This window comes from Panicum virgatum, chromosome 5K (assembly GCF_016808335.1).
Source record: "Panicum virgatum strain AP13 chromosome 5K, P.virgatum_v5, whole genome shotgun sequence".
Lineage (NCBI taxonomy): Eukaryota > Viridiplantae > Streptophyta > Magnoliopsida > Poales > Poaceae > Panicum > Panicum virgatum.
In genome coordinates this window covers 36,771,206-36,839,944 of record NC_053140.1, presented here as the reverse complement: position 1 = coordinate 36,839,944, position 68,739 = coordinate 36,771,206, and the positions used below count along the sequence as shown (strand labels likewise).

Below are 68,739 nucleotides of genomic sequence, written 5' to 3'. Positions count from 1 at the left end.
TCTTGCTAGCTTGGCACTCCATTTGCTTTGTGTAGGATCTTTTTGGAGGTGCCTTAGAATTATAGTTAGAGGGGTGAAGTCTTGGCTAAGCGAATAGTTTCAATTCCGCATAAGTTTCGGTTAGCCGGCGCAATTAGTTTTAGAAAGGACTATTCACCCCCCCCCTCTAGTCCGCCATCTCGACCCTACAAAGTGTACTGTAGGTGTTTCTTCCAACAATATACTCTTGTCCTCCCGGCCAGTCTCACCACCGGGATATAGGATAGGGTACGCTAACGGATCATAACAACCATGGTATGCCCGTATAAATTGTGGTCCCCAGAATCTAGAAAAACCATAATACTCATTTTAAATTTGTTTTTTTCATCAAAGCCATCCTGCCAGATAGCCGCAAGCTGGTCCATAGCAGGTGCATTATATCTTCTCTGATCAACAGAAATACTGGTGTTCAATTCAATCTTCAACTCGTCCAAATTTTGCATCTGACCCACACTCCTGAAGACACGAACGTACAGATTGTTCTCAAGTATTAGAAGAATGACCCTAATCAATTTTGAATCAAGATGGGGTGATCTTTTGATTCTTTGTGATAGGGTCTCATCAGTGTCATAGAAGTACAACTGCATATGACGTGAGCCTTTCTTCCCCGATTTCAGTTGGTCCAATCTGTGATAAATCTGTCCATGCACTTTGAAAGTATATATATCAGTACCTACACAAATTAATAAATCAGCAAGGATTTATATAAAAACAAATAGGAATGTACATAAACATCAAGGGGAAATCGTGGTGGAATGTTCACCAGCTGCAGTAGCGACTTTATGGTCCACATTAGCTCCAAAGCTTGTGAAAGAGAAATGAGAATTGAAGTATCGTATATTCTTTCTGAAATACAAGGCATCTCTATCTGACTGGGTTGTAAATAGGCGACGCAGATCAGGAGGAATTGGTGTGCTAACTATATTAACTTTTCCTTGCCTGCAACAAAAATTGAGACCCTCATTTGATAACCTTATAGCACCGCAATACTCGCATATAGGCATTTTCCTCAACACAAGATGTCCAGCAGGCAGATCGTTGTATACTCTTTCATAAGGATCATTATCCAAGATAACCGCTTCCGGTTCCCTGTATGAAATGATCTCGATGTCTGTGTCAATTACCAAGTATATATTTAGATTCCACAAATGCACATTTGAATACTAAATCATCAAATTCATACACAATCATACCATTAGCATGATATACTCTTGCTTCGTCATCTCTGAAATCATGAAGATCAGGGCCACAATTTGGCTCTCTGCAATCCAGATCCTCCTCTGCATCACCAAAATAATTAATTTTCATGCTCAACTTTGAATGATAACAAAATACAGTACTGTATGAATATGTATTCAGAATTACGAATTATAAAATGACACACTAAGCTCAATGCACGATATATATTATAGATTTTGAAAAGAAAACATATACGCTCGGTTCAGTTTCCACATGTCCTCCATCAAAGCTAATTAAAAAAATATGGTACCTTCATTGTTTTGTTCCGGTTCGTCTGGCCCATATACCAGAGTCCAAATGGACACGGTTACATTGTTCGTTGTTCATAGCTACGTACAATCAGTAAACAGGGGTCAACTCATCATAATGGATCACACATGTCAGCATCCTATTTAGATATTTTTTACGACAATACCTCTAGTAACCGGACCAGTTCCTGGCTGTGTCACGCATGTTTGCACGGTTTCATGTAAACCAGCAATGTCTGAAAAAATTCAATGCTCACAAATTAAATAATATTACCTTCTAAGGTCTATATAGAAATTCTATCCGTACAAACCAAGGTATCATAATTAGCCTACCATGACTTGAACCCATGTAGTGCGAACGTGATATAACCTGTGTAACTGTACTTTGCAAGGAAGGTTGGACTACCGGGGCGACAGGCGGATCTCCTGAAATATTACATACTAGTGCGAACGTTATATGCAATTAAAAAAGGATGATTGTTGCATGCTGTTTTTTGATGAATACTAAGGAGTGATTTGCATGCAATTTAAATTACCAATACCTTGCTTATTCATGCTCCTCATTAGACGATTCTGTATAGATTTTGTAATTTTCGCATGTCTTTTTTTCTGCTGAAAGTCGGCTGTACCGTTCCCTATCCATGTTCCTGACACGATCCTCTGGCGTAATCTCTTGTGGTGCTTAAATTGGTTGAGTGTCGTCCCGGTTAGTTAGAACTCGAATGAAGAAAATTTATCAAACAAACAACGCTCAACTAAACAACATATATTACAGGTTGCGGGCCCGGCAATTGTTGATGGTGTTGAATTCCCGACGGAGGCATTCGGTGGCAAAATAGGATCCGGCTCTACCAGATATTTCTTGCGATAATAATACTCTCTTGCCTTTGCACGCCTTTTCTCCTTCTCTTGCTCCGGCAAATCAGCATATTTACTGGCAGCAGATTTTTTTTGTACCAACAGATGTAGGACATGTAACACACGGAGACCCTGCATCGCCAAATTTGTTTTTTTACATCACAGCAACCAAAAATGATATTAAATTATAGCACGGCATACCAGATATGCCCGAGACTGCACCATTACTGTTGATGGTATGTAACACCAGGAACCCTGGACGTCATTGGTGGATCGCCAGTGCATGGTACTGATGATGCGTTACCATCAAATAATTGGTTGTTGTGCGAAGCACCTTGTACCAAAAAGACAGCACCGTTAACTATATGCACTAGTTATTGAATCAAGGATAACACTGAGGGTTTTACCTGAATCAAGTAGGGGTATAATCATATTTTTTGACTTATTCCGATGATAATTTTCACGAGCTTTTGCACGTCTTTTTTCCTTGTCTTCTTCTGTCATGGCGGCGTTCCTTTCCCTCCTTTGTCGAGCCCGTTCATTAGGATCAATGTTCTCCAGTCCATCTTCACCTGCAAATAACATGCAGTTTCACCACAAACACCAAAGATTCCGTTCAGGAACATTGAAGACACGTTACCTGTTAGAAACATCCGTCAATGGCCGCCGGCAATCCATTGGTGCACGAACAGACGGCGGCGACCTTTCTCGGAAAACAGACGACGGCGGCGGCGGCGGCGTCTATGGGAGAGGGACGCGCGCGTAAAGGATCTTGGGGGATCGGCGGCGCGGCAACGCGCAAAGGATCGTGGGGTTAGCGGCTTCGGCGGCGCGGAAACTTAGGAGACGCATTCAGCGGCGGCGCGGCAACGTTGCTTCGGCTTCGGAGATGCTTTCACCGGCGCTGAGCAGCAGCGCAAGCCCGTGGGGTCGGTGCTGGCCGCGGAGGCGCGCGGCCTCACGCATGCTCGAGAGGCTGCGGTTTGGGTTGCTGAAGCGGGGGCCGGATTGGCTGGCTTGATTGTTTCTTTGATTGTCTTGCTGAAACAGGGGCCGGATTGGCTGGCCTGATTGGCTAGCGAACATCCCGGGTGGGATTGCCGGCTGGGTACGCGTGGGCGGGTATAGCCCTCCACGGTGTAAAAAAACTGGCCAAAGTCTGGGAAACATCCTAGAAACACTGTTTTTTCTTTGATCACCAATATTTCAATGTCCAGATTGCTTACATGTGGGGACAGCGTGAGGGAAGGTGAGGAGTGGGTAGAAAATTTTTTGGTGGATGGTGACTTTAAAAATTAAGAATCTTTATAGTATCTCTATAAGACGAATCCTAGCCGGAAAATCGAGCAGAGATTGGGCCACGTCGCTGTTTTTTCCCCGGCCGTTAGATCATGCGTGGATGACTGAGATCGTGAAGGGGCTCGAGCAACGCACCGGCTTCGGGAGACATCGACCCGCGACCGCTTCTGACCTCTCTCCGGCTGCTCCTCCGGTCCTTCTTTCCATCGCCACCGTCTGGGCACGGGACCGGCAGTCACGGCCGCAAGGCACGGGGTAACCCAGCGGCGGGGCGACCAGGGCCATCGCCGGCGCTCCCATGGTCTCCCTGCTGCCACTGCTTGACCCTCGCAGCCGATCCTTTCTCCTCCTGTCCCCATCCAGGGGCGGAGGGCCTGTTATGGCGCACTATGGCGTGCGCTATACCTAAAGCCCGTCCCAAAAAAATTTTCTCCCCTCGTCGCTGCATTCAGCCCGTCCGCGCAGACTCCGCCGCCCCGCAGCCGCTCCCCCTCCGCCCTGCCGCCGCCCCGCCTCCGACCCGCTGCCCCGCCTGCTCCGCCTCCGCCCCGCTGCCCCGCCTGCTCCGCAACCCGTTCCTCCTCGGCTTCCCCATCGACGCTGCCCTCCTCGGCACGCTTTTCCCCGCCTGCGCCGCGGCTCGCGGCCAAATCCTTCGCGGGCCCGCCGCCCTGCCGCCTCCCCCCCTCCGCCCCGCCTGCTCCGCAACCCGTTCCTCTTCGGCTTCCTCGTCGACGCCGCCCTCCTCGGCACGCTCCTCCCCGCCTGCGCCGCAGCCAAATCCTTCGCGGGCCCGCCACCCTGCCGCCGCCCCGCCTCCGACCCCTACGCCCGTGTCCTGACCTCACCGACTTCTTTGGCAAGTGCTCCCTGTTTCTCCGCTGCACATGTTTCGGATCACCAGCTTCCCCGAGTTATACTTTTGTCTTGCGAATTCAAAGGATCTCTTGTAGTAATTTCAGCGAAAATTCGTTGATTTTTTTTTGTTGGGGGGGGGGGCTACGATACACTGTGAAATGGACGGTTCTCGGCTGAGCATTAGGGTTTCGATCTGGTTAATGTTACATGGTGATTCAATAGGATCAGGTTCTTTCCTGTGGTAGACGATTAGTAAAGGAATATATCATTTGTTCGTTCATCTGACATCCATAAAAGAATGCTTAGGTTTCTTCTTTTAGATCTGTAGGGAATGCTTCTACATCATCTTTGAGGACGAAATTCATCAAACTATTGTCGAAAATTCTTTGTTTAAAGCTGGTGAGCGTGTGGCAATAGGTGCTTCTGGTGGAAAAGGTATGTCCAGACTTGTATGCACCATCAGTAGGTAAAGAAGTTGTAACTGCATTTTATGTTTTTCATGGCAATATGTGCATCTTTATAGTTTTCTGCATAAATGCTTGAATATGTACAAACATGCTTCATAATACCTGTCTACGTATTAGTGATGTTATTGTTTTCTCTTCTGAAAATAACTGCATGACCAACATGGAAGGCGATTATGTCTTCTTGTTGGGAGCCTTATGTCTGCATTTCATTGATCTGTACAATTTAGGTTTCGTAGCTGTAGGTTAAGTGCCATTCTACCATGAGTACGAACACCTTGTAGTGATCATAGCATATAACGTGCTGCAGCCTGATTACTTTCTAATATGAGATTATTTTAGTTTGCCATGGCACTCGGTGAGACTTGAGCTATCTTTCTAATTACAATTCACTTATTGTCTTCTGACATCTTTGCATTAGTATAGGAATGAATAAAAACGAAACCATCCTAGACATGCTTAAGATCTCTTAACTCTTTAATGCAGGGTAATCGGAGTATGAGGCGTCAAGCAAATCAGAAAGCTATCGCAGGCTCTTTTATTTGGCATTGCCTCCATCTGTCTACCCTTCAGTGTGCAAAATGATCAGAATATGCTGCATGAATCCATGTAAGTTTATTCCGTATTCTATATGTTTTTTTAGAATTTTGATAAGCTGTTGCATTTTATTTGTTTAATGAACAAACAAGCATGACAAAGTTAGTGAGAGTTAGTGAAAGCTTCAGCTTCATCATCTGTTTCCTTTTGCTTTCCTTAGAACACCATAAACTTTTACATTGTTCTTCGAAACTTTTGGAGCCCGCGCGCACCGTCATACCTAAATTTTCGGCCGTCCTCCGCCACTGTCCCCATCCCTTTCCTCCCAGCTGCTTAGTGCTTCTAATCTTCACTTTACACGGCACCCACTGGAGCGGCGGGAGTAGGAGATTTCGGATGTGTAGTTGCCCTGTCATCGTCCATGAGTCCGGCCGTCGCCAACGCTCCCGCGCAGCTCCACAAGCGGTCCGCGTGTGTCCGTTGCCTACTGGCAAAGAACCTCCCCGCGACTGCAACAAGTCACGGTGGCCAATTTGAGGTCAGCTGCTACACTGCCGCGGCCGCCGGCCAGTCCGCAGGGGATACACCTCTGTTTCTCTGAAGCGGTCTCGTCCGGCCAAGCGAGGACTGTGCAAGCGGAAGAGCTGGAACAGCCTGGGTGGCTGCAGGTCGCCGCCGGCGCCAGTATTGCCGCATGAGGAAAACCAGCAGTGGCACCGCTGCATAGCTCCCCGAGCCCCTATGCGATCTCCCATGCCGCAGAGGACACCGGCCAGAGGCCCTGCAGCTGGAGCAGCTGTTGACATGGTTGACGCCCATCAGCTGCTCGAGGAAATGCCTCCAAGGCAAGGTGTTACTTGGATAAATATACACGGGCATCCAGATCAGTCTGATGATTTTTTTCTTGCTATACAGCGCTTACTGCAGTTCCAGAAATTAATTTGTGAATCCATATGTTCAAATATTTTGAGTTTTGATGTTCATGTATCATGAGTTCATGACTACACACCGGTGGTAAAATGCGCAGACTGTAGCATCTGTATCTTATATTCTAATCATGAATCAAATTTGATTCTTCGATTCATTTGTAACTGAGATATTTCTTGGATTTGCACACACCAATGGTTTTTTCTTTGCAATGAAAACTTCCTTTGTTATATATTTCTTTATACACCAGTAATTTCAAGAGCTTCACACATGTATTATTTTTGCCGAATTTGTGTGTTTGATCAGGCTATGAATAATGCACAAAACTACTTGTGATGTTGAAGCTACCAGAAGTTTGTTCCCAAAATAATAATAATTTTGACAAGCTGTGTTTGCCACGGTCTTTTACCAGTTGTGATGTCCTGATTTATTTTCCAAAGAACGGACTTGGAGCATAGCTTACAGAATACATTGCCTATAGTTTTTTTCTAAGAAAAAAAAAGAAAATGCGTTGCCTATAGTAAGTGAAAAATCCGGGAGGATGGGCTTTAGTACCAAATTTTGATGGTATTTAATCGTGCATAAATGATCGACGGTCAATTGAATTTCTCTCTGTGGTGATCACCATTTCAGTAGTAACCAGTATGTTGTAGTTTATGGTGGCTACTACAACCTGAATATTAAGTACCTCTTTCGAACAATAGCTGAGGACGAGAAGGTTCCTTTTGTAGGGTACCCTGGGAAGAGATTCAGTGGAGACGCGGTGGGTCTGTAGCTCAGAGGATTAAAGCACGTGGCTACGAACTGCGGTGTCAGGGGTTCGAATCCCTCCTCGCCAACAGCCTTCCAAAGGGGAAAGGACCTTTACTTTCTCCCTAAGGGTAGAAAAAATATGATCGAAATAGCGGACGTAAAGCTATTGAACTTGGGTGTGCTTTTTTCCTTTTGTCGAAGTAAAATCGTAGAACAGAATGTGATATGATAAGATAGAATATGCATCATCATTTCTTCTGAGTACGTATATCTGGTATAACTACAAGCTGGCCTGCTCCAAGGGTGCGGCAAAGCCGCGCCAGTGTTGTTTCTAGTAGATAGATTAGTTACTTGCCTACTTTAGTGTTTGAGAAAACAGGAATCAATAAGTACTTTAAATGACACAACACTCCAGCAAAATCCTGATACTCTGAACTCGTATAGCTCATAAATTGTACTCCCTCCGTTCCAAATTATAAGACATTCCAACAATTTTAAAGAGTCAAAATTTTTTATGTTTGACTAAATTTATATAATAGAATAATAATATTTATTATATAAACTAAGTACTATTAGATTTTTTATTAGTTATATTTTCATAGTACATCAATTTGATATCATAAATCTTTATATTTCTCTCTATAATCTTGATTAAATTTGAGATTGCTTTGACTCTCCAAGATTCTTAGGATGTCTTATAATTTGGAACGACTTTAGTGTTTGAGAAAACAGGAATCAATAAGTACTTTAAATGACACAACACTCTAGCAAAATCCTGATACTCTGAACTCGTATGGCTCATAAATTGTACTCCCTCCGTTCCAAATTATAAGACATTCCAACCATTTTGAAAAGTCAAAGTTTTTTATGTTTGACTAAATTTATATAATAGAATAATAATATTTATTATATAAACTAAGTACTATTAGATTTTTTATTAGTTATATTTTCATGGTACATCAATTTGATATCATAAATCTTTATATTTCTCTCTATAATCTTGATTAAATTTGAGATTGCTTTGACTCTCCAAGATTTTTAGGATGTCTTATAATTTGGAACGGAGGAAGTATATCATATGGATTTTGCCTTCACGAGACGAAGTTTATGCCCTTTTTTTCTCTTAAAAAAAGAGAGTGCATACCAGTGTGGCTCTTGTATTCAACACATTCTACTTTTACCTCTCGGGCCCGGGTTGGGAGGGCTTCTTCCGCGGCTCGGCGAGCGGCTTCAGGCGAAGTCCTCCGAAACGGATGTTTTTGAAGCAGCTCCAGGGATGGAGCCGCATCTGGAGCCAGCGACAGCTTCCACAGAGAAGGTGGAGCCACGGAAACGTGGCTCCGAGCAGCTCCTCCCGCACACCTGCAGTCCAAGACCATTTTGCCCCTTCCCGTGCAGGGGGCGGCGGGGCCGTGGGTGCCTGCCGGAGCTCGCGGTGGCGGCCAGCCGGGCGAGAGGCCGAGCACGGCAGGCGGCGTGAGGAGGAATAGTGGCCGACCGCGGGAAGCCGAGCAGTAGCGGCAGCTGGGGCAGCGCACACACAACCGGTCGAGCATGGCGAGCGCGGCAGGCGGCGCGAGGCCAAATAGTGGCCGGCCACGGGAAGCCAAGCAGTAGCAGCTGGGGCGGCGCGCACCTGCGCAGGAGATGGAGCAGCTGCGGGAGCCCAAGGCGTGGCGTGTGGCCAGCGGTGGCCGGCGGCGCTGAAGGCCGAGCGACGCTCGCGATGGGGATGGACGCCTGATCCAGCCGAATGGATAATGGAAAGAGGATAGGTTGAAAAAAAAATAAAGAAATAGAAAGAAAAAACTTCTTTTTATGGATTGGCATCTTTTTTATATGAGGATTGACTCCTTTAAAATTACTAATAATATGAGAAGACAATAATTATTACCTAATCAATATTTCTATTTATTTATTTTATTTTCACATAATTTAAAATTTAAACTCAGTGTAAACATAAAATTCAGTTGCACAAACAAGTCTAATAGCTAAGGATATATTGGACATTTGACCTCTCCAATCTATTTATGAAAGACAGGGTGGCGGCTTCTGCTCCACCAGAGATGCCGCTCCACCGAAGAAGCCGGAGCCGAAGCTGTTTTTAAAATAGCCAGAGCTCTTCCAAACACCCTCAATCTACCCATGCAAATATGCAATGATCAAATCTTTCGTCTCCCCCACAGTTACATGCAGCTTCATTGGCCACGAGCGTGGACACTCGGGTCACAGAATTAGGTGGCAGCTAACCACCCGTGCCTAACTCAAACCTAGACCCTATCCACACCGCCGCGACACAAGCAGCAGCAAGGTCTCTTCTTTGACTGCTGCTCCAAGGTGCTCTCCTTTTCAGACAAGGACCAGTAGCCTCACAGTATCTCCTTTTCCAGTTCCCTGCCCATCCCACTTTTTTTACGGCTACGTACCCAGCCGTTGGAGGCCCCACGCGGGAGGGCACGCGGGCTCCGTGAATGCCTCGCGGGGCCCAGGTTTCTGGCCCCACTTGTCGGTGGGGACGACGCGATTGCGGCGCTGTCGTTTGGGAGTTGGGACCTTGTGAGAAATACTAGTACATTTTTTTTAGCAGCGCGGGGCACAAGCCGCACAGGAACAGCGGCGCGGGCGTGAACGGGCAGCGCGGGGTACTTGTCCGGCGGCCGCGTCCGTCGGATGCGAGTCGGACGGCGGTCTGAGGCCGTGTCAGCAAAGGCTGAGGCGCTCGGTGTCAAGTTGCACAAGGAACCTTGTGGCCTCGACATATTTCGCTTTCCCGCGCTGGAAAAACATTACCGCCTACTGTATCATGTGAAAACCGTCGCTAATGAATGTAATATTCAAGGTCACCCGCAAAAAAAATGTAATATCCAAGTTACAAAGATTGAAAGTGGCCACCATTTTTTCATGAAATTTATCACCAACCGAGTGCTGGCCATTCTCTTCCTTGGGTAACTTGTGATCCTTGGATAATTGTTGGCCACCTCTCTATTTGATATCAAGCTCACTATGTGGACACTGCTTTTCATAGGAATGAGCAATCTTACTTATCAATATGTATAAATTTTTTTCTTGCCTTACAACAAGTTCTAAGTTTTATATTTTAGAAATATTTTGTATTTGGGATAAAATATTTTGTCAATATGATAAATGGTATATTTGTTCGATACATATGTGTTTATTTTTCTACGAAAGCATATAGAATTGTGTTTTTTTAAAGTATATTGTGCAGTACCCTGCAGCACCAACAAGCATATCTGAAAAGGATGATGGGACATTGGTTGCATATTGTGTTTGTTGGATTCTTGCAGCTTTAAAATGCAAATATTGACAGCTTCGTATTTGGAACATGCCAACATACTACTTCCAACCTTGTCTTCTTAATAAATGCCTCCATTTTAGCACATGTTGCCAAAAAAAAATCACATCGTGACAAAGAAAAAGAAAAGAAAGAGTGCTTATTCAAAGAGTGAGGTGCCTCTCCATGCAATATAAACTCTAAGGCTTATGAAATTTGCAATTCCATCCTTGTTAATTCTCGGATCCTTAATTACGCGCCAAATCTTCGACACTAAATGCCTTCTCCATTCATGCATAGACTATCGTGGAAGAGGTTCAAACTGGTAGAAAAAGATAAGCACAACATCAAATATGGACCCCTCTTCGTTCCTTGGAAAAAAATGGAGCCATGACGCACCGCCTGTTGATGCAACAAGTGCAAACACTATTTTACGAGGAGAAATTTGGAGCCTTGTCGCCGGCTGGGTCCATTACCACCGACTGCTCCCAACCCTATGGGAGGTCATACACACTCGGTCAAGGAATGGTGGCAAATGATGGGCAACCTCCGAGGCGTGCCACCAAGAGCGCTTAAATCCTTCCTACTGCTCATAAACTAGGAGATTTGGAAGGAAAGAAATGCAAGAATTTTCAACCAACGGGAGATTTCAGCAACAATGCTTTTTAGCAAAATCAAGGAGAAGGCGCGAGCTTGGGGTCTTGCGGGAGCTCGTCGCCTAGCTGACCTCGTCGGAGGCCAATCGTGAGCAGCTAGCTGCTGCTGTGTACAGTTTTTTGGCCGCTTTTTCGTTCCTTGTTGTTTTTTTGAGTGCCTTACATGGCCTCTTAAAAACGAAGTGCAAACACCACCAGTAGCAGATAGCACTGTAGCAGTCATTTTGCAGGCAGAATATGGAGACTCTAGAGGGGGCCTTTCCGCAAAAGCACGCCCGATAGAAGAACCTCTTGCGTCCTTCTCTACTCCCGTCCCGCGCCGTCCCGTTCCGTCCTCGCCGAATTCTCACGCCCCCTGCCCGGCCTGCCCGAATCCTCCTCCCCACTTTACCCTGCCCGGCCTGCCCCCTCCTTTCACACACGCATCCATTCCATTTCCATCCCCCGCTGCGCGCTGCGCCCCGCTCGCCGCGCCGCGCAATGCCCGCCCACGCGCTCGCCGGGGGCCGCGCGCGGCGGCTTCCCATCCCGCGGCGCTGACGAGGGGGCCTCTCGGGTGGGGCGGACGCCGCTGCGGGTGCTTATTTGGGGCTCGGGGAACGGGGAGTGGCTGCTGAGGCGATGGGGGAGCGGCAGCAGGAGGGGAAGCGGCGCGGGGTGGAGGACGGGAAGCGGAAGGGGACGGGGAAGGCTAAGGCGGCGGCGGTGGTGGCGGAGGACGCGGCGCCGGTGACCGGGTGCTGGATCCGCTTCCCGCGCCTCCGCGGCTGCATGTCGTCGCGCGCCAAGGTCGACTCCTCCACCACCAGCGGCGGCGGCGGCGGTAAGCAAATGCTCTTGTTTCCCGACCAGCTTCCTCTTGCTCGCTCGGTTGCTTAGCTCTCCTGCTTAGCGCTGCTCCCGCTTGCGCGAGCCACCGCGGTAGGCCGGCATGCTTGCTGGCAGCCTGCCTGCCTGTGTGCACGGTGGACGCCACGGAATTCTGCACGAGCGCTTCGGAGTCTCCAGAGAGATGGGGGAAGCGTGGCTTGTGTTTGCCAATTTCCTTCTGGGTTGGGTTGATGTTGACGGGGCTATGGGCGGATTGCATGATTGGAATTGGATGTTTGTTGGTGTGCAGTAATGTCTCTGGTGGGTGGTACAACTTAACCGTGTGTGACGCCGGGAGCTGGACAGAGTAGTTGGTGTCGGGTGGGGTTGCCCGGATGATGTATCATTCCGTTTTGCTTTTGCTCCTTGGTAGATAAGCTGACATGATATTTGCTGCCTGCTGTGTGCTCTTGTCTATGGGCAGGAGTAGTGTTGCCGTCGGTGGGCATGGGTCTATAGGCTTGAGCTGGTTCCTGTAGGAGACTAGGCCTTGGGTATGATTGATTGCTGCAAGCTGGGTGGATGCTGGTGGGAGGGCGCGGAATGCTCAAATTGGGTTGAATTTGACATTTGTCCTTTTTTGGTTTATTTGTTGGTAGATTTGTGCAGTTGGTTGGTTGTGCTTGCAGGCACGTGTTCGGCGGTAAATGAAATCAAATGGACAGGACCCTTTTTCTGACAGGACTGAAATATTTCCGTTACAGCTGAGCACATTTGGAATGGTGACAAACTAATACCTTTGACTGGAGTGACAAGTGAAACTCTCAAGTGCTCTGGTTGGTTCGTTAGGCCATCACGTCAGTAGTTAGTACTGAGATACATCAAATAGTTTTTGTAACAACATTAAATTATTCTTCAGCAAGCGATATTGATAGATGATAGCTATGCATATGGAGTCAATCAATTCCAAGCTGAGGATAGAAAACATAAAACGTGCCATGGTGTCCAGTGCAAAACTGAAATGCAGAATCTTACTCTTGAACCATGCATGAGGTTAACTCATTCCAGTTTTGCTTGTTTGTTGGTAAAAAATGTGATGTTCATTTTGTTACTATTTATTATTTGAGATCCATTTGGACTTTGTTCCTGATGATTTGCATTCAAATCCTCGGGATTGTGAGATTTAGTTTGAAAATTCTAAAAATTTCCAGACCAACCGTTCTCTTACTCATAATTCATTTTTGAATTATGTCAAGGGCTTATTACCTAATGGGCACTTTATCTACATGTGCAGAAAACAAACTAGCAACTGACGGCTGCCAAGACCAATCAGTCCCACCAGGTTCTGGTTCCACGACAACCAGTAACACTGGAAGTCTCTCACCTTCTTCCATAGTTGGAGAGGAGCTTAAACTAGCATTCCAACTGCGTAGATTTACTTTTAATGAACTGAAGTGTGCCACGAGAAACTTCCGACCTGAGAGTCTTCTTGGTGAGGGAGGTTTTGGCTGTGTCTTTAAAGGGTGGATTGAGGAGAATGGAACTGCTCCTGTTAAGCCAGGCACTGGATTAACTGTTGCTGTCAAAACACTCAACCATGATGGGCTGCAGGGGCATAAAGAGTGGGTGGTATGTTTTGTCTTTCCTTGGTATACAGTGTTAGTGAAAATATTGTTCCATTGTCTGCTAATGCATCATTAAGCAAAGTTTCCTTGTGTGTTCGCAGGCAGAAGTTGATTTTCTTGGAAACCTTCAGCATCCACACCTAGTGAAATTGGTCGGTTACTGCATTGAAGATGACCAGAGGTTGCTTGTATATGAATTTATGCCCCGTGGAAGTTTGGAGAATCATCTTTTTAGAAGTAAGTATCTGTTAATCTGGCCTTTATCAGTTTTATGTGACATATTTGCTACAGTTTGTTACTGATCACTTAAAGGGCCCATGCCACCACTCATCATAAATGCTAGGTTGATATATAAGAATTTATGATGTAGTGACTGAGGTGTTATGTTGCTTATCACCTTATGCTTTGTTTTTACACTTAGGCCATCAATAACGGCTGTACATGGTCTTACATGTTTCCCATTTCCCATTAGCCGTCCTAGAAGTATTATTATTTTTCTTAATTGCATGACTTAAGTGCAATAGGTTGGGTTTGGCTTTCTAATAGTTCCCTTGTATGGATGAATTTCATTTGCTGCTATTGCTAAGGTCTGTTTATGTGCCAAATTTGAGCAATGTTAATTTGTTCAGTTTTGTCATGATTCTATCTTGAACCATTGTATATCCATTTAATAACATTTTTTTTGTAATTTTTTAATGAATAGAGTCATTGCCTCTCCCATGGGCCATTAGAATGAAAATTGCTCTTGGTGCTGCCAAAGGCCTTGCTTTTCTTCATGAAGAAGCCGAAAGACCAGTAATATATCGGGATTTCAAAACATCCAATATTCTTTTAGATGCGGTAAGCAATTATATTTAAATGTTGGCTATATTTCATTCATACAAATTGCATTAGCCTATTTATTAAACATATTCTTTCAGGACTATAATGCGAAACTCTCTGATTTTGGACTTGCTAAAGATGGTCCTGAGGGTGATAAGACTCATGTATCAACTAGAGTCATGGGAACGTATGGATATGCTGCGCCTGAATATGTAATGACAGGTGAGTTGACCAATTGTGATTTTGCTTAATCTATCTTCAAAATTGCAGTAAATTTCCATGCCGTGTCAGTTTTCTCTATATATTATGTCGAAATAATGTGCTAAACTGCTGTGAACTTCAATGCATTCTACTCTGTAGGTCAGAAAAGTAAGTGTGTGTGTGTGTGTGTGTGTGTGTGTGACACACAACATAGACATGGACGTGTGCACGTGCGCACACGTAGAGCTTCAGTAAACCTAAACACTCAGGCACATGTGCTTTCATGTGTGCGTGTGGCACACATAGGCAGGTGTGGTAGACTGAAGATGTGTATGCAGTATGCACACAAGGCAAGCATGTTTGCATGTGTGGGGGTAGTAATGGGCCATGGCCCTAGTGGCCTCTTCAAAGCCCAACATGACCCCTAAATTTTTTAGCTCAAAATTGTATAAGATTAGAGCCCAGCCCTTAGATTTTCTAGGCCTGTGAGTGGTAGGCTGAAGTTGTGTGTGTGTTTGTTTGTGTTTGTGTTTGTTTGTGTCTCTATGTATTATAAGCCTGAATGCATTATAGTACATTTAAGTTGTGGGTGTGACACTGAAATTTTGTGTGTGGCACACAAGCACATATGTTTGCATTAGACTCAAGTTATTTCTTTGTCCTTTCAGATTCTAGGTAGGCTAGATTCTATTGTTTTAGGTGCCTATAAATTTTCTTTGTATTTCCTACTGCTTATATGTTCGTTTCTCGTTCAGGTCACCTGACCTCGAAGAGCGACGTATATAGCTTTGGTGTGGTGCTACTAGAGATGATGACCGGTAGAAGGTCAATGGACAAGAACAGGCCAAATGGGGAACATAACCTGGTCGAATGGGCTCGCCCCTATCTCGGAGAACGGCGCCGATTCTATAAGCTTGTAGATCCTCGTTTGGATGGAAACTTCTCAATAAAAGGCGCTCAGAAGACAGCTCAGCTGGCCCACGCTTGCCTCAGCCGTGACCCCAAGGCTAGGCCTCTGATGAGCCAAGTGGTAGAGGTCCTGAAGCCTCTCCAGAACCTCAAGGACATGGCCAGCTCTTCCTACTTCTTCCAGTCCATGCAGCATGAGCGGCGCACAGCCCTTGCCAGCCCACATGGCAGTCAAAGCATGAAGGCGCAGAGCACCTTTGCACGGAACGGGCAGCAGCCACTGAGGAGCCTCTCATATGGTCCTCATGCTTCCCCGTACCGCCAGTCCCCAAGGCCTGATGGCAAGCGGCAGTGAAACTCATTGTCCTACAGCGATCAATTTCAGACCTGTGTTCCATCCTGAACTGGTGGATCCATGGGACTTGCCAAGCATTACGACCGTGGCATCATAGCTGCCTATGCCGTGGATAAAGCAACAACGATGATTGAAATTTCGCAGATATCATCTGCGGTGTGAAAATTATTTCTTGTTATTGCTTAGATGTTAGCTGTCCTATGTTTACAACTCTTTGATTCCTTGACTCGAAAGGTGGGATCAAACAGGAATCGGTCATATTTCAAACAATGCTCTTAAGGCAGCGGTAGGAATTGTTCCATTCAGAGAAATCAACAATAGGTAAGTCTGTTATATATATATATATATATATATATATATATATATATATATATATATATATATATATATATATATATTTGTATGCCTCTGATCTGTTAGTCAAAAAAAAACTGTCGGTCGCTTTGTAATTAATTGGCATGTGGAGAAAAAGGCAAAAAGTGGCAATGGATGAAAGATCGTCGCCATGATAGTTCCATGAGATCTCTAGTTCCATAATGGATGCTCGATGGCAGCAGCTCATCAGCTCTCAGTGAAGACACAAGCCTGTGCCATCGATGGGGTGACAGAGCTCGCTTTCAAGGTTGAGGTACACATTTGCCGGATGGTAATCATGCATGGTTATGGCTGCCATTGCTTCTGGCATTAACGGTTCGTTCGGTTGATGCTGGTGATGTTAAGCGATGCCACAGGTCGTGTTTGTTACACTCAGTCAGGGGCTGGCACTGTCAGTGCCAGCAACTCTGTTCGCTTCAATTAGTCAATAGTATTTTTCTCTAACACTAAATCAGCACCAACCACCAGTTACCAGCCAACCAACAGTACTTTTCTCTTACAACAAATTAGCACTGGCCACAGTCAGCCGAACAGAGTGTCACCGTCCGTTAGAGTCAATGGACGAACGAAACGCGGTCACGGGACGGCAAACTCGCCAGTCAGCCACTACTTTATATGCATTCTATGACCGGAACAGTTGATTGCCTGCTTGATTCAACTCTGACGACGCCGCCGCCGGTTCTCGTCATCCGGACGGCGACCGAGGTGCTGCTGGCGTCTCGGCAGGGGAGACGACTTTGAAACTGCCTGCCACGACCCCATCATCCTGTGCGCTGCATCTTAATTATTCCAACCCAAACGGCCAAACCTGTTGGTTGTTAGTCGGATAAGTCTGAAGACAATCAAATCATATCATATCACTTGCGTTTGTTAAACTGAAGTTCAGTTCAGAAGAAAAAAAATATCTGCACTAGTAGAATTCAGACAGGAGATCGACACTGTCTATGTCTCTAGGTGCCACCTCAGTGTTGCGGCCTACACCGGTCAGTTGCGTGATCTAGTATTAGTGCATTAATTTCCTGAATTTTTAGTGCATTTGGTTGCTTGTCTCTCCTCTCCTCTCGTCAGTGGATAGCTAGTGAGATAGTCCAAGTCTTCCCCTTGGCTGAGCTCCCTTATCAGGATCGGAACCAATCCATCCATCCTCCGCTCGTCCCATCGAGCATCAACCGATCGAGATGGGCGCCGGGTCGTCGGTGGACTTGCCGCAGCTGCTGTGCTGCGCGTGCGTGGAGCAGTCGACGGTGGCCATGGAGGAGAGGTGCGGGCGCTACGACACGGTGCTGGACCCGGGCTGCCACTTCATGCCCTGGTGCGCCGGCCGGAGGGTCGCCGGCTACCTCTCCCTCCGCGTGCAGCAGCTCGACGTCCGCTGCGAGACCAAGAGCAAGGACAACGTCTTCGTCACCGTCGTGGCGTCCGTGCAGTACCGCGCCCTGGCGGACCGGGCCTTCGACGCCTTCTACCGCCTCAGCAACGCCCGCGAGCAGATCCAGTCCTACGTCTTCGACGGTAACTGATACTGATCGATCGATTCAGCACGGATTTCTCTTTCTTTCGATTCTTCCGTGTTCTTGACTTGTTGCTGCGATTCTTGTTATCAACGATCAATGGTTGACGGATGCAGTGATCCGGGCGAGCGTGCCGAACATGAACCTGGACCAGGTGTTCGAGCAGAAGAACGAGGTGGCGCGGGCGGTGGAGGAGGAGCTCGCCAAGGCGATGGCCATGTACGGGTACGAGATCGTGCAGACGCTGATCGTGGACATCGAGCCCGACGAGGTGGTGAAGCGCGCCATGAACGACATCAACGCGGCGGCGCGGCTGCGCGTGGCGGCGGCGGAGCGCGCCGAGGGGGAGGCCGAGTCCAAGTACCTGGCCGGCGTCGGCGTCGCGCGCCAGCGCCAGGCCATCGTTGAGGGCCTCCGCCGCTTCGTGCCCGACGACAAGGCCGTCATGGACATGGTCCTCGCCACGCAGTACTTCGACACCATCAGGGACATCGGCGCCACGTCGCGCGCCGCCACCGTCTTCATCCCGCACGGCCCCGGCGCCGTGCACGACGTCGCCGCGCAGGTCCGCGACGGCGTGCTCCAGACCGCCGCGCACGCGCCCGCGCCCGCCGCCGGAGCCAGGTGACCGTCCACCCACCGCAGCCCTTGGTTCGTGCACGTACGTACATCGGTACATGCCTGTATTGGAGATGTGACGACCATTTGTATGCTTTCAATAAGCGTTAATTTGTTCGTCCTAGCAACCATTGTGTTGAACTTGAACCTCTACGAGTAAATTAAATGTAGTATACATATTTATTCTTTGAGGTGTGCATATGTATCATCGCAGACTTCGATATTCGTTCGCACGAAAAGCGTACACAAAGCAACCTTATTACGTGAATTTGAAGCACAAAAAACTTTCCAGTAGTTTGCTCACAACAAAATAATTTAGAGAGAGAAGAAGCATGAACTCCGTACTTCAAAATTATTTCACTCTGTTCAGCTGGCTGTGGTTGGTGGCTGGTGCTGATTTGCTGTAAGAAAAAAATACTGCTGGCTAATGACTGGTGTTGATTTGGTGTGAGAGAAAAATACTGTTGCTGGTTGACAGCAGAACAGAGTAGGGTGACACGTACAGTTTCCACTTTCCAAGACCTAACAAAACCCTCGATCGACATCCACACGTAAGAGGCAACCGCCAGTTCGCCAGCAATCCTGTATGTCTTCTGAAGATAGGAAGCTCTATACAAACCACATCGGTGCGCGTGGATGTATTCCAACGTCTATAAAAAACGATCTGGATTGGGGTCGGACATCCAATGCCTCGCCGCAAGCAATAGGAGGAGGACACGACCGACGAGCCTCCTAGCCAGCAAAGGTGGAATGAGAGGCTGGATGGATTTCCTTTTGGATACGAAACTTTGATTTCAAATCTATTTCAAACAGTAAATACGTTTTAGATTTCGTTTGAACCACTGCGTTATTTAGATTTTACGCAACAAAGCAAGATCCAACGAATATATTTGAACTTCTCGAATATTTATTTTTTATTAGAAAAATCTATATTCAAAATGCTTCGATATTTAGAAAATGTTTATTCAACATTTTGGATATACTACTTCAACATTCACATATAAAATGTCCAGATAGTTTATTGGAATTGTTGAGCTAAGGTTTAGTAAATATTGATTATAGTGGCTCGAAACGTTGACTATACCAGTTTATTACGTTAAACATACCAGTTGCTGGGTCATAAATATTTATAGCTAAAATAATGGACCATGGACACACGTAAGAAACAAAATAAAACGAAGCTTGCCTGCTAGTCTGGTACCGGGGCCTGTCCTCCTGCGCGCCGTCTGCTTGCAATTGGGCCGTGGTGGGCTGTGCGATTCCAGCTTTCCCATCAGGAAGTAGGACCGCGGCGACTCCGCCCGCCCGCCGCGAATCGAGTGACCTGGAGGTGGGTCCCGGAGGCAGCCTGGCCCAGCTGCCAGAAGACGACGGAACGGAAGCAAGATCTGCAGCGCCGGGTCCGTTTTAACTGGTCGCCGCCCCCCTCCGCCGCCGCTGCCACATCTCCTCCGTCCCCTTCTTCTCGCCGCCACCCGCCGCCGCCGCCATGGCACCAGGCCTCTACGCCGACATCGGCAAGAAGACCAGAGGTCCCACCGCACGCCTCCCCTTCCTCCTCATCTGCCCCCGATTCCGTTCCTGGACGTGTTCTCCGTGGCCCGAGGACCGCCCGATCCTGACGCTTGTGGTGGTTTCGCTTTGCGCGCAGATCTGCTGTACAAGGACTACAACACGCACCAGAAGTTCTCCTTCACCACCTGCTCCCCCCACGGCGTCGTGAGTGCTCTTGCTCCCTCCTTCCCTCCCTCGAAATCCTGATCATCCACCCCTCTTCCCGCGACTCCCCGCAGCGATCCCGCGATCTCGTGAGGTAGCCAGGCCTGGAGGTAGCGCTTGGTGCAGTGTATCGCTGTCTGATTCCATTCGGACTGCGCATATTGATTGGAACCTCCACGCCCATTTCCAGTTGGCCGATCGAATCGGCCGCTCTTGTTGCTTCTTTTCCGGAGGGGGTCGTCTCGTCACCGATCACCGTTTACTGTTGTGTACAATGTGTGCCGGATCTCATGCTTGGGGTCTGTATGTTTCTAGATCAGATTGGATGGCCGATGTGCAGGATCTCGAGTCCCATGATTGCTGTGGTTCTGCGGTTGCCAAATCATCATTTCCCTTCTCCATCCTCAATGTTTTCCTGTAACTGCATCATGCATCTTTTTCTCTCCACTATGCAGCAAACGTTTAGTAAATGCGTGCGAGTTAGGGACTGTTTACCAAGTAGATAAATGGAGCACTAGATTACAGTGTTGGGTCAGTGCATCTTCATATAGCACTTGTAGTTTTTTGCTCTGTGGTGATGATCTTGATTTTGCATTCAGGCAATCACAGCCGCAGGAACAAGGAAAAATGAGTACATATTTGGCGAGCTTCACACCCAGATTAAGAACAAGAAGTTGACAGTTGATGTCAAAGCAAACTCAGAGTCAGATGTAAGCCGCAGTGCTACGCTTCTCCCTGTTTTGCACTAACCACATTTCTATTTTGATGTGACGTATTGAACTGTGTTTAGTGCCCTCATAATCTGCACTTGTGAAAAATTGCAATATTTTCTGAGAGTTGGATTTTGTATCTTCCAGCTTTTGACAACAATCACTGTGGATGAGTTTGGAACGCCAGGGCTCAAATCGATTCTTAGCTTGGTTGTTCCAGACCAGAGATCAGGAAAGGTATGTCTCTAGAATTCTAAGGACCAAATAATTGTCATTGTTGAAACTGAGTTTATCCAACATGGTGGCCAGTAATTAAAATACTTCTCTTTTTGTCTGCCTTATCAGCTTGAACTCCAGTACTTGCATGCATTTGCTGGTGTGAATGCAAGCATTGGGCTTAATCCCAACCCTATGGTTAACTTTTCTGGTGTCTTTGGAAGCAAAGCACTCTCGGTTGGCGTTGATGTTTCATTTGATACGGCAACTAGCAATTTCACCAAGTACAATGCGGCACTGAGCCTTACCAATCCAGATCTTATTGCTTCCCTCCATTTGTGAGTATCTTTTCTTCGGTGAGCTACCATAGGCTGGTAGATTCACTGTACTTAGTGAACATTAGTTTTACCATGTCTTCAATTTTACTGTGGTAAATAATCATGAAACTCTTCATCAGGAATAACCATGGTGATACCATGGTTGCATCCTACTACCACTTGGTAAAGCATCATTCAGGCACCGCTGTCGGGGCTGAGCTGTCACACAGCTTCTCTAGAAATGAGAGCACGCTGATCTTTGGTTCTCAGCATTCGTTGGATCCCCACACCATCGTAAAGGCACGCTTCAACAACTACGGCATGGCCAGTGCCCTTGTCCAGCATGAATGGCGCCCCAAGTCATTCATCACCATCTCTGGTGAGGTCGACACCAAGGCAATTGAGAAGAGCACGAAAGTTGGTTTGTCCTTGGTGCTCAAGCACTGAAACACCGGACGTTTTGGGCTTCAGGATTTTCCTTCTCAGTTTCAGTGGATTGGAATAACATGGGAAAACATGGCCTGAAGAAGTCATCTTTGTGGCATCATTTTGATCTTGAATTACATTTTTCCCTCCCTCCATGATCTATTCCATAGCCAAATCTTAGGATTGATTGACCTTGTGTTTTCATTCTCAGCACCTTCTGTTAATAATCTCTGGTGATTGTGACAGATTGTAAAGCTTGTCGAACATGATGGTGATTGTTTGTTCAGAAAAATGTGATGTTGATTACTTGGCATTCATTTCTATGTTCATCTGTTGATCCCCTGCCGCCATTCATGCGCTTGGATGTCTGGGAAGATAAGGAGTAGATGCAATTTCCCCGTATGACGTCTGACGTGCGGCGCATGATAACGTTGTAGTGAAGCAGGTAGCCGAGGTGGCGTGCCGCTGGCCAAAAGGCAACCGCAGGAGATGTACATATCGATCCCTGGAGGTTCCCGAGCCGAGCCGAGATCCCTATCCCATCCTGCACCCCCAAAACATTTGCTGCATACCCCTGCCTCAAAGAAAAGAAAGCAAAATCTTTTCGTGTGCCCTCAAGAAAAGGCTTGGAATGTGTGGGCGGCTACGCCACCATTGCTCACGGTCCCAGGGTTCCTACAGCATATATGTTCATGGATCTCCTCACGGCCACAGACCTACCAAGCTCAGCGCCATCAAGCCCATGCGTGCACGAGAACACGCGCGGCGGCGAGGTCAGCGGTCAGCCCCTCATCGACGCCACCGGCAATGGCGGCGCCGGCGAGCAGGCAAGCACCGGCGGCGGCGGAGTACGTGGACCCCGTTTACGAGTGGCTCGACGACGGCGACAGCTACCTCCTCCGCCTCAAGCTCCCAGGTACGGTGCAGCACACAGACGACGACGAGCCTGGATTTTCTCGACGACACCTGACGCCAGCACATGTTCATCAGAGTGGTGCGTGCTAATGACATGCGTGTCTTCTTGTTCGGTCTTGTGGTTGGATCCAGAGTTCAAGAAGGAGGATTTGCGGGTGCACGTGGACGACGAGGGCCGGCTCACCGTCATCGGCCAGCGCAGGCCCGCACCCGGCGCCGGCGGCGAGCAGGCCAAGGCGACGCGGCTTCACAAGGCGTTCCAGCTGCCCAACACCGCCAACCTTGGGGCCATCTCCGGCCGCTTCGATGGCACCGTGCTCACGCTCACAGTGCCCAAGCTGCAGCAGGAGCAACCACCCGCCGCGACGCCGCTGCCTCCTCCATCGACGACGCAGGCCAAGGAGGAGGAGGCGCAGCAAGTCGCCGACGGTGGTAAGCCTCAAGCTGATCAGGAGGACATGGCGGGGAGGGCGAGCCTGGCGGCGACAGGCAAAGAGGAAGACGACAAGGCCAAGCCCGTGGCGCCGCCGCCCCCGGCGCAGCAGCAGCAACCGAGGGAGGAGGAGAAGGTGGAGAGGGGCGGAGACCGTCGAGAGGATCAGGACGAGAAGGCGAGGGCCGAGCACAGGGAGAAGGTGTCCCGCGAGGCCGCGCGCAGGGTCGAGGCGGCGCGGGCGAGGGTGGCGGAGGCCAAGGCGAAGGCGGAGCGGGAGAGGCAGTGCGAGCACTGGAAGGAGCGCGCGGTGGAGGAGGGGCTCAAGCTGGCGGACGCCGTCAGCAAGAACAAGGAGGTTATCGCCGCGGCCGTCGCCGGGATCGCGCTCGGCGTCTTCGTCTCCCACAAGCTCTTCTCCAGGAGTTGATCCATGTGCATCAACCCATCCATGAATGGATGATCAGACGACAGAGAGATCGAGCGCGTCGGCTAAATCATTTACGTCTTACGTGCAGGGCTTCAATTCAAGCCTTCTTCAGCGCACATTGTCGATTGTACTAGTATATACAGAGAACAAAAGTGTACGTAGCACCGTTGTACATACAAACAAATTGTAATCGTGGCAAGGTTGAGAGTTGAGACAGATACTGATGACCGACCAACCAATGTACGGGTTTACACTGAATTTTTCGAACGGCCCCTCACGGCTAGACAAGGCAAAAATGCCCGGTACTAATTAGCCCCCTGGAGGCCCACACACGCGCATGTTCACGTGTAAATGTCACGAGGATTCGAAGCCACGACCTTCGACACTCATGCGTAACTTACTTATCATCCCACATATATATCACATATTACTAGATGGATGATGTTTTTCTTTTGAAGTTACCCGTGGAGGACCATTTAGTATGGGGCTAAATCTACGACCAGTACTAAATGTCATCCTTTAGTACCGGTCAGTGTCATTGGCCGGTACTGGCCAGAATACCAACAGATACTAAAAGATGAATTTTAGTACCATGTGGTGTTATGATCCCGTATTAAAATGGTTCCGGGGGGCTTTTAAATTTGGACTCAGTACTAAAATAGCTTCATACCAACTTTAGTACCGGACCAAATTATAACCAATACTAATATGAAGGGATGAAATGTTATTTTTCTTGTAGTGACTCATTTGTCCTTCTCACTTTCTGTTCACTAGCTTGGGCACCAATGCAAAGGCTTGCACAGTTCTTCGGGTCCTTAGTATTCTGCAAATCCAGCGACATCATGTCGGTTTGTTTTCTTATTCAGTCCAGCAGTTTGATAGTACGTAGCAGATTGGTTTGCAACATTTTGTTATTGAAATACCATTTTTTTTGTGTTGTGTATGATTTCCAAAATTCAGTTGAAAATGTTTTCTATCCATGCTCTAATTCGCTCACAGTTTCTTAGAATTTTGCTAATATGGTTCCAAAAAGTTGCTTACTATGCCTAGGAAATTTGATGTTATTATTTAGGCAAAGTATCCAAATTGAAATACATTTTTTGACTACAGGAAAATAAAAACAATGCATATATTTGTAGGCATTTTTATGATATTTTATTTTTGGAATGTCTATGTTGATAATTTGGATACACAAGCTAGTTCTTCAGCTCATCAAACTTATGTTGCTACATGCTAACTGATGTAGTCCTATTTTTCTCATTATATGGCAGGACATGAAAGGAACTCATAAGTTATGCAAGTATGAAGTACACTAGTATGCGCTTGTGATAATATGATTGTAGTTTTTTTTTGAGATGCCTGCACGCAGCACCACAAGTCATACAGGTTCAATTCTTGTCAGTGATGTAGTTTTTGATTCAAGGGATGGGGGAGAGGCAAATCTATTCTGTATAAATAGACTACTGTAAACCAAATTGCTATGTACTCCCTCCGTCCTATGAAAAGTGCAATTCTGAGTTTGAAAAAAAATCTCACAAAGAGTGCAATTTTATAGATTGGATCTCAATTATCTGTCTAATTAAGTTGTCAGATTTGAATTGCATGCCAAAACTAATCATATGTGGCAAACAATTGAGGGCATGAGAGTCTTTTCATGCCACCACTAATATATCTGAAAAAACATAGAATTGCACTCTTCATGAGATGGAGGGAGTATGATATATTGATATTTTGTATCTGAGTCACGTGTATTCTAAATAAACTTATATATTCTATCCATGCAGTATTTTCTGTTTATGAATCGCCTATGGCAGAGTTTTTGAGATGCAGTAAAGATCTTTTTGAAAAAAAAACAGATAAAAACTTGATACCCTGGATTATTAAAAAAAAAGATAGGCCAGCTGTATGACCGTATGTTAGCCGGGTCCTTTAAATAAAGTTCAAGAGTTTATCCAGACTTAATCGTCGTACTTAGAGTAAAGATTTACACTACTGCCTTCTGGAGTTTGAGATTAATTAGACAATTACTGTCGGTACCCTGTAACAGGGATACCCACTCTTACTGCAGCAAGGCAGGACCCGCGTAGTTATCCGTAGCTGTGCGGGAAAGACGGAGTAGCCAGGCCCCACAGGCCAGGCTTTTCCCTCACCAGGCCAACGGCCCCGGACTGTTCCCCGCCTGAGGATGGGTCCGGTGACGCCACGTGTCTCCACGGAAGGGAAGCTCCGAGCTGACCGCCGAGGCCTCGGACCCCCAGAGGGGTCCGGGACCTCCTGCGCCCGTCCGGACTCCCCTCACCGTGTAGGGGTCCGGAGCCGCCACGTGTCCCGGAGACGTGGGATCGTGCGCGAGTCTCCCGCAGGAAGACTCGCCCACCTACCACATTTAATGCGATGGACAAGGCGTGCTCTGCCGCCGCGGTACACAAGACAGCCTTTTGTCAGGCCCCGCTGCGCGCCGCGTATTACCAAGGAGCACAGTGCAGCCGCCTGAGCCGCGCCCGCGCAGAGCCCGTCTGCCGCGTTAAATGGATACGACGGCACGGCACTTTTCCATCATGCCACCTACGCCGCTCCCTACACAGCCGTTCAGCTACGTGGCAGGCGATGCTACTAGCTACGTCAGGCTCCGTCTCGACAAGACAGCGCCAAGACATGATGGACGGAGGGCTCCGGGAGCAGGCGAGGGAATCCAAGAGAGAGACCCCTGCGGTCCGGAGTCCTGTTCTCCCAGCAACGGCCCGGACCGTTCCACAGTTGGGAAGGGTCCGGAGACACCACGTGTCCCGGAAGAGGCAGGAACTCGTGCGCGAGCAGCCGGGGCTCCGAACCTCCCAAGGAGACCGGACCCCCGCAGGGTCCGGGACCCCTCATGGGGTCCCGGACCCCCTGTATAGTAACCGGACCCCTCACTAAGGGAAGAAATCGGCACCCCGCGTCGGGGTGGTCTGGAGACGCCACGTGTCTGCAAGATATGGCCGTTTGGGTTTCCATACTAACGTTCACCCACCATTGCATTCATTGCGGTAGGTGGACGTCTGCATTAATATGGCAGAAGCTGAGGCGTTTCATTGACCAGGGGACACTATTGATCGCGTATTACCAAGGCAGTGGAGCCGCTGGCGCCGCCCATACCGCATCTGCCAGCCTGCCGTAACAGATGGATACGACGGCTCGGCTTCGCCCATTATGACGCTACATAATAGCCTCAGCAGGCCACGCCGCAAGCTACGCTACTCCAACGGGCGCCTCGCTGACGGGACAATAGAAGACCCCCCTGAGTCAGAGGAGCAGCAGTACGCATATCGGAGGAAAGATTCGCTACCACTGTAGCCACAGTCACGTTGGGCCCACCTGTCGGGGCATCAACGTCCTATGTATCCGCTCCCCCTTGATCTATAAAAGGAGGGAGCGCCGCTAGAAGACCTCGGGCTGGGTGAGTGCCAAGGCCAGCAGAGGATAGGTTCATACACACCACCAAGAACAAAACATCTCCCAGTGGACGTAGGGTATTACGCTCCGGCGGCCCGAACCACTCTAAACCGTATGTTCTTGAGTCCTTGTCTCAGCATAGATTCAGCCCCATCGCCTAGTACTTCCCCGAGTACTCCCTCACAAGGGAATAGGCGGGTGCGCTCCGCCACCCGGCTGTGGGTACCCCTAGAAACCCCACAACATTTTGGCGCCGTCCGTGGGGACGACAGGCGTTGGCTGGATCTTCAGGCTTCCGGGGCCGTGTTCATCCTCTGCAACGACGAACAAGAAGATGAAGGAAGGCAGGGCGTCACCCACGCCGCATGCTGTGGCTCTAAGGCGCCAGCGCCCTCGGTGCGGCGGTGCACGGCAGCTGCGCCTGCTGTGCGTCGCCACTGCGACGCCTCAGAGCCGGCACGGTGGTGCGCGGGGGCGACGCCTGTCGCATGCCGCCCCACGCCATCCCGGTGTCGGCTCAAGGTTTTCTCTCAAGTAACGGCCATCCTTCCCCTCCGGTGGCATGACGTCGGCTCAAGGCTTCCTCTCAACATGGAGCCCGGAGCCGACGGCTATCCCGGAGGAAGTTGGCCGTGTCGTCCGGCCGTCGCCAGCACCGGAGATCCGCCTCAGCGTAGCTCGGTGCTGCTGCAGACAAGGCCCCGTCGCCAGGCGCGGGGACCCTTGGCGCTAGCACCAAGGACAAGCCGGCGAACGACCGCACCTCTCCGCGCTCCACGTCCGGTCCATCTGCTGCGCAAGGGCGTCTGGTTTCCATCGGCAGACGACGACGACGGCTGGGGGCCTCTTCCATTCAAAGCCAAAGAATTTGTCTCATGCCATGTAAGCATGTGACAGCTCTTAGGCAAGAAGGGATCCCCCGAGCTCCCGAGGTGATGCTGGATGATGCGGTTCAGGCACATCCAGGGCGCCTTCGCCTCCGACGACTATGAAGAATTCGGGAGTGGTCGCACCACTTCCAACCGGAGAAGGACACGCTGTATAGCATGCAGCCGTAGGTTACTCCTAAGAAAAAACTAAGAGAGAGTTCCTCCTTTGTAAAAACGTGGCGCCTACGTGTGTGTCCAGAGCGGTCAAGGTCCGACCTTGTAAACCCGACCTCTGGCCCTATCACACAAACAGGCAAAAAGCGGTCCGGAGCGGTGGAGGTCCGACCTCGTAATCCCGACCTCTGATGTATACCGCAACAACCACAATAATAAAGGAGATTTTCTTCTCAGTTTTACCTAGGCTCCATCCTGATTACATTTATTCGCCTTGGTTTAACTATTCTTTCCTCTTGAACGGAGTTTCCCTTGTTGCTAACAATCCAAGTTAAGCTGCTAGCTTATGGTCAGGTGAAGACACCCCTTCTAGCTGAAAGGCAGTCCGGACCCTTAAGGACCTGCTCTGGAGAAGTGGTACTTGTATCCTGGGGAGAGAAGCTCCGCGTAGCTTAGCCTGGTAATGTACCCTAAGTTTACGTACTTCGCTACCCTGTTACAAGTACTCTAGTATCCAGGACTGCTGTACTTAGAGGTCCCTGGCTCCCTTCTAGTATAAGGCTTGGTTTCTTTACACCTTACTATGAGGTCTGGTAGCATGCTCCATCAGATTGTCGGCAACGGTCGCTCCAAGTCCACTCCGGTGGCCCGCTCCGGCGGAGACCGCTCGCCACGGTCGCTCCAAGTCCACTCCGGTGGCCCGCTCCGGCGGAGACCGCTCGCCACGGTCGCACCAAATCCACTTCGGTGGCCCGCTCCGGCGGAGACCGCTCCCACGGTCGCTCCAAGTCCACTCCGGTGGCCCGCTCCGGCGGAGACCGCTCGCCACAGTCGCACCAAGTCCACTCCGGTGGCCCGCTCCGGCGGAGACCGCTCGCCACGGTCGCTCCAAGTCCACTCCGGTGGCCCGCTCCGGCGGAGACCGCTCGCCACGGTCGACAAAAGCCGGGTCCGGGAAGTGGTGCTTGCTCCCGGAGCGATCCGAAGTCTGTGTAGCCGCTTAGCTCGGTTCCGTACCCTAAGCCTACACCTTCGTCGCCCTATGGAGAGCACTCTAGTACCTAAATCTGGCAACAGGTGTACCGGCCTCAGGGGTCCGGGACTCCCGCTCTCTACACGAGCACATCAACGCGATCAAGTTGCGTAGAAACACATCCTGATAGTGGCCCCACCCGCGGGTTCGTACCTCTCCCGAGGTGGGCCCGGGGGCCACTGTCGGTACCCCAGGACTGGGGTACCCCCTCTTGCTGTGTCTAGGCAAGGATCTTGTAGTTATCCTTAACTACATCCAAACAGCCGGACCCCTGCGGTCCGGAGTCCTGTTCTCCCAGCAACGGCCCGGACCGTTCCACAGTTGGGAAGGGTCCGGAGACACCACGTGTTCCGGAAGAGGCAGGAACTCGTGCGCGAGCAGCCGGGGCTCCGAACCTCCCAAGGAGACCGGACCCCCGCAGGGTCCCGGACCCCTCATGGCGTCCCGGACCCCCTGTATAGTAACCGGACCCCTCACTAAGGGAAGAAATCGGCACCCCGCGTCGGGGTGGTCTGGAGACGCCACGTGTCTGCAAGATATGGCCGTTTGGGTTTCCATACTAACGTTCACCCACCATTGCATTCATTGCGGTAGGTGGACGTCTGCATTAATATGGCAGAAGCTGAGGCGTTTCATTGACCAGGGGACACTATTGATCGCGTATTACCAAGGCAGTGGAGCCGCTGGCGCCGCCCATACCGCATCTGCCAGCCTGCCGTAACAGATGGATACGACGGCTCGGCTTCGCCCATTATGACGCTACATAATAGCCTCAGCAGGCCACGCCGCAAGCTACGCTACTCCAACGGGCGCCTCGCTGACGGGACAATAGAAGACCCCCCTGAGTCAGAGGAGCAGCAGTACGCATATCGGAGGAAAGATTCGCTACCACTGTAGCCACAGTCACGTTGGGCCCACCTGTCGGGGCATCAACGTTCCTATGTATCCGCTCCCCCTTGATCTATAAAAGGAGGGAGCGCCGCTAGAAGACCTCGGGCTGGGTGAGTGCCAAGGCCAGCAGAGGATAGGTTCATACACACCACCAAGAACAAAACATCTCCCAGTGGACGTAGGGTATTACGCTCCGGTGGCCCGAACCACTCTAAATCGTGTGTTCTTGAGTCCTTGTCTCAGCATAGATTCAGCCCCATCGCCTAGTACTTCCCCGAGTACTCCCTCACAAGGGAATAGGCGGGTGCGCTCCGCCACCCGGTTGTGGATACCCCTAGAAACCCCACAACAATTACAATTTACAATAATGTATTGGCGTCGGTAGGTAATAAAAGATTCACGATGCCGTTGGGCAGCAAACGGGGTCACCCGTATCCATTCCCTGTAATGATCCGTATCCAAATTATCCATTCCCAAATAATGAGGGTAATATCCCATAGGTATGGATAACCAATAGGTAAACATTTCAGATTTTGCCTCCACTAAGGTAAGCAGCGGAGATTTTGCCTCCACGAGTATCGAGAACCAAATGAGCATGCAGCGGCATTGGCCCAGTTTGGTTCATGCTATGCTACGGGAGAATTTTCTATGCATGAAGTAGTAAATGAAGTTAATTTGCAAAATCTTTTCAAAGATGGGTGTAACTTTTTGCGACGAATTTAATGACGGTAATCAATAGATAATTAGCTACAGTGATGCTATAGTAATTATTCCCTAATCGTGCGGTCAAAGACCTCATTAGATTCTTCAGGGTTCCTAACGCGGGGTTCTGAAGTTAGTTTTGTCAACTGACTTTATTTGACACTGTAATTAACGATCAAAGTGTCACTATTCACTAGCACAGCACAACCCAAACTGGACCATTATGGCTGGTCACCAGCGCAAGCACGAGATGAGAACTTAGAAGGTGGCCCCTGGCCTTCACGGGGCGCGCGCGCAAGAAGTCCCCTCCTAGCACCTGCGCTTGGTGATTTATTGGCCTTGTTCGGTTCATGCCAGTGACACGTGCGTTCTCCAAAAAAAAATCTCGCATGCATGAAGTATTAAATGAAGTTTATTTGTAAAATCTTTTTAGGGATGTGAGAAACTTTTCGCGATGAATCTAATGACGGTAATTAATTCATGATTGGGTACAGTGATGCTACAATAACCATTATCTAATCACGTAGTCAAATGCCTCATTAGATTCTTCGGTGTTCCTAGCGCAGAAGTTCTGAAGTTGGTTTTGTAAAATGGCTTTGTTTGACACCGTAATTAGTGGTCAAAGTTTTCTAGTACTCCCTAGTGCACGGAACCAAACAGGGCCAATTATTCTAGTGCACGGAACCAAACAGGGCCAATTATTCTGAACGGGTATATGGTTAAGTAGATAATTACCCTCTAATATCTTACCCATACCCACATATATATGGATAATCCATACCCTCTCCAAACAATATGGATATGAATTTGGATACAGACAATGGTTAATCACCGGCATCTTGATAAAAGATGGGTGAAGAAAAAAAAGAATATAGAATAATAGAAGGAAGGGATATGCAATACAATTAATCGGCCTGCTTGCTTGAAATGCTTGTCCACAACATCTGCCATTGGTAACTCGTTACACCTTGTGTTTTCTTCAGCCGAGGGCTTGAGTAGTAGTAGCCCCGCACGGGTGCCGAAAGCAAGGCCCCGGCCGCTATAGAGATCCCTAGCCTTTACCCAGACGTCGACGACAAACTCCTCCTAAATTTTCCGCTGCAACCTTCAAGAAAAGGATTGGAATAACTAGCAAAACAGACACCGCCGGATCGGAGCGCTGCATATTTAAGCTCACCTGACGATCGTTGGACTCATCCACCATCGTCCTCCCATCCATCGATCACCGGCTGCAGCAGCATCAGAATATCAGATCAAGCGCGACCTGCGACCAGTTCTCTCGTAGACCAATCGATCATGGGCAGCAGCTGCAAGCCGCAGCAGCAGCGAGCGGCGAAGGGGGATGCCTGCGTCGCCGACATCGACCCCAAGGTGGAGTGCCTCGACGGCGCCACCACCTACATCTTCCGCCTCAGCCTCCCGGGGTTCAAGAAGGAGGACTTCAAGGTGCAGGTGGACTCCGGCGGGCGGCTGACGGTCCGCGGCGAGCGCCCCGCCGGGTACGTGCGGTTCCACAAGGTGTTCCAGCTGCCGCCGACGGCCAACCCCGACGGGGTGGCCGGCCGCTTCGACGGCGCCGTGCTGTCGCTCACCGTGCCCAAGCAGCCGCCCTGCGCCGGGGCCATGGTGGCGGCGAGGCTGGCCGAGTGCGCCGCGGCGGAGGGGGCGGCGACGACGTGGGCGGAGGCGCTCGGCGGCAAGGGGCAGATGGTCGCCGCGGCCGTCTCCGGGTTCGCACTCGGCGCGTTCCTCGCGCACCGGCTCCTGTCGGTCACGAATACCTAATTAATTAAGACACGCGCCACGTCAGCGTGTCTGCATGTACAGAGACCTATGACGAAATGGATTCATGGAAAATGAAATAATATATTGATTCCTTGAAAAAAATAGAAGGCATCCGAAATCCATTGTTTAAAAAACATTGAAATGACTTCCATTTCACCATATATTTTGAGCACGCCCCCTCACTTCTGAGTACCAATGCTTTTGAGATCTTTCCGTGGTCGGTATACTCTGTCATCCAGTTAATCTCTAGGTCAGGAGCAGATAAACTTTTGGCTTCCTTTTGTCCATTTATCTATACGGGGATCAATGTGTATATAGTAGTTTTTTTTTCTAAAAGGAATGATCCAAATATATATTTTTTCCATAAGGAAAGGTTCATAAAAGCCAGGTTAGCCAGAGTTTAGAGCATCTCCAAGAACTCTTGTATTTTGTTATCTATATATGGAGATTGTACCCCTTTGTAAAAGTAGAAAACTACATAATTCTACAAGGAGTAGTCCAAGAGACTAGCTAAAACGTGGTAGCTATATTCAAAACTGGGTCCACGTCATCCATTTGCATCGGGTTGTTCTCCTTCCACCTCCACGCGCTGTTGCTGATATTTGACGCCACCGCCGCCGCCCTCCATCGATCCTGCACACTCTGAGGCAAGCTAGTATGTTTGTGCGTGTACAAGCTAGCATAAAGTTCAATATCTGCCATCACAAATTCGTTACATCAACAAGTCCTCATCTCAGAGAACCTAGCATCATCAATTCCTTGTCTCCGTGAACCATTCAACCAGAAATCGAATCTTACCATTGCTCAGGACGGTTGCATGGCAGGTTTAATGCCACATGGTGCATGTTGAATTTTGACATGTACATTTGAGAGGTGAATGACGAAGATTGTGACGCCAATAACCAACTGTACATGTCAAAATACTCTAGAATAGAAGATAAAAAAGCTAACAATGGTCAAACAACTAAAAATATCAATTTCTGGTAGCAACGTTCTGTCATTGTGGCTTGATGATTGGATTTCCATACAATTAACAGGTGTGAATGTTGACATAAATCTAACGGCGGTGGAACAGAAAAAGGAGGTTCCATCCGACTTGGCGGCAGGCTGCAGAGTTTGCAGCCGACCACAGAACAGGGCGCACGTATGGACTGGAAGGCTCTTCTATTTAACTGTCGGCCTGTGTCTGGGAACGCGAGAAAAAGGGCGGGCGGGGCGGGAGGACGAGGTCGGGTCGCCGACAAACGCCGCGGCGGCGGCGCCACCACCACCCAACCGCTTCACAGCGCATTCGAAAAGAAGGCGAAGAGCAGATCAGATTCTGCCCCGGCGGTCCTCCAAAGCTGAGAGCTTCCACGTCAAGAAAGACACCAACTTCTTCCACCTCTCCTTCCCTTCCAACGCGCCTCTCTCTCTCACTCCAGCCCAGATTCTCCAAAGCTCACTACCTCCCCCCAAAAGCAAAAGCAGGCACTTGATCGGCCCACCACCCCACGCCGATCGATCATAAGGAACCCAATTCCCTCCGCCGTCGCCTTCTCGCTTCCTTTTTTTCCCCCCTCCCTCTCTCTAGCCCCGGCGCGTGAGCGCTCCACCATCCCCTGCTTCCTCTGCTACGCCCATGGCGGCCGGTGGTGGTGGCGGCCCGCCGCCCCCGGGGCCGCCGCCGATGCAGCGGAGGCTGGCCGTCGAGGTGGTCGACGCGCGCGACCTCGTGCCCAAGGACGGGCTCGGCACGTCCAGCGCCTTCGCGGTCGTGGACTTCGACGGCCAGCGGCGGCGCACGCGCACCGTGCCGCGGGACCTCAACCCGCAGTGGCACGAGCGCCTCGAGTTCGCCGTGCACGACCCGGCCGGCATGCACGCCGAGGCGCTCGACGTCTCGCTCTACCACGACCGCCGCTTCAACCCCTCCGGCGGCGGCGGTGGGAGCGGCAAGAACCACTTCCTCGGCCGCGTCCGCATCTACGGCTCCCAGTTCTCGCGCCGCGGCGAGGAGGGCATCGTCTACTTCCCGCTCGAGAAGCGCAGCCTGCTCAGCTGGATCCGCGGCGAGGTCGGGCTCAAGATTTACTACTACGACGAGCCGGCGGACGGGCCGCCGCCGCCACCGCCGCCGGAGGAGGACAGGCCGCCGGAACAGGCCGACAACGCGCCGCCGCCGGAGGTCCCGCCGGAAGCGCCCAAGGAACTCCAGGAGATGCCTGCGCCCACCGAGGCCGCCGTCGAGGTGCAGCAGCCGGCGGCGCATCCCCCAATCATCACCGTGGAGGAAGCGCCGATGCACCCGCCGATGATGATGATGCCGCCGCCGATGCACGGCCCCCATGGCCCTATGATGCCGCCGCCAATGCGCGGGCCGCACGGCCCCATGATGCCGCCGCCGATGCACGGGCCAATGACACCGCCGCCGCAGCCGGAGCCGGAGCCGGAGCCCGCGCCGGAGCCGGAGGCCGGCGACCCGTACCCTCCCGAGGTGCGCAAGACGCGGATGGCGTCGAGCACGGAGCGCGTTCGCGTCGCGCGCCACCCGATGGCCCCCGATTGCTACGATCCGTCGCCCCGCGTCATCTCCGGGCGGTTCGCGTCCGCCGGCGAGTCCGCGGAGCCCGTGCACTCGTCGTCGTACGACCTGGTGGAGCCGATGCGCTACCTGTTCGTGCGCGTCGTGCGGGTGCGCGGCATCCGCGCCTGCGAGGGGCCCTACGTCAAGGTCCAGGCCGGCCCCTACTCCCTCCGGTCGCGCCCTGGCCGCGACGTTGCCGGCACCGGCAACCCCGAGTGGAACCAGGTGTTCGCCATCAGCCACGCCAGGCCGGAGCCGACGCTGGAGATCTCGGTGTGGGACGGCGGCGCGCCCTCCCCCGAGGCCTTCCTCGGCGGCGTGTGCTTCGACCTCTCTGACGTGCCAGTGCGCGAGCAGCCCGACGGCCCGCTGGCCCCGCAGTGGTACCGCCTCGAGGGCGGCGGCGAGCCGGGCATGGTGACGGGGGACATCATGGTGGCGGTGTGGATCGGCACGCAGGCGGACGACGCGTTCCCGGAGGCGTGGAGCACCGACGCGCCCTACGCCGCGTACACGCGGTCCAAGGTGTACCAGTCGCCCAAGCTCTGGTACCTGCGGGCGACGGTGATCGAGGCGCAGGACCTGCGCGTGCCGGCGCCGCCGCCGGGGCTGCCGTTCGACGTGCGCGTCAAGATGCAGCTCGGCTTCCAGTCGGCGCGGACGCGGCGGGCGGCGGCGAGCGGCGCCGGCGGCTCGGCGTTCGCGTGGTCCGAGGACCTCATGTTCGTGGCGTCCGAGCCGCTGGACGACACCCTCGTCGTGCTGGTCGAGGACCGGTCCATGATCAAGGAGCCCGCGCTGCTCGGGCACGCCACCATCCCGGTGGCCTCCGTGGAGCAGCGCCTCGACGAGCGGCAGATGGTGGCGTCGAGGTGGTACAACCTGGAAGGTGGTGGCGGCGGCGGCATGGGCATGCCCCCTGGCAACAGCGAGGCGTTCTACTCCGGGCGGCTGCACCTCCGGCTGTGCTTGGAAGGCGGGTACCACGTGCTGGACGAGGCGGCGCACGTGTGCAGCGACTACCGGCCAACGGCGAAGCAGCTGTGGAAGGCTCCGGTGGGCGTGCTGGAGCTGGGCATCATCGGCGCGTGCGGCCTGCTGCCGATGAAGACCAAGGGCGGCGGCGCCAAGGGCTCCACGGACGCCTACTGCGTGGCCAAGTACGGCAAGAAGTGGGTGCGCACGCGCACGGTGACCGACAGCCTGAGCCCGCGGTGGAACGAGCAGTACACGTGGCAGGTGTACGACCCCTGCACGGTGCTGACGGTGGCGGTGTTCGACAACTGGCGCATGTTCGCCGGCGCCGGCGAGGAGCGGCAGGACTACCGCGTCGGCAAGGTGCGCGTGCGCGTGTCGACGCTGGAGAGCAACCGCGCGTACACGGCGTCGTACCCGCTGCTGGTGCTGCTTCGCTCAGGGCTGCGCAAGATGGGCGAGCTGCAGCTGGCCGTGCGCTTCTCGTCGCCGGCGCAGCTGCCGGACACCTGGGTGACCTACACGTCGCCGCTGCTGCCGCGCGCGCACTACCTGCGCCCGATCGGCGTGGCGCAGCAGGAGGCGCTCCGCGGCGCCGCCGTGCGCACGGTGGCGGCGTGGCTGGCGCGCTCGGAGCCGCCGCTGGGACCCGAGGTGGTGCGCTACATGCTGGACGCGGACGCGCACGCCTGGAGCGTGCGGCGCGCCAAGGCCAACTGGTTCCGCATCATGGGGGTGCTGGCCTGGGCCGTCGGGCTGGCGCGGTGGCTCGACGGCGTGAAGCGGTGGCGCAACCCATCGACGACCGTGCTCGTGCACGCGCTGTACCTGGTGCTCGTGTGGTACCCGGAGCTGGTGGTGCCGACGGCGTCGCTGTACGTGTTCATGATCGGCGTGTGGTACTACCGGTTCCGGCCGCGGGGCCCCGCGGGGATGGACGCGCGGCTGTCGCAGGCGGACACGGTGGACGGCGACGAGCTGGAGGAGGAGTTCGACCCGGTGCCGCCGCCGGACGTGCTGCGCCTGCGCTACGAGCGCCTGCGCACGCTGGCGGGGCGCGTGCAGCGGGTCATGGGCGACGTGGCGGCGCAGGGGGAGCGCCTGCAGGCGCTCGTCAGCTGGCGGGACCCGCGCGCCAGCCGGATCTTCGTCGGCGTCTGCCTCGCCGTCGCCGTCGCGCTCTACGCCATGCCGCCCAAGATGGTGGCCGTGGCCGGGGGGTTCTACTACCTGCGCCACCCCATGTTCCGGGACCCCATGCCGCCGCCGGCCGTCAACTTCTTCCGCCGCCTGCCGAGCCTCTCGGACAGGCTGCTCTGACCTCTCTGACTCTGAGAGCGGCGCCGGTGCGGGCGGGCGTGTTCTTCTTCTTCTTCTTCTTCTTCTTCTTCTTCTTTTTTTCTTCCCCTCCACCCTGATTAATATTCCCTCCCCATTTTGTTGTATTAATAACGATCGTGCAACTAATGTATCGGATATATATATGAGAGTGAGAGGAGATAGAGTCAAACAACATTGAGATTGGTGTATTCATGATCATACATAGATAATACTACATTACTAACATTGAGATAGTAGTGTAGCTGCCGTGGCAATGTGCCGCATTTGTTCAGCTCTGCTTCAGCATCGTCATTAGCCCATCTCATTTCTGCTTTAGCTTTTCTCTTTCTGCAGAAAGAAAACAATATTAAAAAAACGACCGGTGAGGAAGGATGTCCATAGGGTATTGTATGAAGAAGTTTAATATTCTTGTGGTCAAGAAAATCCGCTAAATCCTACTCCTTTCATTTTTATTTACATGTCAAATGAATTTTTTAAGAATTAAATTTAACTAATTTTGGTCAAGTCTGTAGAAAAAATATAATAATAACTATATTATCTAACATGGGAACATATCAGATACAAACTAACTTCTCTGTGAAAATTATGCAAACCAACTTGATATGTTCCCATCCAACATATGCACTATCAACATATATTTTATAGTGGATTTAATCAAATAAATTTGATATTATAAATGTTATTATTTTTTATAAGTTTGATCAAATAATAAAAATAGAGAGAGTAGCTGTACTAGCGAGAAAGAACGATACGAATGGTTCTGTTGTGCAACCCCCAAACGTCCTCCCAAAAAGTAGCGAAAACGAGCTCAACTCCCCGCGCGCGCCATCGGCCTCGCGCCCTCGCCTCGCTATTCTCGGGGGTGCTCATTCCCTATCTGCTCCCCCCTCCAGGACTCCACCCCTCTCCCTCGCACATCTGACTCCGCCTCTCGCTAGGTTTGGACCCGCTGCGCGCCGCCGCTCGGGCCTCGGAGATCTCCTTCCGCCGCGGCCACCAGGTACGCCTCTGCCCCTCTCGCTTTTTTACTGCCAGCGCCGCGAGGCGTAGGAGCGCTCGCGGATGAAGGGCCCAGGAGGGAGGGGAACGCGGGTGTGGAGCTTGGGTTGGGGGGAGGCCGACAGGGAAGAGGGAGGGATGACGCAGAGGCGGTCGGGTAGGTACAGATGAGGCGACTGGGCAAAGGAGGCGGCCGGGGAGGCTGAGAGCGGCCGCAGTTGGGCAGAGGCAGTGGAGCCTGCTTGCTGGGACGAGGGATGCTTTGAGTTTACTTTTTAAGTGTAAGTGTTAGTTGATCCGATGAAACGATTTTGTTTGGTCAAGCTAGGAATTGATGCAACGGGATGTGGTTTGGTTAAGCTATGAATTGGTGCGACATGCAATTTTGTTTGGTTATAACTGGAAGTGATCCGTATGTCGAGCACAGATAATTTATTTGGCCATAGCTCATACTACTTGTTCCCCTTTTTCTCCATGTAGGTTGTTCCGATGGATAGTCCAATGGGTAGTTTTCTGGACTCGGTTAGCGAGCACAACCAAGAAAGCGACTCGGATGAAAGTCAATCTGAAAGTACACACGTTGAGGCAGATCTGGCAATTTTAGACGTTATAAGGTCCATGACGCGTAAGAGTACAACCAAGAATTCCAATCAGAAAAGACAGAGGACAAGCGCCACTGCAAGTCTAGGCTCGTCGACTCCTGGAAGCGATGAAAGCCTTGCTGATGATGAAGGGGAGGGTTTTCACACTGCAAAGGCCCATTACGTGGAAATGTTGGAAAATATGTGGACCAAGAAGAAAGAGTTTGAAACCTTCAAAGAGAATAGAAAGCAAGAGCGCCATGATCAGATAATTGCACTGGAGAAGGAAAAGATTGAACTAAGGAAAAAAGATCTTGAGTTAAGACGATGGATTCAGGATAATACAGTGATGAGTATGGACATTAGTGGTATGAGTGAGCAGCAACAGAAATACTTTTTGACCTTGCAGGATGAGATCTTTGCCCGACGAATTGGTGCAGGTTCTGGTTGAGTTACTTCTTATGTTCTTGTATGAACTATGTGTCGATGTTAGAACTATAATGCTGTCATATGAACTATGTAATTGTATGAACTATGCGTGGAATAAATTGTTAGTTGCTTGACTATGTTAAAGTTGATCAATCGGCTCTCTTTGGGCATGTGAATTGATGGGACAGCAGATCTTTTGTTCGTTGTCTACAACTATAGTCTATTCTCTAGGAACAGGGCAAAAGAAGGACCGTGGATTAAATTGTCCTGTATGATATATATCATGAATCTAGCTGATCTGATGCATGGATGCTTGAAGAACTTCAGCCATTTACTTTTCCATGACACTAGTTAGTTTTTTCATTACTCGAGCTGGATAGCACAAAAAGGGTTCTGAAAGCAACAGTAATTTTACAAACTCTGCAAGACAAAAGGTGCAATCCTCAGAAATTAGCAAGAGAACCGGATACAGTCAGGCACTAAGTTTTATCAACAAACGAAAATAGCAACAACTTGTTAGCCCATTTCTCATGTGTACTCCATCTTGAATTGCAGCAGACTTCGTTGGAAGGTGTAATCAAGAAAGCATAAAACAATGCATTCTCTCAGTATGGCTCCATGGATGGCTTTTAAGCTGTCCAACATTCAGAACCAACAAGGAATACAGCAAAATGGTCTTTTTGCCCAGACAATTTCTTTTTATTTTTTTAACCGTCCCAGACAGTTTCTAGTTGATACACCGTTCAGGTCATCCTGTTCTGGTCAACCTAATCTAAATGAAAGAAGGTTACTCGATATGTCAACGTCTTAAGGATTTTGGTGTCTTTCTCATCAAGTGATTGCATTTCAACCCCTAGATTGGAATTGGAAGTATCGGATCGTCACTGTATCATCGACAGCCTTAGTCCATATGTGGTTGACTAGACACACAGTAATATATCCATCTCAGTGGCGGAGCCACCCATACCGCACGGTGGGGCAGCTGCCCCAGCTAGCCGCCGGGAACCGCCTGCCGTGCCTGTCTGCCGCGCCCTGCCGGCCGCCGGAAACCCGCCTGCCGTGCCCGTCTGCCGCGCCCCGCCGGCGGCCCACTGCCGGCCTGCCCCACCTAAAATTTTTTGCTGGCTCCGCCTCTAATCCATCTTTGCACATCGAAATTCCCCTGGAGTCCTTTCCTCCCTTTTTGAAGTTCAATTACTCCTATCAATGAATTGAACATATCAGATCAGAAGCATTTTGTGTTGAAAGGTCAGAGTTTCTCCCAGGAAAAATATTTCTGCAGACAATGTAGCTGGTGGCATTGGAATCCCCAACCTCCAGCTTGGAATCATGGTATTTCGAAAAGCGTGATGAGCTCTCACCAAAGAAGAGACGAAGATAGCGACCTTTTCTCTTTATCAAATTGTTATAGATGCCAGAGTGTAATTTTCTCGTCCATATATTGTATTGGAGAAAGGATATCCAAAATAAAGTGATAACAGTCTGTCTTCTCTTAAAAAGATATTGACACCAATCTTTCAGAGGGAATCACTTGTTACACATAGGGCAGGGAGATACCATTCTTTCTAGAAAGGTGATTGGAACCTCATTCCGTTGGCACAAAGTTTCCCCATTGTATAACATAGCTTTTGTAACGAAATAGAATTTCTTCATAACTGCACAAAGGATTCTTCATTGAAGAGATTTTGTTGTGGCATATTGTATTTCACACTTGTATAGGACATCATGCTTTGGAGTAAAGCACAAACCGAATCCTCAATTAGTTTCAGACTTCAGTACATAGATAACGATGACATCTTTTTTTTAAAAAAAAAGAAAAGTGACTGCCAAATTTATATACAGGGGTCCATGCCCAATTGAACACTTCACCCATGCCAAACTTAATAACTTAGTGTTTCATGATCATAAAGTAAAAAATGCTAGCACATATTATGTGCTATTCCCGCATGTAATTGTAGTTCCCCAGTTATTTGAGAAATGATGCCTATCTTCATCACCAAAAAGGAAAAAAACCAAAATTCATCAATGAGGCAACGCAACGAATGCAGTGCAGTGTTAACGCTGTAATGGATCCTAGTTACGCTAAGGAAGCATAGAGGAGCAACCTTTTTTACCTTCCTCCTAGAGCAGCAGCCAACACCGCATCAAAACTCATAACTGCGTGAGCTCATCCTTGGAACGTAACTAGTGCTTCGAGTTCGATTAAACCCCTGGTTTGTCGATTCGACCTCATCTGAACATTCTCAGCACGAACACGTATCCATGTGAAATGGCAAAGAATTGCAGAGAGAAATCTGCACGTGCAGTGACACTGGCTCAATAGAGAGAAGTTCTTTATGCTGTGTTCTTCGTTGATCAACATGAGAGCAATGCATGGATGGACAAAACTTCCGCAGCGCATAGCATTTGACAGGCATGGGGTACAGGCGAAAATTAACAGCCATTCAGATAAGTATGCCACCTTTGTTTTGGATTAACACGCTGTTATTTTGCAGAGACACTCATAATAAAAACACGGGCCCGATCAACTAGTGCTGATGGTGGCTGTGTTCGATTCAGTCACATCCATGACCCCGGAGTCCCAGTCATTCCAACAGGGAGGCTGCTGCTGCTGCACAAGGGCTGACTGGCTGAGGTAGGAAGCATTAGTGTTTGTGTTTCTCCCCGATGGTGTAGCATAACAATGGTCAATAAAATCTATAAGCACGGTGAATTGCTTGTACCTAAGAAAATTTTATTGCCGGTCAACGGACGAAAAAGAGGAAGACGTGCGATCAAGCAGAGATTAGTCTGTATGGTTGTGCAGAAGAACCAAGCAAATGATTAGTCTAAAGTAATATCGGAATGGAACGAACATTCTCTCTATCAATTCGGTAAACATTAGGGAACCCATATCCATATCGTAGCATACATTAAACTTGATTTGACTATAAATTTGCTGTGGTTATACATGTTTTTTTTCGTATGTAATCGTTGCCTTTTTTTTTGAAAGGTTTAATCGTTGCTTTTGAACGGTGAAAATTTTGGGGGCAGCAGGCAGCAGCAGTTTCAGGTTCTCGGGCACCATCAGATCAGAAGGCCCCGGCGGCCCTGGAACGGACTGTGAGGCCGTGTTTAGATTCATTTTTCAAAATTCTAAAATTTTTGTAAATCGCCTGCATGGTGATGTAGTCGAAAAAAATCGCATTATACAAATAGACTGTAAATCGCGAGACGAATCTAATGAATCTAATTAGATCGTGATTAGACACTAAATTGCTGCAGTAAACTACAGTAATCATGCTCTAATAATGGATTAATTAGACTCATTAGATTCGTCTCGTAGTTTACAGACGAGTTCTATAATTAATTTATACTTAATACTTCAAATGTAAAAAAATATTCTTTCAAAATTCAAACTAAATGGATCTAAACACAGCCCGAGAAAGTGAGACCGGGGACGCCGGGACGGAACCGAGACGGGCAGGCGGCCGACGTGCCACGCGCGGATCTCACAAGCTGCTGCCGCGGCAACGAGTCCCTTCTAATAACAACTCTTCTTCCACCGCACCCGCGCCGCGACCCCACCTCCCGGATCTCATCTGCGACGACCTCCCCCTCCCGTCCCGATCCCGCCTCCGCCTCCGCCTCCGCCTCCGCCCGCGGCGCGCCACCGCTGCCCGCACCCCACACCGAGGTCCTCTCGTCTCCGGCGGCGGCGGCGAAGATGTACGGGTGGGAGATGCTGTCGTTCAACATCCACGACGGGTTCCTGGAGGCCATCGTGCGGGGGAACCGCTCGGGCCTCCTCACCGCCGCCGACTACAACAACCTCTGCCAGTGCGAGACCCTCGACGACATCAAGATGCACCTCACCGCCACCGAGTACGGGCCCTACCTCCAGAACGGTGAGATCCTCCTCCTTCCGCTTCCGGTTGGGGTGTCCGAATCCACGCTGGTAAATGCTAGGGCGCCGCGATTCGTGATCTGGCCCGCGCGAATTGCGATCCTGGTTTGAGGATTCCGGGATGGCCCTACTAGCAGGGCGCCTTCTCGAGCTAGAACCTCGAGCATTGCTGTGCCCTTTATTCATCATTTGTGGATCGAAGGGAAGCTCGTCAGTCCAGATCGCTTGCTATTTATCTGAATTTTCGACGACTTGCATAAGCACACTAGGTCCTGTAGGTTAGCTTAGACCTGCTGCGATGCCTGTAAACCACTATTTAACCTGCATAAAAGAATCCTTTTAGTTGAATTAGGTACTTATTAGGGGATTTATTTTCTACAATCCACTTGTTTTGTGGGTCAATTAGTTTGGCAAAACCCATTCCAACTCATCACAATTCGCTTCTGCTTGGCAATAGATTGCTATACTCTTCATCTACTGATACTTTCTGACATTCAGTGGATATCACCTTATAGATTTTTCAAATTGCATTTACATTCCTTACTGTTAACTTATTCTACTGGGCTTCATTTTCACATATAGAGGATGCGGTATGTAGACTATGTAGTTGCTAAAGGACACTTTTAATGTGTCTGTCTCTGTCAAAGTAGAAGGTTAACATATAGCTTCTCTTATATCTACCATGGTTATGCCATGCGTAATTTTTGTTGCTGTACTAGCCTAAGGTATGGTATACTTGGTACAATTTTTTTTTTCAAGAACAATGGCAGGATTCCTTCCTAATCAATAAAGTTTTGTGTTCAGTCAACTTCACGTTAGCAATTTTGTTCATAATAATATTTGCAGCACATATGCCTTTTCAGTGCATTTTTGTAACTATACTGGGAACTTATTTCTGGTAAATTGCAGAGCCTTCTCCCTTGCACACAACAACAATTGTGGAGAAGTGCACTCTTAAACTGGTTGATGAGTACAAGCACATGCTATGCCAGGCTACTGAACCACTATCTACATTCTTGCAGTATATAACGTAAGTGGCCAAGTATTGTTTGGGTGCTTCCTTTACATAATTTTCCTCTACACTTGTTCATATTTCCTGCTCTAGTACAGTAGTTTGATTCTGACATGATAATGTTTTCGCAGGTACGGGCATATGATTGATAATGTTGTCCTTATTGTAACCGGGACATTGCATGAGAGAGATGTTAATGAACTGTTGGAGAAATGCCACCCATTGGGCATGTTTGACAGGTATTATTGTTGTTTCTACCCCTTTTTCATCGATTGAGATGTGCCAAAACTCAGAATGCTAATCGTTTTGTCTTCTTGCTGATCAATAGCATTGCATCACTTGCTGTTGCTCAAAATATGCGTGAGCTTTATAGATTGGTTCTGGTCGATACACCCTTGGCTCCATACTTCTCGGAGTGCATTACATCTGAGGTAAAAAATTGCAGCTAATTATTTGCGCTTCCAACAAATATAAATGCATCTTCGTTTCATTTTTTTTTCATAACAGCTAAGGATGTCTCGGTATTATTTTCTAGGATCTGGATGACATGAATATTGAGATTATGAGGAACACTCTGTACAAAGCATATCTTGAGGATTTTTACAAATTTTGCCAGGTATAGTACTCAAATATGGTGGTTTTTATGATTTTTTTTCAATATTCATAATATTCCTTTTGATTATTTCTTTTTACTTTGAAATCATCATTATTCTTTATATAGAAACTGGGTGGTGCTACAGCTGAGATCATGTGTGATCTCCTTTCATTTGAAGCCGACAGAAGAGCAGTTAACATTACAATAAACAGGTACAGTGCTGAAATTGCATTCCCAACTTTGCATCTTTCAGTTTACATGCACGGATGCCTTATTACAGTCCTGATTTCTATGTTTTTTTGTTTCAGTATTGGGACTGAGTTGACAAGAGATGACCGCAGGAAGCTGTACTCCAACTTTGGTCTATTGTAGGTTTTCTTTGAAAGCAACACAAGCTGCACTTTTTTCAGTATGTGCATGTTTTTCATGTGTGTGATATTTTGATGCCCCCTAGGTACCCATATGGTCATGAGGAACTGGCTGTCTGTGAAGATGTTGACCAGGTTTATCTCTAATCATGCTTCAAATTCAATGCAATCCTTTTTTTACTCTTTAAAGCACATCCTGCTATAGTCTGAACTATTTTAATCCATAAGCAATTTATTTTGTGTTCTTAGTTGTTAATCTCTACAGTGATTTTGTTATTATTAAAAGAGTTCTGTTGGAGGGAAAAGGCCAGCGATATTGAACCACTCCGAAGCTTATTGAAACAAAATGCTTTAGACTAAGAGTTCATCCTGAAATGGAAAACAATGGTGTTCTATGGAATTTCCATGTCAAACTTTCTTTCTGACTACTTGTGTACGACAAATTAATGATGCTGATATAATACATTTCTTGTTGGATTATCTCTACATGCTTAGCTGAAAATATGCAATAGTGTTGTGCAGAATCTATTCAGATGTGCCATATGTTCATCATAGGCCAGACTACCTATGTCTTTCCTTTTGCGTTACCATTCATCAGGTTAAAAAAACATATATTAATATATTATTAATTAGCCATCATTTGCTTGCTTTTTGGGTTTTTTTTTGCATCATGTTATGAATATTATCGTAGTGTTGATTGTAATTTTACTACTGTGGACTTCCCCACCTGAAAGTTAAAATTGCTTTCTAGGGCCTGTTTGGATAGGAAGAATTGAATCCAAATGCTTCAGGGGATATATAGTGTATAACATATGTACATTGCTTTATGGCAAGTTACACACCTTTGCACCTGCCTCTAGATTTCACGCACATCTTAGGATACCAAAAAAAAAAAACCCCTCAGGTGCACCATTTAAGTCTTCTCTCTCTGAAAACCTGTTGTCTTTGAAGATGGAATGCTTCTGCAGTACACATGCTCTGGGGTTGCTCAGTTAATTTGATTGCCATAACACTTTGTTTGCTTGTTAATCATGCAGGTGCGTGGTGCCATGGAGAAGTACCCACCATACCAGTCAATTTTTAACAGGATTTCATATGGAGAAAGCCAGATGTTGGATAAGGCCTTTTATGAGGAGGAAGTACGGAGGCTATGCTTATCCTTTGAGCAGCAGGTATATATTTTCTGATTCGGATATGTTATAAGAGTTGCTTCGTGCTGTTATTATGAACTTGATCCTGGAAATTCAGAGCTATTCTCTGCTCATTCATGGTGCTGCCTTTTGACAAATCTTTTCTTGCCTTGCAGTTTCACTATGCTGTTTTCTTCGCTTACATCAGGCTACGTGAGCAGGAGATAAGGAACCTGATGTGGATCTCTGAATGTGTCGCTCAGAACCAGAAGTCCAGGGTCCACGACAGTGTCGTGTTCATCTTCTGAGCAACCCCCACGGCACACTATATGTTGTACAAAATGCCCGCTTTGATGATGGCACAATCAATTGCACCCATTATAAACCTGGGACTTATTATTATGCCCATTCCCTCTCGTTCGATGTGGCAGAAAGAGGCCCGACCTGGAGTCAATGTATTATTTGTTTTGTAGTAAAAATAAAGGCGTGGTTATCTGGTACACCGAATAAAATTGTCTATCCGTTAGAATAACGAAATCTTGTGTATTTTGGGACAGAGGTACACTGGCAATGTGCAGTTTTTTTTTTGTCATTCGTTTCTGTAAACTTTTTTTTTACTTGGAATGCCTGGATGCTATTTTTATGGTTCTGTGCCAGCTGCATTGGGGTAGCGTTGCTGGATGGGTTAGTGCCGAGTTTTCATCTGATCTCTAAACTAATGCAAGTCAGGATTGAAGCTTTGGTTCCTCGTGAGCAGTCGCTGTGAAAACCGGTGGAGCGAGGCAAGTCCTCCCCATTTTGCAAAGATATCACGAGCGAGAAAAAGCGGCTGCGTGATGAAATCCCAGAACTCTTTATGTTGGCTTATGCGTCGATTAAGGCCTTGTTTAGTTCGCGAATTTTTTGGAGTTTTGGTACTATAACATTTTTGTTGTTATTTGGAAATTAATGTCCAATTATGGACTAATTAGGCTTAAGATTTGTCTCGTCGTTTATAGTTAAATTAGGCAAACGATAGATAAATTATACTCCAAGTATATGTTGGGATCACATAAGCTGGTGCTTGACCCACATTCAACGATCTTTGGCAAAAGGATGCTTTTCAAAAGTGTGATCACATCAAATTGACTAGTGAAAACAGGGATCTTTGGCAAAAGGATGCTTTTCAAAAGTGTGATCACATCAAATTGACTAGTGAAAATAGGGAGGTTCCCGAGCTAGTCAGTCCTGGAAGGTAAAACCCTTTTCAGCAGTCCTGGAAGATCAAGCCCTGGCTCGACTGAAAACAGTGACGTTTTTCAGACCCTCCCTCGCAATAGGGCTAGGGGTGCCCGCCATCTCGGGACTCCATTGCCGAGTTTTATCCCTTTGTTAGAAGGTTAGGTTAACTTTCACATAAGGGGTCCGAAGGGGAGCCAACCGAGTTGAAGTGAGCGGAGATGGTAGATTGAGAACTCGGCGCATCTTACCAAACATGTACTTAGTTTACCGAGGAGAATCGCAGGGTGGGCAAACGGATGAAATACAGAAATCAGCTCTTGGATCAAACTCAAGGCAAGGTCTACGACCTAAGAAATAGCGGACATTGGACTCTACTTAGAGCGGATGATCGATAAGCCATTTGCCGAGGGTTTACTACAGGAGTTAACGAGGTAGGCGACAAGAAGGCAGTCACTGACTGCAACTAATGTGATTACCCACTCGGATGAGACCCATTAGAAGCGGTTGCCCCTGGCACTACCGGGAGGGTGCCTAGCCGGGGTTCGAAAGGACCCTTACAGTTAGCAACTGGGAAAGGGGGTGTGCTATACCTATGTCGATGCTGGCTTCATACCGGACAGAACTACAGGTATGAATTTACGTCAAAGGGGAAACCATGGTTTGAGAAGGGAAAGACAGAGGATGGCTAGGGGCATACAGAATGGGGCGCATAGAACTAGGGCCATGGTCCACCCCTACCCACACCTAAGGCCACCAGTGGTCAGTAGAGAATTTGAACTTGCTGCACTGAATCTCTTATGGGAATGCCGAATGACTACTTAAAAATTGAGTAAAAAACGTCATGCCATCCATCAGTTTTTTTGAGCTAATAAAATGGGGCCACATAGCATAAGTTAGGTACCTAAAATTTGGGTGACCGAGATAAAAAAATCAGTCGATTTTAGCCCACTGGCACCCGTGGGAATGGGCTAAAAACATAGCACCAATCACTCGAAAAAAGGAACCCACCCATATACAAGCAACAGAACCATCATCTATCGGTTACGTATAGTTTTTTTTTTCACAAGGTAGAGGGCAAATCAAGAATTTAAAAACATACAAAAACTAAAATTGACAATATCAAAATCATACTTCAAAATTACAAAACACTACACATTCTTCCATTAATTGGATCTGACCTAAAGAAAAGACACCGTGCGAAACACAAACAACTTTAATATTAAAGAAACACATAGCTCAAGTTGGTTAGGTTCCTTAGTCAAACCTAACAATCTAGATTCAAGTCTTCGACTCAGCAAGGTGCTCATATTGTCCTGGACTAATTTAAGATAATAGGGCTATTCTTTTAGTGGTACGAAACATGCCTGCTAACATGGAGACAATCTCCATTGTTTTGGTACAGTTCTTGGAGAGGAGATGCTTATAAGGGTATGATTGTGTGCATCTATTCATAGGGTGAGCTTGTGTGGATTTTTATGAGTGCCTGCATTAGATCCCATGTTAATCAAACCCTGGAAAGAAAAGGGGCACACTAATAAAAGAGATAATAACATAAGATTAGATTGATATAAGGCAATGGGTTAATCCTTTAATCTTACCAATACATGAAATTCATGCATCAGTAAATAATTAATTTTACCTTATCCTAGACATACGAAACAGTCCAATTCTTCCAAAAATTTGGTACGTGATAATAATATACCATAAGAATAAGAGGAGATTACACGACATCATAGACAAATATTTAACAATAAGTAAAGTTAAAAGGAAAAAGGAATTTCGAACTGTCACGTGGAGTCAAGACTAGAAGCAACAGCTTGGTTGAAGTGGCATTTAATGTGTGTTTTGTTTTAATCCGATATAAAGCCTAGCTGGTGCCTGTATTTTTAGAGTAAGTGATAAAATCGATCGTCAAAATAAGAAAAGGTTGTGTCATGCTGAAACAACTGAGCCGGCTGCCCCCTCTCATCTTTTGCATGCGATGTGCATGGAGTAAAAAAAGAACTAGCCGTACAGGAGGAAAGAGGACCGAATCAGCCGAAAGGAGATTGAACAAACAAAAGAATCGAGTGACGGACATAGCACTTGCTATGGTTAGAAATTACGATCTCTTATTGCTACAATAGTTATCGCGTGGAGAACAAATCCAACCAACACCTAGGGTCATAGCCCTAGTGGCCCTAGGCATTCCTCCGCCACTGGCTATGATATTCGGTGCAAAACACCTTCTCGGTGAAAACATGAAAACCTCTTAAAGAGTTATAGTTGCAAGTATCCAAAAAAATTTAACGATGCATATTCATAGTGCATTATTAGATGTACTTTGTGGTAAAAGTTGAGACCCAAAGTTATTTTGCAAAAAATCATATGAAATAACAAATTCCACATGCAAGTGCACTATACAAGACAAATTGTCTTCCAGTACCTTATGCACTTTGAGTTTGTCATTTTTGTTTTATTTTTTCTAGATTGAGTTTTTCATCTCAACTTTTGACACAAAGTACATATAATGATGCACTATGAGTCCGTTTGGTTCTACTTTTTTCGGCTGTGGCTGTAGGCAAAAGTGTAAAAGGCAACCAAATGGACGGATGCCCTACGTGCTTTTCCCGAAAGCCACGGCTCTTCCCCCGTGAAACATTCACAGCATCCCAAACCCTGCTTTCGGCGGCTGTGGCTTCCAACCCTTCGAGAAAATTACCCACGTTGTCACTCGTAAGTCACGTACCAATTTGTTTCTCTGTCGCCCGTCAACTCTCTCTCTCTCGCGTGCGCGCGCGCACGCCCGCTCCCCACTCCCGCTCCAAGGAGGCGGCGTGGCACCTCGGCCTTGAATTTGACCAACAGCGGAGCCCTGCTTTGGTCGGCAATGGCGGAGGGCCGGCGCGGAGGGGAGGATCTGCCGCGGCCGGCGATGAGAGAGGAGCTGCGGCAGGCCAGCGCGGAGGAGAGGATCTGTGGCGGCCAGCGCAAAGAGGTGGAGCTGCTGGCGGCCGGCGCGGAGGGGAGGAATCGGTCAGGGAGGGCACGGCCGCAGTGGATTTGACCGGCGGCGGAGCCTTGCTTTGGTTGGCAATGGCGAATTGTCGACTCTGCTGGCGAAGCTTCTCCGGCGAACCCTTCCGTCCCTTCTCCGGCGACCCTCTCTCCCTCCCTTCTCCGGCACAGCACGCGCTCGGTGGGGAGGAGAGAAGTGGTGGCTGGTCTTGCGCGGAGGGGAGGGGCCACGGCGCCGCGACGTGGAGGGGAGGAGCGCCGTCGGAGCCCCCGGGCCCCGGCCTCTCCCGGCAGTGGCGCGCTCTCTCGGTGGCGGCAGTGACAGCGCATAGGAGAGAGAGAGGGGAAGGAACAGACAGACAGTGCTGGCTGCTGCTGCCGTTCGGCGGGCTGCTTGCTGCCGTTCGGTGGGCTGCTACTGGCTGCTGTTGGCTGCTGCCGCCGCCGCCAAGAGCAGCCCACTCCTCACCCGCCGAACATGGTAAGAGAGAGAGGCTGACAGATCAGGCCCATATGTCAGATATCTCACAGTCACAGTTCGCACCAAATGGCTTTTACTTTCTTCACACCCCACAGCTCATAGCCGCTTTTCCACAGTCCACAATAGCTTTTTTTTCACAGCTACAACTCAACCAAACAAACCCTATGTATGTTCATCGTTTGAATTTTTTTGAATCTTGCAATTATACTTTTTTTAAGAGGTTTTCTTGTTTCCACCAAGAAGGTGATTTGCACCGAATATTTTCCCTCAGTTCAGGGAGCCTATCATCTCTATTTTCGAATGGTTCTAGTTTTGGGTCTGGCGTAACTTCTCCCCTGATCATAGATTATGATTTTCAATTCATTAGCACCCAAAGGATGTATTCTACATATATATATAGTTTACACTAGTCTCTCTTTTTTTTACTGAAGTTAATAGGGGACAATCCTAACTTTTTATATAAATTTAATCCATACCCATTTTTAACTCACCCCCACTAGGAGTCGAATCTAAACCTATTGAATGCTACTCCGGCACTCTAACCACTAAACTAGATGCCCATTTGTTACCAAGTCTTTCTTATATGTATCCATCCCCAAACCACCTTTCCTCGTTTCCACTTAATGGTGCGATATCAAGATTGCTTTCTAGCCGAGCTAGAATCTAGGTGCTTAATTTGTTTGCTTGTTATCTGCTTCAGTGGTTGAGCTTTTATGCTTTCATCTACCAGACCAAGCGAATTGTGGCAGAACCGTCCAAATTAATCTGGCTCAAGTGCGCTAACCATCACCCTAAAGGTAATCCCGGCTAACACGCACTTCAAACGGAGTAATCCGGCAGTGCTGTCGGGTAAAGTCCCGAAGAATCCACCTGAGCGTCGATCAAACCCAAAGCTTACATGCAACTCACACGAAGGTGAGTCCAGAGAGTACAACATTTCACAAATATATTACATTACCGAGTCTTAACTTAAATACTACAAACCAAGTTCGAAATCTCATAAAGGTACTTGAAATTCAAACTGAAAGTAGTTCAGAGTTCAACTGCAGCGGAAATAAAGCGAGTTCTAAATGACGATACAAGATGTCATGATGAAGCCCGTACATGACATCACTCGGCATTGTCATCGTTGGCCGGAGTCGTATCCCACTCCACCGACCAACCAGGAGGTAAAGTACACGGCCAAGTCAAGCTAGCTAGCTGATCTTCAAACGTATCACCTGGAAACAAAGTTGAGCCACAAGCAAGGCTGAGTATACTAATACTCAGCAAGGCTTACCCGACTATGGGTATACTTAGCCCACTACCTAGACATGCAAGGCTTTTGGCTGGAGGGGTTTGTTTCACCGAAAAGCAACTAAGAGTGAATCCTTAATTTTAAATTTTAGCTTCAAAATTCTAGTTCAATTGACCATTCTAAGTGAGCATCTATCCAATAGCATACATGGTGGAAAATAATTATTTTTCATCATTCAACCATATTCATCATCCTCATTGTTCCACTTCTTACTCTATGTGGCAAAAGAGTTAAGCAGTCCCAATATCCGTGAGAGGCGGACGATTCGAATCGAATTTGTTAACCTTGCAAGGCAGACCTAAACACATGTCATGTGGTTACTCCCAGAGTCACACGTGCAACATTTCCCCTTTCTTTCCGGGTTGTGGATCAGGGTCACCGTCCTCGACTACAGAGTACGACGACTCTGCACCCACATGCGCGCGCATGAGAAACGACGTTCAAAGAAGGTGAAAGTAAAGTCCACTTGCCGGGCCAATCAAGTACTTATGCTTACCGATTACCATATTTCTCGGCATGTGGTTAGTACGTTCAATCGCTTAACCGCCACTACCACACACTGCGGCCTTATTAAATTTCATTAACAGACGGGGCATCACAAGTATCACAGCCCCGCCCGTAGACCTTATAGTTGCAGCATGTAGTAAACATCCAACTCCTATAATTCTCGCGAGTGACAGGAAATCACTCGACTTCTACCGAACCATTAGCATAGCCAACTAGCGACCTACACATACTAGTGTTCAAGCATAGGTACCTAGGATCATGCAACTAAGGTTCCAATCAACCCCTGTAAACTTAAATGCACAAATCAATAGGAATAACAATAAGTTGCATAAATTTAAAATAGACGGGACATGCTCCGGGGCTTGACTTTCTGAGCGGAGCTAGCCTTGGGCTCTTCTGAACTTTGGTTTAGGTCTTCAGCAATTTCAGTTAGATTAACTTGAGCTTCATGCTGCTCACTCTCGGACTCCGGCACCAGCTCATACGTACCGTTGGCGAGAGTAGTCAAATCTATATGAGATGCACATGCGTGAGTTGTTTTTATTGGAAAAGAAACATCAAGCACTCCGCTACAAGGTTGCACTCCAACAAGCTCAAATAAAGTTGTACAACAATTTAGTTATAACTCATTTGGGCAGTCATTTATCGGGTCTAACTTAAACTGACTAACCTCATCAAGTAAGTGAGGGTTTTGTTATTTTTAGAAAGATTATTTTCAAGTGCAAGCATGGAATATTCAAAACAGATGATAGGTATAGTTTCTGAATATGAAATTTTTATGGAGATCCCATTACTTAAGTACAAACATTACATAAAATTTTCAGATATTTTCATTGATCATATTAATTATTAAAAATACATTAAACAGCTACTGATAGGATTAAGATTCATTTATACAGAACAAACCCTACAAGTAAAGATGCTACAATTTTTACTGAGTGCTCCTAAACTTATGGTAAGTCTACTGTAAATTTTTAAGATTTAAAGGAGCAAGTAACAGAGCATGATAAATAGGACAAAATAAAGCTACATTAATAAGGTTTAAATCCTACAGACAGTTATAGCAAGTTCCAGAGCCTCATCTTTTACCAGAATGGTTCTATACTCAAATTTAACCCATAGAAAAATTATTAGAATTTTAAATGTACAGGAACTATTTTTCTTGAATTAGCACATTTACTCATGCTATTAATTTGTGGGGCCAGTTACACTTAACTAAAAAGTTCCAAATTTTTTTGTAATGTAACTATATCATGGCATAGATATACTGTAGAATTTTCAGCTGAAGAAACATAGCATAACAACTTGAATAAATAAATCTACTTAACCTAGGCATAAAGCAAGACCTAAATAAACCTATAGCTAGGCATGATAACTGACTATGAAACTTTTACACAAAACTACACTTCTAGTGTCTAACTCACTGGCCAAAGATGGCTACTATAACATGCATAGAACTTGAGATACAATAAAAGCTACCTATTCTTTGTCTTTTAAATAAAGCAAAAACTATTGAGCAAATAAAAAATTGCATGTAACAAAAGTTGTAGATCTCTTTGCAAGAATTCCAGAACAGTTGAGTTTACATTTTTACAAATTTTCTATGATTTATAACCTAATTTACAATTTTGCTGTTTTTGAAAACAAAAGAAAAAGAAAACGGAACTTTGCATCTAGGCCCCTGGAATGATTTGGGGGCTTGCAAATATGCCCCTGGCCGGAGCCAGGAACAGAGGCGGCGGCGGCGGTCCGTTTCCCGGCGAGGGAGCTCGCCGGCGGTGGGGGGAAGTGGGGGAAAGGCAAGAGGGAGGCGAGCTCTACCCCTGGGCGGCTCGAGTTGGTCTCGGGGTGGCCGGAGGCGGCTCGCCGGCGTGGAGCAGGGTCGGCGGCCGGTGGCGGACGGCGGCGGCGCCGCTCTGGCGGTCCGGGGCGGAGGCGAGCGGGTCTGGGAGCTTCACTACGGCGAGGTGAATCTTGCTGCGGGGTGCATTTGGGGCGAGGAGGGGCGGAGGGGGGCGACGCGTGAAGCTTGAGGCGGCAGCACTAATGGCGGCGACGGTGGTCGCGGCGGCGTTCCAGGATGCAGGGAGGGGAGTGGGGGCTTGGATTGGGGCGGAATGGAGAGGGGAGGAGCGGGAACGCGGGGTGGCAAAGTAAACGGGGAGGAGAGGGCAGAGGGGAGCTCTACGGCGACCTGCTAGCGGGCGGCCATGGCGGACTGCAGCAAGCTCTGGCGCGCGCGCAGGGGTTCTGGGCCCTTTAAAATGAGCCAAGGGAGGAGATGGAGGAGGGGTTGGGATGTCGGTGGCGCGCGGCATTGAAGGCCGGCCGTGGGCAGCGGCTCGGGCAGGTGCGTGGCCGGGCTGGTTTGTCGCTACGGCGGCGTCGCGGCGCGCCATCGAAGCCGAGCAGGGGTGCAGCGTGGAGGAGGCGTGTTGCAGTGGCGATGGGACGGGGTGAAGGTCAACGGGGCGTGCAAGAGAGGCACTCATGGCCGGCAGTGGCCGCAGCGACGGCACAGCGAGCGGCGGCAGTCCTAGCGCCGCTAGCGCTGCCGGTTTGCTCTATCGTGTAGAAACAGAGAAGGGAGAGAGAGGAGGAAGAAAGAGAGAGAAGAGAGGTCAACGTGTTTGACTCGTGATTTTCTCAAAATTTTCCATGGAAACTCGAAAAAGTTTGAACACGAAAGTTGTTCAAAATTCAAAATCCTACAACTTTCCTTTCTGGCCAAAATTCATTTGAGCAATGATTTGAAAGTTATTTTAAATTTTTCAAAACTATGATTCAAATTATTTGTCATTTCATGTGGAGTCATTATTATTTTGATCATGATATCAACTAGACTTTTGTAGACCCTGTTAATAGGGATGTGTAGATGCATTTCACTAGCCAAATTGAGTTGTTTATGAAAAGTTACAAAGTCACACTATACTTGCACACATACACATGTACCCATACATTTGTAGACATACAAGAAATGCATTTTTTTTCTCTTGATGATTTTGCACGATGACATGGTTAATGACCCTTCTAATTATTTTTAAACACCTGAGGTGTTACACGAATGAATCCTCTATCCACCCCTAAGAAGGATAAATTTGTTTGGCAATATTAGGCGAGAAGAGAACCGTTACCAATCATGCCCCCATTGTTCCTAAGCAGCTTGATGAGTTCTAATACACTTCTAGCTGGGCGTTTCTCGGTATATGGCACACTGATTTCCCCCCCTTGATACACAAAGTGTCATTGCCCCCCAATCATTCATTTATTGCGAGTTGTTGGGGTTTAGGAGGCATGATATGGAAGGGAAGTGGGGTACACATAATGGCATGAATAGAAACTATAAAGTGTATGGGCCATTTATTTCTGTTGGTTTTGTTCTCCTTAATAGGGAGTAATGCTTTCTACACATATGGTTTTTTCTTTTTAGCATGTGTATCCGCTTAGATCCATTCATCATTTCTACAATTATTTGTGAACTACATTTGTGGATGGACTACATTCACATCCATTGTGTCCATACTACCATGACTAGTTAGTAGTTACACACTGAATTTTCTTGATTTTTCTTGATGATCTATCACCAATGTTGTAATGCTTATGGAGTTTACTACCATCAAATCTCATTGTCGAGTTAGGAAGTCATGCGAGATGTGGCATCCTACAACACATAATCAATTTCCACCATTTACAAGGTTATCCTTGTGTATGTAGATAGCTTGATGCTACTCGATGTCATGAGTCACCCTTACTACATGGAAGGGAGGGATTGTTCCTACTTTGGTGCGTCACGTCTTGCTTCAAAAGGCACATGTGCAAAACGATTTCTTTTGATCCATTTGCATTACATCCACCGACAGTTTGATTTAATGGTGCACTGTTTTGGTGGTTGAAGAGTTATAAGTGCATGTGGGGATGGACGCGTGGCTAAAACAAAATGCCCTGCACAATTGAAATGAATGCCTTGCTTCCATAAGTGCATGAACATTAAGGAATGTGTATCTCAAGAAGGCAGGTTCCTAAATCTTCTAGATGGAAGAAAAGTGCCCATCTCTAGGTTTGCGTTCGTGTCCATAGACAGAGGCAGATAGAGGCTTATAGAAGTGAGGCTGGTGAGCATAGGACTGGTGTAAGGATCACCGGGGTGTCCGACTCTAGAGGGAGAGGTGTTGAATAGAGTCGCTAATCGCTTTTTAACCTAGGGCTCGAACTACTTGCATAAGATAAACCTAACACGTCCTATACATGCTAGTTATGGCTAAGGTTTATCTTTGCTATTCTCTACTTACCCCAAAATACTTGCAACCTATAGCCAATCCTAAACAAACTAACTAGGAAAGTAAAGGCACGCAAGATAAAGTAAATGCGGAAACGTAATATGGTAAGTAAAGAGGTAAGTGCAAGAGGGATGCAAACTCCCGAGTAGACACGGTCATGTAACGTGGTTCGGCACAAACGCCTACGTCCACGGGACACCGAGGCTCTTCCGATCACCGTCTTGCACTACGCCACCAAGGCGATGCCGGCAAGTAAAGGCAAGTGCCCACAAGACACCGAGTCTCGTGCACCACCACCGTCTCTCTCGGTCACCCAGCCGAAATCCACTACGGAGCTTCTCCACCAAGGAGGGGGTCTCCTCTTCCCCCGCACAAAGTGTCGTTGCCACTCCACACCAAGTCGGAGGGTCACACGACGGATCACAAGGATTGCTTGCCGCAGCAAGACTTCTCTCAAGGGAGCTCTCGCAAGAACTAATCCCTATTACAAGCACTAAGCACTCTCACAAGTGTGCTTAAGCCTATATAATGTACAATGAAGCTCTATGGTGGTTGGAGGTGTTCTTTAAGTGTAGTATGCTTCCTTAGTCTCCAGCAACCTCAAATGAGCCGTGGGGTGGCATATATATAGCCTACACACCTCAAACTAGCCGTTGGAAAAAGGCTGACAAAAAGCGCTATCACCGGTTAAACCGATGCTCCCGTTTTTGTCATCACCGGTTTAACCGGTGAGTGCATTTTCCAACTAGCCATTATACTTCAACGGCTACCTCAATCGACCGACGTAATCAACCGATGCAGCGTCGGTTTAACCGGTGAGTGTAGTTGCTGAAAAACTAACTCTCTGGACAACTGCACCGACGTTCACCAATATCTAGCATCGGTTCATCCGGTGTATAGATTTTGCCTCAGCTGCTGAGTTTATTGCACCGACGTATTCAACTTTCCTGGCGTCGATTCAACCGGTGTTACCAAAATTCCCAGACGTGCTCCAAGTAGGGGCGGCCCTTCGGGGCTAGCTACGCCTATCTTCTCTTTGTCATCACTTGAACCTAAAAGCCTGAGAATGGTCATCTTAACAATCATATTAGTCCAAGTGTTGTGTTGTCTATATCAATCACCAAAACATTATATTGAAATATGGCATGAGAGGCCATTTTCGCTACAGCCGGCAACAAACTTTTATGATATTTTTAATTATTTGGTTTATTACTTTGGTCTTCATTTGGTTGTAACTATCTCACACACACACACATCTCTAAATACTATAGGAGCCATATGTGGTTAGTGTGCAAGTGAAAATTATGTAATAAGTGAACTATGTGTGTTGGTGATCGTTTTTGTATAAATTTGACCACTGGCATTCTTGGGAAATTCTATGAATCAAGCCCAACAAGTACTTTCAAATTAGATTTTATTTAAATCAACTAGCTTCACAAGCTTTGTTGAGTATTTGACTTCAAGGACCAAAATGTGACCCAACAATGGGCCTAGCACAAGTGCAACGTCACTATCTCCTAGCTCATACAAGCCAAGAAACAGACATGGAGGCTATCCATAAAGGCGGTGCCTCATATGACCTTTAGGCATACTCGTGGATCAAGGGGCACACATATGACACATCATGCAGTGTAGATCAAGTCACCCTTACGCCTGCCACTTTCCTTTGACAAACTTGATTCTTCGCTTGTATACTTCTCATTTCTTGTGGACTCAATACCTTAAAATACTTCTTGGCAAAAGCTACATCAAAACCATAGAGAACCTCATAAAAATTGAGAAACAAAATCTATCATATTAGAGTGTAGAGTGCGCAGCAGAATGTGGCCCGACCCGCTATACCCACGAGCCGGCGTCCTACCAGGCCTAGATCCACCGGAGCCCAACCAACCAAAGCCTCGGACCTAACTCAACCAAAAAGACTAGCCTAATGGGTGAGGACTGCCCCACCTTATATATGTTGGGCTCCCCCATCATCAATTTCTGATGTGGAACTAAATCTAACAATCTCCCCCGTCACACATCGGTCCCAACTCTTCCACCACATACAACCCATGTGATCTCCCGGAAGGCATTCTACCAGGCCCCGAGTCCAACTCTCCAGTCACACACAACACGTACGACCTTCCGGAGACGTTCACGGGCTCCCCCATCACCATGTGACCCCGGAGATTATTCCAAATTTTCCAACCTTCGGCTTTGATACCACTTGTTAGTGTGCCCAGCGGAATGCGGCTCGGCCCACTATACCCACGAGCTGGCGCCCTACCAGGCCTAGGTCCACCGGAGCCCAACCAACCAAGGCCTCGGGCCTAACTCAACCCAAAAGACTAGCCTTATAGGTGAGGGCTACCCCACCTTGTATGTTGGGCTCCCCCATCATCAATTTCCGATGTGGGACTAAATCTAATATATCCGAACCATGGAGTGCTCACCTTGCTCCCATGTCTTTCCTATCAAGCCTAAATCCTTATTTTAGGGGAGCTAGTATTCTCAAGGAAGCGTCTTGACTGTATTGTCGTATTAGAGTCCTTCTACATCATCCGCTTTACCTTTTGCCCTATCTTCAAGGCAATTGACCTTTGTGGGCTCCACCATGTGACCGCGTTCTTCCTCTACATGAGTGGCTTGACAAAGGAAGAGCTACAGTCTTCCTGTTTAGAGATGAGGTGGTGGCCAAGTTTGCAGAGCTGGACATGATGACTAGGTCAGCACGATAGGGTCAAACCCACTACTACACAAAACGTTTTCCCAAGCGGACAAAAAATATTTTCCGAGGCGGGCAAGCCCGTCTGCCTCGGGCCTAAAGCCACGGTAACTCGAACGATTTCCCGAGGCGGACCGAGCGCCCGCCCGGTTAATGAATTAAAAAAATAAAAAAATCCAGCAACCCCGCCAATAGGGCCCGCTGAGCCCATCGATGAGGCCCGCCAAGCCCATGGGGTGCCGGCGGCCTCCCTACGCCTCTGCGCCGCCGTCGCAAGCCCTGCAACCGTCGTCCGCACGCCACCGTGCAGCGTCTGTGCTGCCGTGGAGCCTCGCCATCGCCGTGGAGGGCCCGTGCCGTTGGATCCGGCCGCGAACCGCCGCATCCTCGCTGGATCCAGCCTCGGAGCCTCCAGATCCGGTGCCCCCACCGCCTCAGATCCGGCCTGTCGCGGCCCGCCTCCGCCGCGGCCCCCGCTCGCCGCCCCCAACGCCGCAAGGGCGCCGCGCTAGCCGCCGCCCCGCACGCCGGCTTACCGGCCCCGTTGCTCACTGGCCCACCGTGCCCCGCTCCCCGGCCCCGCCGTGCATGCCGGATATGGCGATCGGATCCGCCGCGTGCGTGCGAGGCTCGCCGGAGAGGAGAGACGGAGATAGAGAGGCGCGTGTGAGAGGGCGCCAGCGCCGCCTCGGCCCTTCTGCTCTTCTGCTCGGGAGGGCACCGACCACCACCACGGAGGTCTGCCCCGGCCCTTCTGCTCGGGAGGGGAGGGGAGGGGAGAGGGGGGGGGGGGGGAGAGAGAGATGAGGGTAGGGGTGGGGTGAGCGGAGAGAGAGCTCAGTTATATACTATTTTCAAAACTGGGCTCATATGGTTTTTTATTGGGCTCGGTTTGGGCTTGTCTATTAACCGAGGCGGACCTTTATAACTGGTCCGCCTCCGAAAATAGGAGCATTAACCGAGACGTCATGTTAAGGTTGCCCGCCTCGGTTAATTGATTTCGCGAGGCGGTTTTTTATAACCGCCTTGGTTAATAAAAAATAACCACCTCGGTTAATGCTGACCATTAACCGAGACGGTTTTTTTTCTGCCCGCCTCCGAGCTGATTTTTAAGTGCCTCGCAAAATAGAATTTTGTAGTAGTGACCTCTAGTGTGCAGTCAATGGGCCATCATTTGATCCCACATGTTGGTCTTGCATGGCCCGACCTCCTCCTGTTGTTATGCTAGGGCCTATCTAATCAGTCTGTGCTAGACCGTGACTGGGCCATGACCTAACCCACCTGTTTGGCCATCTAGCTCCTGCTATGAGTATAATGACAAGCGTTAGGATTTACGCTAGCTAATGGATGTCATGGAAATAAAGAAAAGGAAATCAGGTGAGTTGGTTGTATTTTCCAGCATATCAAGATGTAATATATCTTTAAGATATAAGTCGATAGAACTAGATTTAAAATAATTATCGACAATATACGATGCGTCAATATAAACCATAAGATCGACTTATTATTTTATTCATGTTTCAGCCCATATGAATATAATATTAAAAGAATCACACCACTCATACACTCCGCTAACAATAACCCATAGTTTTCGCTATCTATTGCCGCCCCAAAGAGTCAGGGCATTAAAGTCATCATACCACCAATATCGCTAACAATATCCCATAGTTTATTTGGGTTGAGATCCTCTGCAATCGACTACAGACACTGCCATGTGGGTCCAATAGACAATAGGGCCCACGTGCAGTGGCCCTATCACTCTGCAGTTGACCACAGAGGATCCGCTCTAGTTTATTTGCTTAAAAAATATCCCATAGTTTACAATATCTATTGCCGCCCAAAAGGACCTAGAGTTCTGTATATATACCCCTACCTTGGCCTCTCTTATTTGCATCCATTCCAATCACATTTCCTTCTTCCACTCAACTACGTGATCTCAGGACAAGAGGTGCATTGTTTGCTTGTTGTTTTTCTAGCCCTGGGCTCACCTGACCAGAAAAAATCAAGGTTCGTTGTTTACTTGTTGGCTACTTCAGTTTGTAAGCATTTGAGCTTTCCTTTGTCACGCCAAGTGAGCTAAATACTCTCACTACCAAGGCTAACATCATTCAGCAAAATAAGGTGAGCCTTGTACCTGAGAGAACGAAACATACCACCATTCTACCTAAATAGTTTTGTGAGTTCTTATATAATCTTGCATGACATTATTAGCATTCCTTTATTATTAGTACAAATTATACATTCATTTCAGGTTGAATTCAAGCTGCTACAAAGATGCCTCTGCAAGGGAGTAAGATTGCTAGCAAGTCTGCATCCTTATTAGCATCTTCATCCTCAAACAGGAGACGCCGCCGTGGAGTCGACCGATCAATGTCTCGCATGATATCAACACCAACAAATACAACAACGAGCACAATCCAGAAGATCTACGACATCTCCAGGGATGTCTTTGCGGCGGCCACTCCAGGATTTGTGCCACTACCAAGTGATGTGGAACATCTCACTAGGTCCCTCGGTACGTTGCACATTGATTTTTTTACCATTCTATAAATGATGTCATTAATTAGTCCCAGCTTTGCATTTCTTGTATGCGGTCCGAGTCTAGAAGGTAGGAAAGGGAAGGAAAATGGGGCACACACAATGGGATGAATAGAAAGTGTACGGAACATTCATTTAGTTATGTTGGTTTTGTTTCCTCAATGGGGGACCAATGGTTTTTGCACCTAATGTTTCTATTTTCGCATGGTATATCCTTCAATGCATTCATCAATCATATAGTTTTATATGTGAACTTCACTTGTGCATGGACCACATCCACGTCCATTGTTCCCATGAACTTAAGAATAGTAACAAATACCATTTTCTTGATTTTTTGTGTGTATATCACTCATTCGGAATGCATGGTTATAGAGTTTACTACCATCACAATGGGAAGTTGCACAAGATGTGATTTGGTACCACGTAATCCATTGATTTACACATTTATAACTTTGTCCTTGTGTATGCAGATAGCATGTGACACTACAAACGCCATTTATAAGTTTAACCTTGTGCATGCAGATAGCCTGATGCTACAGGATATTGGCCTTGATGCAAGCATGTCATGCTTTACAGCAAATCCCCAAGACAATCCCAAAGTGACATATATACACTTTGCGGAATCTCCAACACTCTCGGTGAATTAAGTTTTTTTTTTTGCATTCTTTCATGACGAGATCTTACAAATTTTGAAAATTTTCACACCAGTTAAATTTGAATGAGTTCACATAATAAACGACTATTCCACAGTTTTGTGCCTTCTGCTTTCCGTAATCTGCTGTGATCCCACTCCATGACCACCCTGGGATGACTGTGTATTCAGTAAGATCCTTCTCGGTTCCATGCACATAAAGTCATATGACTGGGTCACAACTTTTGATAGCAACGAGGTCACAAGAATGCCGAATGGTAAGTATCTAATATAATTATCTAAACAAAATGAACCTTACTAATTATAGCTAATTAAATACTAAAATGCTCCCTCTGAACTAAAAACATAGGTGCTCGTCTGGCCAAGTTGAACACCGATGCCATATTTAATGCCACATCGAAGACTGGTGTTGTACCCAGAGGATGGAGGGAACCTCCACTGTTTCAGTGCAATGTCGCCTTGTGTGGTACTTGATGTCATGGGTCCTCCCTACCGCCCAGAAGAAGGAAGGGATTGCTCCTACTACGGTGTGTCACGTGTTGCTTCTAGATCTACATATGCTAGTGATTTCTTCTTATCCTTTTTCCATAACTAAAATAGTTTAAGTTAATGGTCTTTTGCTTTACCTGCAGATAGCGAAGTTGTGCGTGTAGGTGGGGATGAGCAATATGCTTGGCTTAATAAAGTGCCCCGGACCTTTGAAATGAATGGCTTCCCTATGCACATAAATATTCGGATGTGAGTTCTTAGCAAGCGAGGCTCATAGATTCATGGTTGGTCCAAGCTGATATGGAGGCCAAGAGAGATTAGGGCCTATAGCAAACTTCTTATTTTGTTTACTTAGTTTTTTCCTAATTAGGTTGTAACCGCCATTTGGTGATTTCACATAACTCCAATCAATCTTATATTACCTTTATTACTGTAAATAACCTTATTTTGCTTCGTAATTCCATATGCATATTTAGAACATTTCAGTTGGAGTGTGGTAATGTTTATATGTGAAATTTTGCAAGATCACACCAACTAGTGTGTGGTATGTATATGCTATAGGATACTGGAGTTGGTTTTATTTTTTGCAAGATTCTTGAGTTGGTATATGCCAGAACCCGAACGTGATCCTGCATATCACCTTCACCACATGTCCACACCCACATGAGCCCATAGCCACCTCCGATTGCCTAACCATGAACTATTATATAACACTATGCATCTAAGCTGCCAAGTCACCACCAAGCTCCATAGCGTGACCACACCACTGGTGGTTTTCCACTACATTCTTTTGTCATCAGGCTCCATCAATGAAAGGATTTAGCTTGAGAAAATTGCGCTCAATCCCAAGCGTTAAGGCACCGCGTCATGTAGCATTGCGAAACCCCATCGTGTAGTATGGAACTCCACACCTACTACCCCTTGTGAACCTTGGGGCTTCAACGTATTTGTTGGTCCATTGCGACTAGCCCTTGTTTCTTCGTTCGCCGACTCCAGCGTGACTTCGTTCGCCGATGGAGGCAGCACACAGGCAGCGACGGGCGGTGTAGACGAGTCGTCGTGGTGCTGTAGCAGCGGCGTCACGGTGGTGATGGCGAGGTCGCAGAGACAGCGGCGTGGAACCTTCCCTTTGCTTCAGCGCCCTTTCTCAGATCGGATCGAGTCTAGGGTCCTTGGAAAACTGAGGCACGGCGAACCTTAATCCCCGTGCCCCCTCGTCATCCTTTCCTTTTTATATTGGCGCTGCGCAAAGAGGGGGCCCACTTGCTAGCGAAAGGGCAAGAGCACCCCCGATCAGGGTGCGTGAGAGGGGTCTGACTTAGTCGTTGGACTGGGTCAGATGAGATCAACCTTACATTCTCCCCCTTGATCTCACTCTGTACTTTAAACTTATCTCTTTACTTTCTCTTTACTAGCTTTGCTCTTGGCCTCATCTCATTGCAGATCAGTACGTAGAGCGTGCCTCATCATGATGGTTATTAGTTACCGTCAGACTTAACAGCCACAATGTACCTTTCTGTATTGAAACAAGACCTTAACCTTTCTTTGGGCCCTTTAGTAATCTAGAAATCGTAGGCTTCCCGTAAAACCCATGTCGACTTGGGCGGTAGGCCTTTTGGTAAGCGTATCCGCAAGCACTTGCTTGATACTTTGGTGCTCCATGATTTCATATGATTCTGGATTTTCTCCTTTGCAACATATAACCCATTGTCAATATGTTTGGCAGCACACTTGACATGTTGCCATAGGAGTGAAAACATTCGAATGGTATATTGTTGTTGTCTACCATTATCAATTCCGGGTAATGGTTTCCTTAACCATTTTGCCTGTCCTGTAGCCCCATATAATGCCAAACTTTGGGTACACAACCCATGAATCACAACTATTTTGCTTTGGAGCTTTTCCACAATAAAACTCCAAGCGCGAGTGTTAGCTACTACTGTGGGCTTCACTAAACTCGCCAAAACTTGATTCTTTTTACTCACAACCTTTTGAGAGTAAATATTTCTTTCTTACTTAGCATGAGGCTGACAATATTTTGCAAAATTGCAAAACATTCTATAACTCCATTCCAGTGATCTATTGCTGGACTGGACTTCTGCCAAAATGTCCCGAATACTTGCACTATGTCAGGGTAAATTCTTCTGAGCACTAATTTTGCTTGCAACAGCTGAAGCACATATAACCTTTTCTTTCGATCGATCATGTAACGGTTCCTGGAATCCTGAAAATTCCAAACCTATTTCCCTTGACAATAGGACAGGCGTAGGCTTACTCGCATGCATACTATATATCTTTTAGAACTCTTTTCTAAGTATGCTCTCTGTGATAGTCTTGATACCCCTTTTTCTTTTATTCCGGTGAATTTTCTTTCCTAGAGCGAATGACTCTTTACCGAGATTATTCTTATCAAAACTAGAGGTCAAAATAACCTTTTTTGAATCTTTTCAGGAAAAGGATTTCCCATCTTTTGAATTTTGCATATTTGCAAATTGTCATTTTGCATTGACCTTTACTTAAAACTAAACTTTTCTTTGTTCTCATAAAACTTTAGATACTACTATTCTATGATCTGATATCATCAAGTGATATCACAATATTCTTTTCTTTTCACAACAAAACCATTTTGGTTATGTCATGTATATACTTTCTTGTACAAATCTCTGTCGGGATATAGCTCCAACATCCATCTGATGCAATTCTAAAAGCAGTATGCCATCAATTGCATTATAATTCTAAAAAAATCCTTTCATGAGACTGAATAAAATGTCTCATTATAACTTATTCTTTTCTTTGCACAAAACTTTTTGCCACAAGTCGTGCTTACCGACTTTCCATGCTCCCTCTGGAGTCACATTTAATTTTGTAGACCCATTATAGCCTACTGTCTTGGCTCCATTAGGAACTTATTCTACGTTCCAAAAACAAAATTAAACCTTCTAGGTCTCATGACATCTTCCATGGCTTCTTGCCACTTTAATAAATGAGACACCTCAATTTCTGTCATTCATACAACGTCAAAACATATGTTGAGACAATTGTAGTGCTTGAATTATAGGAGTGAACATACCATCCCACTTCTCTTAAAGCCTTACTTCTCGGCATACTCCCCCAGATTATCCCATCTATAGTAAAAATGGAATATCTTCGAGCTTGTGTTTGGATTCAGTCTTTACAAGCCTCGTAGGGTGCTTCAAGCACCACCTTTTTTTCAATTGATTTGAGGCTCAACTATATTTTCTTTCTATTTGGAGATGAAAAACCTCAAGAATTTCACTTATTTTTGTGATTGGGGTATCAATGTTATGACCATTGTACTCTCTTTTCGGTCATATTCTTATTTAATAGATCATTCTTGCTTTAAAAATGCATCGCATTTAATTTTGCGGGGAAAATCTCTCTAAATTTTAATCTTTCTTTACTTTCTAATCTTTTAATGTTATGACCGTTGTACTCTCTTTTCGGTCATATTCTTATTTAATAGATCATTCTTGCTTTAAAAATGCATCGCATTTAATTTTGCGGGGAAAATCTCTCTAAATTTTAATCTTTCTTTACTTTCTAATCTTTCTCCCCCTCGAAATATGGCACAAACTTTGCTGCCATAATTTCGAAACTATCTTTATATTTGTGAACGAGGATCCTTTCATTACTAGAACTTTATTCATATGACCAAGTCATACAAAATAATGGGAGTACCATTTCCTCGTTCCTTTTCAAGAGCTCCTCAGAGTTCTTGATTTGTTGCACTTTCAAGAACTCATCAGGTTCTCCATTTTGCTATACTTTTGCAAGTCATGCTTGCAATCTTGGTTCGCATACAACTTTTTTTTAGTCACTACAGTAGTGCATGAAAATTACTGGGATAACTTTAAAAGCTCCCCCAGACTTCTTTACTTTTATGTGATACTCAAGTAGCACATGATTCATCACAACTTTTCCTGTCATAAGTGACACAAGTGCCAAAAACTTTTCCGACATGCGGTATAAAACTTGAAAGTCATTTGCAACGCATGTTTAATTCAACGTTGGTCAAATTTAACGTGCATCAAACTCATTTCAACCATTATCTTTACTATTGAAGGACAAGGAAAAAACATAATATAGTGATAAAACTTTGGTCACAATGACTAAAACATGCACATATACTTTCTTTTCTGATTAAATCTTCCCGTTGGTTCCAATTTAATCAGAAAATTTAATGAATTACAATATTCGCAAAACTTTAGTGAGAGAAACCAAAAACTTTTCGAAAACAGTTGTATCTCTTTTCCATATCAACTAAAAATCAGAATGGAACAAGCAATTTTCTTTCTTAACCTCAACTATACAGCTGAGTAACCTCTAAACTTTATCTGTAGCGTTGATCAGAATCAACTTTTATCTGTTAATTTCTCTCTACTTGGGAAGAATTGTATGTCTTAATTTAACGTTGGTCAAAATTAAAACATACAACTTTCCTTTACTTTCAATTCTATATCACTGTTGGACAGAAATAAAACACATGACTAGAATAAAAATTATAATATTGCCATCATCAACTTTGGTCGGAAAATGACAACATCATAAAAAACTTTAAATTTCTTTTCTTTTAAGAGCAAGTTAATGCTCAACTTGATACTTACAATGGCAAAATGGTGCCAAAACATTCTTTCTATGACATACAACAGCGGAAGCTTTTCTTAACCTTAAACATAGAAGCTCCTTTTTCCCACAGGGAAAAACTCATCTGAGTCTATCTTTCTTTATTGCAGCGGAAAACTTTTCTTTCTTTTCAGAAACAATTCTTTGTCTTTCTCTTTTCTCTGAAAAATTGATCATTCTGATGCAAAAAATCAGAGATTAATCATTGAACTTAAAATTATAATATTGTTATCATCAACGTTGGTCAGAAAATAACAATATCATAAATTAACTTTAAACAAATATCTTTCTACTCCTCTATTTAAATTTATTTTAAACCAATATCTTTCTTCTCCTCTATTTAAATTGTCCCGTTGGTTCTAATTTAAAAAGAGGTTGAGACTTTTACTTTACAGGAGAAACTTGAAACAAGCACTTATTCCGAAGCATTTTTGTACCCATCTACTCTCTAAACAATTTATCCCGTTGGTTCAAAATTGAATAGAGACGATCAAAACTGTACAAAAGTCTTCAAATAAATGCTTATGAAAAAGAATAAAACAATTTGCAAACTTTACTATTAAAGCGGTCCATCTTCCAATTCGGCCCGCGGCCTGCTC

General features: G+C 47.5%; 9 protein-coding genes, 1 long non-coding RNA gene and 1 pseudogene across 10 annotated transcripts; 10 read left to right on the top strand and 1 right to left on the bottom strand.

Moving 5' to 3' along the window:
- Positions 1-199: 199 nt before the first annotated feature.
- LOC120707232 lies at positions 200-1,601 on the bottom strand. The gene is made up of 4 exons (XM_039992075.1): positions 1,529-1,601; positions 1,233-1,319; positions 803-1,150; positions 200-712 (listed from the first exon to the last, which is right to left on the bottom strand). Exons 3-4 carry the CDS (start codon positions 1,041-1,043, stop codon positions 273-275), a joined length of 681 nt encoding a protein of 226 aa, XP_039848009.1. The 5' UTR covers positions 1,044-1,150; positions 1,233-1,319; positions 1,529-1,601; the 3' UTR covers positions 200-272.
- A 9,885-nt stretch (positions 1,602-11,486) lies between these two features.
- Positions 11,487-16,229, top strand: LOC120707226 (probable serine/threonine-protein kinase PIX7). Its single transcript, XM_039992071.1, has 6 exons — positions 11,487-11,993; positions 13,275-13,609; positions 13,707-13,842; positions 14,309-14,445; positions 14,526-14,649; positions 15,384-16,229. The coding sequence occupies exons 1-6, from the start codon at positions 11,792-11,794 to the stop codon at positions 15,890-15,892; spliced, it is 1,443 nt and encodes a 480-aa protein (XP_039848005.1). The 5' UTR covers positions 11,487-11,791; the 3' UTR covers positions 15,893-16,229.
- Positions 14,656-15,290, top strand: LOC120707231. The gene is made up of 2 exons (XR_005688888.1): positions 14,656-14,812; positions 14,843-15,290. It is a non-coding gene; the product is annotated as an uncharacterized LOC120707231 (long non-coding RNA).
- An 893-nt stretch (positions 16,230-17,122) lies between the features above and the next one.
- Positions 17,123-18,584, top strand: LOC120707228 (hypersensitive-induced response protein 1-like). Its single transcript, XM_039992073.1, has 2 exons — positions 17,123-17,779; positions 17,895-18,584. The coding sequence occupies exons 1-2, from the start codon at positions 17,446-17,448 to the stop codon at positions 18,404-18,406; spliced, it is 846 nt and encodes a 281-aa protein (XP_039848007.1). The 5' UTR covers positions 17,123-17,445; the 3' UTR covers positions 18,407-18,584.
- Positions 18,585-19,760: 1,176 nt separating this feature from the next.
- Positions 19,761-22,101, top strand: LOC120707229 (mitochondrial outer membrane protein porin 3). The gene is made up of 6 exons (XM_039992074.1): positions 19,761-19,928; positions 20,048-20,115; positions 20,715-20,825; positions 20,973-21,062; positions 21,171-21,379; positions 21,499-22,101. The coding sequence occupies exons 1-6, from the start codon at positions 19,886-19,888 to the stop codon at positions 21,803-21,805; spliced, it is 828 nt and encodes a 275-aa protein (XP_039848008.1). The 5' UTR covers positions 19,761-19,885; the 3' UTR covers positions 21,806-22,101.
- Positions 22,102-22,144: 43 nt separating this feature from the next.
- On the top strand, positions 22,145-23,820 carry LOC120707227. Its single transcript, XM_039992072.1, has 2 exons — positions 22,145-22,700; positions 22,832-23,820. Exons 1-2 carry the CDS (start codon positions 22,274-22,276, stop codon positions 23,560-23,562), a joined length of 1,158 nt encoding a protein of 385 aa, XP_039848006.1. The 5' UTR covers positions 22,145-22,273; the 3' UTR covers positions 23,563-23,820.
- An 8,139-nt stretch (positions 23,821-31,959) lies between these two features.
- Positions 31,960-33,491, top strand: LOC120709897 (17.7 kDa class I heat shock protein-like). The gene is made up of 2 exons (XM_039995524.1): positions 31,960-32,304; positions 33,486-33,491. Exons 1-2 carry the CDS (start codon positions 31,960-31,962, stop codon positions 33,489-33,491), a joined length of 351 nt encoding a protein of 116 aa, XP_039851458.1.
- A 283-nt stretch (positions 33,492-33,774) lies between these two features.
- LOC120707225 (protein QUIRKY-like) lies at positions 33,775-37,563 on the top strand. Its single transcript, XM_039992070.1, has one exon. The coding sequence runs from the start codon at positions 34,070-34,072 to the stop codon at positions 37,307-37,309; it is 3,240 nt and encodes a 1,079-aa protein (XP_039848004.1). The 5' UTR covers positions 33,775-34,069; the 3' UTR covers positions 37,310-37,563.
- A 689-nt stretch (positions 37,564-38,252) lies between these two features.
- Positions 38,253-39,492, top strand: LOC120707224. The gene is made up of 2 exons (XM_039992069.1): positions 38,253-38,330; positions 38,810-39,492. The coding sequence occupies exon 2, from the start codon at positions 38,819-38,821 to the stop codon at positions 39,359-39,361; it is 543 nt and encodes a 180-aa protein (XP_039848003.1). The 5' UTR covers positions 38,253-38,330; positions 38,810-38,818; the 3' UTR covers positions 39,362-39,492.
- A 3,307-nt stretch (positions 39,493-42,799) lies between these two features.
- Positions 42,800-46,946, top strand: LOC120707223 (probable V-type proton ATPase subunit d). The gene is made up of 10 exons (XM_039992068.1): positions 42,800-43,226; positions 44,135-44,255; positions 44,369-44,476; positions 44,566-44,668; positions 44,773-44,853; positions 44,959-45,044; positions 45,141-45,200; positions 45,287-45,335; positions 46,238-46,372; positions 46,507-46,946. Exons 1-10 carry the CDS (start codon positions 43,046-43,048, stop codon positions 46,636-46,638), a joined length of 1,056 nt encoding a protein of 351 aa, XP_039848002.1. The 5' UTR covers positions 42,800-43,045; the 3' UTR covers positions 46,639-46,946.
- Positions 46,947-62,187: 15,241 nt separating this feature from the next.
- On the top strand, positions 62,188-63,749 carry LOC120709896 (annotated as a pseudogene).
- The last annotated feature ends 4,990 nt before the right edge of the window (positions 63,750-68,739 follow it).

Coding starts and splice junctions, on each gene's coding strand:
- LOC120707229 (XM_039992074.1), top strand. CDS start 19,886: ATGGCACCAGGCCTCTACGCCGACATCGGCAAGAAGACCAGAG. Junction 20,116..20,714: donor CCTGCTCCCCCCACGGCGTC/GTGAGTGCTCTT, acceptor TTTTGCATTCAG/GCAATCACAGCCGCAGGAAC. Junction 21,380..21,498: donor CTTATTGCTTCCCTCCATTT/GTGAGTATCTTT, acceptor ACTCTTCATCAG/GAATAACCATGGTGATACCA.
- LOC120707228 (XM_039992073.1), top strand. CDS start 17,446: ATGGGCGCCGGGTCGTCGGTGGACTTGCCGCAGCTGCTGTGCTGCGCG. Junction 17,780..17,894: donor CCAGTCCTACGTCTTCGACG/GTAACTGATACT, acceptor TGACGGATGCAG/TGATCCGGGCGAGCGTGCCG.
- LOC120707232 (XM_039992075.1), bottom strand. CDS start 1,043: ATGCCTATATGCGAGTATTGCGGTGCTATAAGGTTATCAAATGAGGGT. Junction 713..802: donor TAAAGTCGCTACTGCAGCTG/GTGAACATTCCA, acceptor TAATTTGTGTAG/GTACTGATATATATACTTTC.
- LOC120707226 (XM_039992071.1), top strand. CDS start 11,792: ATGGGGGAGCGGCAGCAGGAGGGGAAGCGGCGCGGGGTGGAGGACGGG. Junction 11,994..13,274: donor CACCAGCGGCGGCGGCGGCG/GTAAGCAAATGC, acceptor CTACATGTGCAG/AAAACAAACTAGCAACTGAC. Junction 14,446..14,525: donor CCAATATTCTTTTAGATGCG/GTAAGCAATTAT, acceptor ATATTCTTTCAG/GACTATAATGCGAAACTCTC.
- LOC120707225 (XM_039992070.1), top strand. CDS start 34,070: ATGGCGGCCGGTGGTGGTGGCGGCCCGCCGCCCCCGGGGCCGCCGCCG.
- LOC120707224 (XM_039992069.1), top strand. CDS start 38,819: ATGGATAGTCCAATGGGTAGTTTTCTGGACTCGGTTAGCGAGCACAAC.
- LOC120707227 (XM_039992072.1), top strand. CDS start 22,274: ATGTACATATCGATCCCTGGAGGTTCCCGAGCCGAGCCGAGATCCCTA. Junction 22,701..22,831: donor CCTCCGCCTCAAGCTCCCAG/GTACGGTGCAGC, acceptor GGTTGGATCCAG/AGTTCAAGAAGGAGGATTTG.
- LOC120707223 (XM_039992068.1), top strand. CDS start 43,046: ATGTACGGGTGGGAGATGCTGTCGTTCAACATCCACGACGGGTTCCTG. Junction 44,854..44,958: donor ATTTTTACAAATTTTGCCAG/GTATAGTACTCA, acceptor TTCTTTATATAG/AAACTGGGTGGTGCTACAGC. Junction 45,201..45,286: donor TACTCCAACTTTGGTCTATT/GTAGGTTTTCTT, acceptor GATGCCCCCTAG/GTACCCATATGGTCATGAGG.
- LOC120709897 (XM_039995524.1), top strand. CDS start 31,960: ATGGGCAGCAGCTGCAAGCCGCAGCAGCAGCGAGCGGCGAAGGGGGAT.